This window comes from Lathyrus oleraceus, chromosome 5 (assembly GCF_024323335.1).
Source record: "Lathyrus oleraceus cultivar Zhongwan6 chromosome 5, CAAS_Psat_ZW6_1.0, whole genome shotgun sequence".
Classification (NCBI taxonomy): domain Eukaryota; kingdom Viridiplantae; phylum Streptophyta; class Magnoliopsida; order Fabales; family Fabaceae; genus Lathyrus; species Lathyrus oleraceus.
The window spans coordinates 264228291-264300379 of record NC_066583.1 but is presented as its reverse complement, the minus strand read 5'-3'; positions in this window follow the sequence as shown (position 1 = coordinate 264300379).

Below are 72089 nucleotides of genomic sequence, written 5' to 3'. Positions count from 1 at the left end.
TGGCGAGATCCACGAAACCTTATGCCAGGCGTTTGAGACTGTGGCTCTTGAGAAAGTGGCGTACGCTGAGCAGAGGAAGCCAGGTGCTTCAATTACTTCTTACAAGCAGGCTAAGGAGGTTGTTGATTCTGGCAAAGCTGAAGGCTGGGGCAAGATGGTGGACTTGCCTGTCAAAGAAGACAAATTTGGCGTTGGTTACGAGCCTCTCCAAGCAGAGCAGAATGGTCAAGCGGGTCCGAGTACCTTTACCAGCGCTGGGCTGATGAATCATGGCGACGTCTCTGCAACCGGTAGTGAAGACTGTGACAGTGATTGTGATTTGGACAACTGGGTTCGCCCGTGTGCACCAGGGGGGTCTATCAACAACTGGACGGCTGAAGAAGTGGTTCAAGTTACTCTTCTGACAGAGTAATTTTCTGTTGTTTTTTCATTTTGCATGAAAATCCTACGATCTGCCCAAGGCGTAGTGATTCATTGTAGGGCCTCATCATGTTTTAATGATTATCATTAATGAAGGACATTTTTTGAAATCAAACTTTGTGATCCCTGTCTTTCTATTTTTGTTTTCATCCTTTTTCAAAAAACAATAAAAATGGCAATGTTTTTGTTTTTTTTTGTGACTTTATTGAACTCTTTTTCTAAAACAAAGCATTAAACATGCAGAAGCGATCTTATGGCATTCACTATGAACAGTTCTGTTATGGCTCAGTATGATTTCGACAATCCCATCTACCAAGCTGAAGAGGAGAGTGAGGAAGACTGTGAACTTCCTGCAGAATTGGTCAGATTGCTGAAGCAGGAGGAAAGGGTCATCCAACCTCATCAGGAGGAGTTGGAGGTTGTTAATTTGGGTACTGAGGACGCCAAAAGAGAAATCAAGATTGGGGCTGCTTTAGAGGACTCTGTCAAGAGGAGGCTGATTGAGATGCTGAGAGAATATGTGGAGATATTCGCCTGGTCATATCAAGATATGCCTGGGTTAGATACAGACATTGTGGTGCATCGATTACCTCTTAGAGAAGGATGTCCTTCGGTCAAGCAGAAGCTTCGTAGAACGAGTCCTGATATGGCAACTAAGATCAAGGAAGAGGTTCAGAAGCAGTGGGATGCGGGTTTTTTGGCTGTTACAAGTTATCCCCCATGGGTGGCCAACATCGTTCCTGTGCCGAAGAAGGATGGTAAAGTCAGAATGTGTGTCGATTACCGGGATTTGAATAGAGCGAGTCCGAAAGATGATTTCCCATTACCTCACATTGATGTATTGGTTGATAATACGGCTCAATCCTCGGTATTCTCTTTCATGGATGGTTTCTCTGGATATAATCAGATCAAGATGGCGCCAGAGGACATGGAAAAGACGACATTCATTACACCTTGGGGCACGTTCTGCTATAAGGTGATGCCATTTGGGCTAAAGAATGCTGGTGCTACCTATCAGAGGGCAATGACGACTCTTTTTCATGACATGATGCACAAAGAAATTGAAGTGTACGTAGATGATATGATTGCGAAGTCGCAGACAGAAGAGGAGCACCTGGTTAATTTGCAGAAGCTGTTTGACCGGTTGAGAAAGTTCAAGCTGAGGTTGAATCCGAACAAGTGTACGTTTGGGGTGAGATCAGGGAAGCTTTTAGGCTTCATTGTCAGTGAGAAAGGGATTGAGGTTGATCCAGCAAAAGTCAAAGCTATTCAAGAGATGCCTGAACCGAAAACGGAGAAGCAAGTCCGTGGGTTTTTAGGGAGATTGAACTACATTGCAAGGTTCATATCTCACCTAACTGCCACATGTGAACCAATTTTCAAACTGCTCAGAAAGAATCAGGCGATCAAGTGGAATGATGATTGTCAGAAAGCTTTTGACAAGATTAAAGAGTATTTACAGAAACCTCCAATCCTTATACCTCCAGTTCCAGGGAGACCTCTGATAATGTACCTGTCAGTGACTGAGAACTCGATGGGGTGTGTATTGGGACAGCATGACGAGTCTGGTCGAAAAGAGCATGCCATATACTACCTTAGCAAAAAGTTTACCGACTGTGAAACAAGATATTCACTGCTCGAGAAAACTTGCTGTGCTTTGGCCTGGGCTGCTCGCCGACTGAGGCAGTATATGTTGAACCATACTACCTTATTGATTTCTAAGATGGATCCAGTGAAGTACATCTTTGAGAAACCGGCTCTCACCGGACGCGTTGCTCGTTGGCAGATGATTCTAACAGAATATGATATTCAGTACACGTCACAAAAGGCCATCAAAGGTAGTATTCTGTCAGACTACCTCGCCGAGCAACCGATTGAAGATTATCAGCCTATGATGTTTGAATTCCCTGATGAAGACATCATGTATCTGAAGATGAAAGATTGCGAAGAGCCTCTTGTCGAGGAAGGACCGGATCCGGATGACAAATGGACACTGATGTTTGATGGGGCTGTGAATATGAACGGTAACGGTGTTGGGGCAGTATTGATCAATCCCAAAGGTGCTCATATACCTTTTTCTGCCAGATTGACGTTTGACGTCACCAACAACGAAGCTGAGTATGAGGCTTGTATCATGGGGATAGAAGAAGCCATTGATCTGAGGATCAAAACTCTTGATATATTTGGAGATTCAGCTCTAGTGGTCAATCAAGTCAATGGAGATTGGAATACGAATCAGCCGCATTTGATTCCGTATAGAGATTACACCAGAAGAATACTGACGTTCTTCAAGAAGGTGAAGTTGTATCATGTCCCCCGGGATGAGAATCAAATGGCTGATGCCTTGGCTACTTTGTCGTCTATGATCAAAGTTCATTGGTGGAATCATGTGCCACATGTTGCGGTGAATCGACTCGAGAGGCCTGCGTATGTGTTTGCAGCCGAGTCTGTTGTGGGTGATGAGAAGCTGTGGTATTATGACATCAAGAACTTCCTCAAGACTCAGGAGTATCCTGAAGGTGCGTCGAAGAATGACAAGAAAACCCTGAGACGGCTAGCTGGAAGCTTCTATTTGAATCAGGATGATGTGCTGTATAAGAGAAACTTTGACATGGTCTTGCTCAGATGCGTGGACAGACCCGAGGCGGACATGTTAATGCAGGAAGTTCATGAAGGTTCCTTCGGTACTCATGCCGGCGGACATGCAATGACTAAGAAATTATTGAGAGAGGGTTATTACTGGATGACTATGGAATCCGATTGTTTCAAGTATGCTCGGAAGTGCCATAAGTGTCAAATTTATGCTGATAAGGTGCATGTACCACCAAGCCCTCTGAATGTCATGAATTCGCCTTGGCCGTTTGCCATGTGGGGCATTGATATGATTGGGAAGATTGAGCCCACTGCTTCGAATGGACATCGCTTCATCTTGGTTGCGATTGACTATTTCACCAAATGGGTGGAAGCAGCTTCCTATGCTAACGTTACCAAACAAGTGGTTACCCGGTTCATCAAGAAAGAAATCATCTGTCGTTATGGAGTTCCTGAGAGAATCATCACTGACAATGGTTCGAATCTCAATAACAAGATGATGAAAGAGCTTTGTAAAGATTTCAAGATTGAACATCACAATTCTTCTCCTTACAGACCGAAGATGAATGGTGCTGTAGAAGCGGCAAACAAGAATATCAAGAAGATTGTGCAGAAGATGGTCGTTACGTACAAGGATTGGCATGAGATGCTGCCTTTCGCTTTGCATGGGTACCGTACCTCAGTACGTACGTCGACCGGGGCAACCCCTTACTCCCTTGTGTATGGTATGGAAGCTGTCCTACCTGTTGAAGTGGAGATTCCTTCTCTGAGAGTTTTATTGGATGTCAAGCTGGACGAAGCCGAGTGGATTCGAACAAGGTTTAACGAGTTGAGCCTTATCGAGGAGAGACGGCTAGCAGCTGTATGCCATGGACAGTTGTATCAGCGAAGGATGAAGCGAGCCTTTGATCAGAAAGTGCGTCCTCGAAGCTATCAGATCGGTGATCTAGTTTTGAAGAGGATCCTCCCTCCCGGTGCAGATAACAGGGGCAAGTGGACTCCTAATTATGAAGGTCCATATGTTGTGAAAAAGGTATTCTCCGGTGGAGCCTTGATGCTTACAACTATGGATGGTGAAGACTTTCCGTCTCCTGTTAACTCAGATGTAGTCAAAAAATACTTCGCATAAATTGACCCGCTGGACAAAAAGAAAAAAAAGAGTCCAGGCAAAAATGGGCATCCCGGCGAACCAAAAAACAGAAAGAAAAGGTTCGGGCAAAAATTAGGGATAAAATGAAAAGAATTTGTACACCCGGTAAGTCGAAAACCCGCAAGGGCGGCTTAGGCAAAAATGGGTATCCCGGTGGATTGAAAACCCGAAAGGGCGATCCAGCCAAAAGAGGGATTAAAGCGAAGACTACAGTCTGAGTTGTCTGTACTTCATCAAGCTTTGTCGTCTTCCATCTCGAAAGATGTGATCCGTCCAGTCATTCTTCTCAGAAAGCAAGGAGTTGGGAGGAAAACTGATGATCTGTGAGTTATAACAGAATTGGGAAATAGTGGATGCCGTGTTCACATTGCCATTAGGATAGATTTTTTTTCTTTTGTGCGCAATTACCTCTTTCTAGGAATTGCTTCCCAATGTATTTGCCTCTTCAGGCACATTTTCAATCAATAAAAGTCGTTATTCAGATAAATGGCTCTTTTGTTTTTACTTTTACTGTTTTGTTTGCAAAAATGTCTGAATTTTTGATAAGCATTGCATATAAGAACATGAAGGCTACACAATAACGTGCAAAAAGACAAAACATTTGAAAATCATTTTGAATGTTGAGGACACTTGAGCGTATCTTGTCCATGTATCCCCTGGGGGCATTTTGTTGTGCTGTTTTTCAGATTGGCATCTGTGAGGACGTTTCCTCAGCAGATATTTTCCCCAAGCAAGTATGGAAGCTATCAGAGCTATGTTCCCCTGCGGAGACGTCTGTGGATAGTGCCTTCTATTCCCCAACAGATCTAAGGATTGCCTATCCCCAGCAGGCCTGTATTTGCCGATTTCCTCCCCGAGTGAGGCAGGTTCATTGAAATTTATCTCCAGCATTTATCCTATCTGTGGACTGAAGGATATCCCCAGCGGAGTTTACCTTCCCCCAGCAGCAGTGCTATTCTCCAACATGAGTGAGAAGTCGTTGCTCTCCCTGCAGAGTCTCCCCGCAGAGTTGGAGTACCCGATCAGTTTTGGCTCCCCAGCCGGAGTTTTTCATCATTTTTGCATTTTTGCATTTTAGTGATCATTGCATCCTCAAACTGCGTAGCATTCCCATTCAATATAGAGCATTACGCCATAGAAAAATTCAAACATATGTATTCATGTGTTAACCTCACCAGACCATATCCCCGGCAGAGGCGGATCATTTCATTCAACATCAGCACAGCAAGTCTGCTACAGTTGCTCTTGACAGCATTCAGGATTGATATCCCCACAAAGGTTTATTACCTCACCCGTTGGTGACAGAAAGTTTGTTTCTCCCCAGTGAGACCCCCAGCAAGTGGTCAACCTTGTCTTGACATATCTAAGAAGTCGTTCTTGTCATACCGGTAAGTGTCATACTAGCACCCGCGTGTGTTTCTTTGTTTGGTGTCGGTAAGCACCATTGTTTCGGTGTCTGTAAACATCGGTTATTCTCCCCAGTCATCATTAAATGTCTGGTCATCATTTTTGGTGTCGGTAAACACCATTGTTTCGGTGTCTGTAAACATCGGGTATTCTCCCCAGTCATCGGTAAATGTCTGGTCATTTTTTGATGTCGGTAAACATCATCTTTCGATGTCGGTAAACGTCGAGTCTTTTCTGCAGTCATCGGTAAATGTCTGATAATCCCCAGCTAGAGATCCCCAGTAGAGTCATCGGTAAATGTCCTATCCGGTTTCCAGTTGCAAATATTTGTTTTTCCCTTAGTGAGTGTTCCCCGGTCATCGGTAAATGTCTGGTCGTTTGTTTTGATGTCGGTAAACATCATCTTTCGATGTCGGTAAACGTCGAGTCTCATCCCAGTCATCGGTAAATGTCTGGTCATGCTTTGTTTCCTTGTTGATAAAATCAAGACCCCCAGAAGTCGTCGGTAAACGTCTTGTCTGATTACACCACAAAGATTTTGTTCCCCCCCAAGTGGAGACGCCATCGGTAAATGGCCCTGTATGCTTCGATATCGGTAAATATTGAATGCCCAGTTTTATCCGCCATCAGTAAATGGCCCCGTTTTCTTCGATATCGGTAAATATCGGATCCCCAGTTGCAGTAGCCATCGGTAAATGGTCGGGTTGAAGTTGATATCGGTAAAATGTCAAGTTTCTTTGAAGCCGCCATCGGTAAATGGTTTTGCTTCCTTTTACATCAGAAGTTGTTTCCCAGCAGCCATCGGTAAATGGTCTTGCTGAAGTTGATATCGGTAAATATCAAGTTACCAGTTTCTAACCATCGGTAAATGGTTTCGCTTTTCTGAAATTGTCAATTGCAGGCGTCATCAGTAAATGACGTGGTTCTTCTTGTATCATATCCGGCAGAGTGCAAATTTCTACGGTTCTTGGTATTCAATCCCTGTTTACCCTGAAGGTCTGACAGCCGTTGCTCTCATCCATTCGGGTTCCCAGTTGATTGAATAGGGGCAGCTGTAGCACCTCAAAATTTGCACCTATCATTGTACATACATTCTCATATTAGGTCATAGCATAACATGGTCCACTGCATAGCATTGCATTGTCCCATCCGCCTCAAGTACAAAGTCATCAGAAGAATTAGGTCAAACTGATCAGGAGATCAGTCAAGCAAGCAAGCAAGTGCATTTCTCAAAGAGCCAAGGCCTTAGGGTTGGTCCAACATGTTCACATGACTTGGGGATCCATTTGAAGTGTTTAGGTCAAAGATTGGATGTTCAGAAGTCATCAGTCAATGCACAGTTTGCCAGAAACCCTAAAAAGTCAAACTTGGTCAACTGTGTCTGATTTTATGGTTTTGATGGTTGGATTTGGTTTGAGAGGTCTCATTCATGTCCATATAGTCCTCATATATCATGTAAAACACCATCATGGAAGAATTTGAAGCCAGATCAGAAATTTCCAAAAATAGAAACTGGACCTGTAACTGAAACTTGCCAAAAATGGAAAGTCTTGATCCTCAAACTTACATCATGATACAAGCTTCAAATGAATTTTTGCCCAACATGAAAGTTGAAGATCTTGTTCTCCCATTTCCAAAAAGTCCAAGAACACTCAATTCCCATGTATGGTTGGCAAGTTATGATCAAATCATTTTCAGAAATGTTTGAACTTCAAAAGGCCATATCTCTCAAACCATTTGGCCAAATTTGGTGGGGTTTTTTCCAACAAGTCACATTTGACCTCCTCTTTCCAAAAATGTAACCCTCATGCACCAAAACCTCATGGATCAAAATGGCATTTTTGAACCTACTTGAATTAATTTTAAGTGAGGTGAAAAAGTGAAGTTTTAAATTAACCACTTCCAACCAATTCTACCAATCAAACATGTTCTGAAATTGCATTTTGGTCATGTTACAAAGCCATTTTCGTGCAGTACATACACCCATGCCAACTTGCTTGAAAATTGGAAAAAAGTACACTTTTCACCAACTCTACTCCACATTTTCATGAACCATGATTAGCATTCCACTTAGCAACATCAAACAACATATATATTCAACATATTCTCTCTGAAACCCTAGCAGCAGCCACACAAACTCAGATTTCATTCACTCTCTCAAACTTCATTTTTCTTGCCATTTCCAAAATCCTTCCAAAAACTCCAAATAACCCGACCTTGCCTTTGTTGATTCATCATCCAAACAACATCTTGAGCTCATTCCAACATTGTTTCTCCATCTGTAGAAGCCTCTTGCCCGACTGTTTTTCCAAGGTGTCATCAATGGCAAAGTGTGGTTGAAGTCTTTTCAAGCTGTTGCAAGCCAAAGCATCTTCACCATTCATCATTAGGAGGGTTTTATAGCATCTGTTTCAGGCCAAAAACACAAGATAGCAACTGAATCCACACTGCCCTTCCACTTTGGTAAAATTTCGACCCCCTTGTTTCTTAAAATAAATACATGCTTTAGAAAGGTCTATCCATGCTGAGCTTCATGATGTTTTTGTTTTCGAAAATAGTTGGTTATTTCTGAAGTTATTTTGTTTTGAAGTTTGATGATAAAACTTGTTTGTGCTCGATTCATGATGTGTGTGATGTTTTAATGAAAAGTGATGATGGATTCGTGTTTGCCATGCCTCGATGATCATTTGTGTGTGTTCAATTGAGATTTCTGGAAAATTTTTGAGAAACTCGAATTGGGGATGAAGATGATATACACTGTACATGAACCCTAGATGATCTTCATGCATTGCCCAGATTTTTCTGCTTTTCACGTTGCATGGCCACTGTACATCCATAACAGCCAATGAAAACATTTCCTTGCCTCGCCCTAAACGCAGCCGTTTGGTTTAAGTGCCCCCATAATTACAAGTTTGCCACTTGGGGCACATGACACATTGAATTATTTTGGTTTCTTTTTCATTTTAATTCCATTTGATCATCAAACTTTGAAAAATCACATCTCCTTCATTTTAATTCCAAATTTCATGAAAATTTTTGCATCATGTTCATCACAATCTCTAGTTTTTTATCATGATTTTTCCAGATTTTTTTTGATGAGTGGATTTTAATTGGTATTAGGGTTTGTGACATGTGCTCATACTTTGTACCTTTTGCCAAAACATTTGTGAAATGGTGATACTTTATCCAATGACCCCCAAACTTTTTGTGCTTAAACTAGACACACTCATGGCGATTTTGGTGTAGAGTTTGTGAATTTATCATTGCTGGTTTGTGAGTTATGATTTTTTGAATTAGGGTGTGACAATTTGTGTCACACCATTGATGTGCAACTTCATGATTTTTGATACCATGCTTCTTGACCTCAAATTGATGTGAATTTTTGCATGAACGTACTCTTGGATGTCTAGTTTACATGTGAATTTTATTGGAATTATTTGTGGCATTTCCTAATTGTTTGGGATTTTCTCCCCTGTTTGGTCTTATGTTGACCTTTTGTGACACATGTTACCATTTCATTTGTGAAATTCTCATACTTTATTAGATGGACATGAAATTTTACATGAGATAACTAGACATCCTCATCTTTGCCATGGTTTTAGTCCCATTCATTTATCATACACCATCTCTGATCTATGATTTTTCTAAGTTGATGCATGTTTGGTTGACTTCTTTGAGCATGTTCAAAATTGCTTTGACTTTCTGATTTTCATTGACTGCCTTCCACTTGTCCAAATGAGATGAAATTTGACATGCTTACCATGCTGTGGGTTGTGACTGGTCATGATTTATTTGGTGATTTTTGGAAATGTTTAAGATTGCTTTTGAGTTAAGTCTTGCTGTTGACTTCTATGAGCTTCTGTTTGCAACACTTTGACCTAAACTGTTCATGAAATGATGATAGTGATTGATATGAATGTGAACCCAATTGGTATTGATTCTTGATTGTTTGAACATGATTTTGGTTGTTTGCCCTTTGCTGTTTTGACTTTTTCATTCCTTTTTGACCCTAGGCTTGTCCTAGTGGTCCTGTGACTTATGTTTGAGTTCATGTTTTCAGGTTAAGCTACAAATGCTTCAAAGAGATCATTACAATTTGATTGAGTTCATTTGATTATCATGAGCTAATCTCTTTGTTTTGTAGGTTGCTTGGCTCATATGCTTTGAGCTTTGTGCCTTGCACATTTGCCTGTTTGTTTTGACTGTTGATTCCTACTTCCTGTTGCTTTAACTTTTGAATTGTGTACTGATCTGTTTGACTATTTCAGGTACCATTAATTGCTTAGTTCTTTGAACTTGCTTTGCTTTGCTTTAATAGCAACTTGCTTTGAGGTATAATTCCTTTTTCTTCATGTAGTCTGGAAGACCTGGCCTGTTACTTGGCCAGGCAACTGTCTGAAGTCCTCCTTAAGAGGCAATGTTTGTGGATGTTTAATTTTGTCCTTGTACAGAGTCAAAGACCTCCTAAGTGAAGAGGCATTGGCAGACACAAGGGATATGCAATCTATCCCCTGCTATTCTGTGTGTCATCTGCTTTGCTCACACCACTGTGTTGACGCATTGCGGATACAAACCCAAGATCTTGTACAATTGTACAGTTGAGTCAGTTTCAAATGTGTAGAAGGGTTCCCACTTTCTGAACCCACACATTCTTGTCTTAAGCTCTCCCAGGCCAGGGATAAGAGCTGTGAAGTCTCATCTTCACTCACCTTTCATCAGCTTCACCTTAGCCCCTCAATGGCAAGGTTAAGAGATAACATTCACCCAGTTCCAGAGGTTTGTTTGTTGAGGTTGATATGACCCCTCGACTAAAACCTAACCCTTGTTTGAGCCTCTTGTGTGCATATAGTGTGTGCTACTTGTGCTTGTGTGTTTGCTTTAGCTTGCTTCCTGTGCAAGTTAGGTTTAGTTTGACTTGCTTCCTGTGCAAGTTAGGTGTGGCTTGCTTCCTGTGCAAGTCATGATTAGGATAGGCTTGCTTCCTGTGCAAGTTAGCTAGAAACCTTAACTTAGGGATGATTTGCATGATAACATCTAGGCTCGAGTCGTAGTCTCCCTAGTTGTGTCTCCCTCTGTTATCTTGTTAGGCTAGTCCTGTATCCCTCTGTAGGGGAACTACGTCGCCCTGATCCTCATACCAGATGAGGTACGTAGGCAGGAGATGAGCAGATCTCTCCGGGCGCCTGTGTCTTTGTTTTGTCTTGTTGTGTGCTTGGAAGCTGATGTAAGTCCATCGAGTGGCAGTTAGGTTCCAGTGTGCGTGTGTTTGGTTCGGATGCTGATGTAAGTCCAGTGATTGGCAGTCAGGCTCCACGTTTGCCTCTTTGTGTGTGTTTTGGTTCGGATGCTGATGTAAGTCCAGTGATTGGCATTCAGGCTCCACGTTTGCCTTTGTTTGTGTTGGTTTGTGTGTGTGTCAGCCGAGCTACGAATGCTCTGATTCTCCTTCGTCCAAGGAGATACGTATGCATAGGATGCGACATCCTAGCGAGCATGTGTCGTTTCCCCAGTCCGAACTACTTCGACTCTGATGTCTATGCCTGACAGACTAAGTAGGCCCAGGATGCGATATTCTGCCGAGTCAGTCTTGTCTGTTTTCTTGTGTCTCTTTCAGCCAGTGTGTGTGTGTTTGAGCAGTGTTTAGCAACCATTTTCCTTTCTATTGTGCGTGGATCCCGTCGAGTACGACGGATGCGTAGGGGTGCTAATACCTTCCCTTCGCATAACCGACTCCCGATCCCATTCTCTTTGGTCGCGAGACCATGCTTTTTTCCAGGTTTACTCTGAGCGTTTCCTTTCCCTCTTTTGGGATAAATAACGCACGGTGGCGGCTCTGTTGTTCTTGTTTTCCCGCCGGTTTTTCGCGTGATGCGACAAGGATCATATATGCATAAAATCATGAATGGAAGAACTTCACTTGATTAAATTTGATCATAGATTGAGGTTGCTTCATGGGCAAGGCACAGTCAAAGCACAGTTGAATTAGGGTTTCCTTGGAAAACAATCCTCAAGCCCTTTGAGTTATCTTGATCAAATTGGTAAATTGAGATATTTGGGAGACATATATGATGATTAGGATATTTGTGGACCATTGTCATGCTTTTCCCCATCTTCATCTGGCCATTTCATTGGGCTTAGGAGCCCCACAGGAGCATTGGAACACATGATCATTTAAGCTTCAAAACAAAAAGAGTTAGTGACATATTTTTGTGATATTTGTTAGTAAACAAATAATAAAAGCAATGACATACAATACAAGCATGCTTGGTGGTCTCAAAACATTCACACAAGTCCCAACCCTAAGGTTATGGAGCCAAACATGCTATGATCCTTGAGGCAATGCACTTGTGCAATGATATGATGCCATGAGGGATCTTAGGGTAAAAATTAGGGTCTTACAGATGCCCCTATTTAAGGTCATTCTAGCCAGAGATATGAAGGTTAAAATTTTCGTCTTGACGAGGTAGAATGGGCCTAATTAATAACAAAGAGACGAATTTTGTTCCCTAAGAGACCTCATGATGCAAATGTATGCATGCAAAATAAATCTTCATGGTGAATAATTTCCACAAAGGAAAAGAAATTAGAAAATACTGAAGAATCCATAGGAGCGACATACTCACTAGGAAGACAGAGACAATGGGGGGAAATAAGGTAAGAATGCGTGAGCAGGTCACGACTTGAAAACTTGCTGGGAGACACGAAGGGATTCCATGAAAATAAATCGATGGAAAGACTCGAGCTGACGCAAAGATGCATGTATTGAGGAATGTGCCATACAACAAAGCTATCCACAGAGGACACATCAGATAAAAATCCGGACTCAGACGGGGACGTCCACAAAGGACCCAAGCTGAGGAAGAAACAACGAGATATTACCAGTTACTGGGTAATAAACTCAAACAGAGACATATTATCAAAACACCAGTTACTGGGTGAGAAAACAACACGGTCAAGGAGACAAAATATCTAAGACCGATATAAGGGTGAGAGATATCGAACATCCGAAACATATGAGGAGAACCCAAAAGGAACATCTCAACTCAAGAAAATCTGACTCCACAGGGGACAAAAAGTCATAATAGGGAGCAAAAGGAAGGAACACCAGGGACACCGGTTACTATGCATATAATAGGTGACCAACAAGGCGTGAATTGGGAACATATCCAAGACACTCATCATCCAAAAGGAGGGCTAAAAAAGCCAACTCAACTTACGGGATGGACATTCGATTCCACGAGGAAATACGAATCTTACTCGATTGAGGAAGAGAAAGACTTCAACTGAAGAGCGCATGAGACATATTATCTATTACCGTCATAACGTAGATAACATACTCGCATGGAAGATCATCCACAACTGGTTACTGGGTTAATAAAGGATAAATCGACCGAAAAGAAAGGACATCAGGATACCAGTTACTGGGTATAAAATGATGACCAATCAGGAGGAGAAACAATCATCACCAAACAAGGGTAAATGAAAGATGACTCGCCGGGGATAAATTGCCTGACAAAAGCAATTATCCAAGAGATATATCACCAGTTACTGGGTGGTATACTCAAAAACGAAGGAATATCAATACCGATATTGGGTAAAGACAACCAACAAATAGGGGATTACATCTACCGGTTACTGGGTAGAAAACCATAGAAATAGGACTTACAACTACAGGTTACTGGGTAGAAGGCCACAAAAATAGGACTTATAACTACCGGTTACTGGGTAGAAGGCCACATAAATAGGACTTACAACTACCGGTTACTGGGTAGAAAGCCACAAGATCCGCTGGGGAAAGGATGAACAATTACAGGTTACTGAGCAATTGAACAACTGAACCACAGGGAACTGCAGGGGATAACAAGAAAGGAATCAATATAGGAACAAACTAGAAAAACACAATCAAACAAGACTCAACCCGATAAGGATATAACTCAGGGGATTAATTCCATCCCGATACACAACTAGGGAGGAAACTGAAACAACAATCATCCACGAGGACATAACTCAGTGGGGACGAAAGAAGAAATGATAGACACTTTCTGCCTATGGGGCTGACTCTATATGGAGAGATCATACACAAACATCTGCTTCGGGAAGAATATTTCACCAATAGCCGCGGATAATAAGCAAAGATATATCGCACAGAAATGCAATCATGAATATCCGAATGCTATGATTATGCATGTATATGCATGATTTATGTATGATCACCAAGAACGGACACCTGACACAACATCTCAACAAGAAGGGCAAAGCCTATTAGAGAGCTCAGTTTGGGAACATACTTTTGTAGAGATCACCAAGAACATATTTTCAACCAAGAATAGGAACATACCCCTCATTCACTGAGTTTGCATTTGGAAAGATCACCAATCACTTTTGATTGTATCATGCTTTTTTTTCATTATTTACTAACCAAAATACCAAAAATATGTCAATGTATAGTTTGTTACTTTTGTAGGTAGTGTGTGTGCTCACCCATGCTATATCAAGCCCATATCTAGGGTTTAAGACCATTAATGCAAGGAGTTCAATCAAGAAATGGTTCACATTGACTCTAGACACATATATGATCCTCCATGAGTCCTAAAAGTCAAGAGAATATAAAGGTAGAAAGTTGGTTGATGGTGGTTGACCAGAGAAAGTGAATTAGTCAAAACTGGGGTTCCCTACACCCTATCTCCTACAATTTTTGTCATATGAAAATGATTACAAGAGTAAACTTACTAAAACTGACATTCCAAACAACTTTCATGTTGAAGTCAAGATCTAGTTTTGCTTGGAAAGTCATTTTTTATCGTGAAAGATTATAGGTCATTTTGTCTAAACCCTAATTTAGAGGTGAACTTACCAAGACCATAACTTGCTCAATTCTTCTGATATTAAAGCCATTCAAATTCCATGATCAAATTCAATATGTTACTTAAACTTGTATGTTTGATGGAATTCAATTTTTCAACTTGCAAATGCATGTGCCAAGAGGAAACATTATAGGTCATTTTGGGCCAATACCATTGAACAAGTGATTTTCCTCAACTTCTAAAATGCATAACTCCTTCATGCAAAATCCAAATTAGGTCAAGTTTGTGACCAAATTTAAGATATTTGAAAGAGCTACAACTTTGATGAAGTAACATTTTCCATTTGAAGTCCATAGAAAAAGTTATTCAAGGTGGAAGAATGGAACATTTGACTTCGGACTTAGAAAATTTTCAAATATGTTTGATTTCCGAAACTTCCACCTCAAAATTCATCATGATCCAAGCTTCAAATAAAAAAGTATTCAACATGGAAGTTTTTCCCCTTTATCCCACCTTTCCAAAGAGTCCAAGATCATCTCATTTGGCCAAAGAATGAAGGATTTTCGTGTGGGTGCAATGTGAGGTACCATTTGGATGATTTTCACTTCCACATTTCAAACACAAATGCATGGCCACATGACATGATTTCAGCATGATTCTCACTCATTTTTGGACCTGAATACATCACTTGATGGGCCTAGCACACGCCCATGCAAGAATGCAAGGTGAACTACTAAAATTGGCAATTTTTGGAATTGTGTGAAAATGAATATTTTTGGCTACAAAGACAACCCTCTTTGCTCAAAATTGAGGACCTCATGCCCAAGCTTTAAACCTGCAATCTAAACCCTCACCATAAAAGGATAATCTTGAAGGTTTTCATTTGAAAATAGAGCTTCAAATCTCATTTTGTTTTGAGATTGAAAGTCTAAGATTCTAGGCCATTTCTTAATCCTAATCACTTCCTACAAGCTTCTGAAACAAAGCCAAGCACAATTTGAATGAAGATCAAGCAAGGTTGAAGCTCCCTCGAAGGTAATTTTTCAGAATTTTCATCTCTTCCATTCTCCCTCAATTCTTCACTATTCTTTGTGATTTTTGGTTGGCTGAAGTCCTACCAATATAGGCAAGAAGATTGAGTTGCTTTGAGGTCAAATCGAAGCAATTCAGCTCATGATCCTCAAAATTCAAATCCCTGTGTCTTTTTATATACATGGAATTGGAGAAAATTGTGGCTAGATTCGAGCTCCTGAGAATTTTTTCTTTGAATCCATGTCCTTGTTTTTTATTTTAGTGGTGGTTGGTGGTGGACCAGTCCGGTGAGGTCCACCGGAGAAGACAACCAGAGCCCTAGCTCCGGTGATGTGGTGGCATGCTCCTATCCATCAGATCTTCTCCTCTTCTTCTAATCCTGGCGTTCGCTTCTGATTACCATGCGTGCACACGCATTGACTTGGAAACATGATGGAGCGTGCATTTTATTCATCAGATCTGCCACCTCAATTATTGAGGGAGATCTGATGGCTCTTGTTTTTTTGTATTTTCTGATTTTTCATTTAATTGCTTTATTTTGTTTAATTTATAATAATTTCATTTTTAATCCAAAAAATATGGGACTTTCACCAAAAATCTTTAAATATTTTCCTCGTCCATTTTCTGAATTAACATTCTTTTTTGGATTATCTTTGATATTTTTCATGAATTAGTTGTTTTTGTGCATATTTTTATTTGTTTAAAAATATTTCTGACTTTTCAAAAATCATGAAATTTTTTGTCTAAGGTCCTTTGACCTTGTTTGACCTAGGATAAATATCTTGGCCACTTATATGGTGTTATGAAGAGGTTTTAGGTTTTGACCAAACTAAATTTAGTTTAAGTGCATTTTTAATTTGATTTTTTATTGATTAACTGTATAGAAATTATGTTGAGCCATTTTTATTGACTTGTGATGTTTGACTATGTGTTTGGGCCTTGGTCAAAGTTGTTTGACTTTTGTTAAGTTAAAATCATTTGATTTAGGGGATTGATGAAATGTACATTTCATTTCCCAAAATGAATGAATGATTTTAATTTGATAAAATTCCTCCCATGACCAATTTGTGTTTCTTTCATCTCCCCTACCTCTTCATCTTCAATCCCATTCTTTCCCATCCCTTTCATAAACCAATGAAATCTCAATATCCTAAGGCTAATTGGTTCATCAATAACCTTGTGTTAGATGAACCAATACAAGTATGGATGAGATAGGTCCATCCTTTTGATCTTTTCTTTTAGTGTGTGGTATATTTTAGGAGTTTGGTCCATTATACCAAATCTCTAACATGCATTAACACCTAAGTTTTTATTGCCCGACCTTAGATGATTCTGACTTCTACATAAGTCCAATTACGATTGCTTAACATAGAGCTAAATTTGACCCTAAAGGCATAACATTCTCGTAAGTGAGATTGTATGTCTCCCATCTTTCATGGTATTATGTGGAAACTTGGCCTTTTTTCCTTCCTTTGGAAGATGTCTTGGTTCAAGGATCCATGCTTGTGAATAGATGGTTGAGTATTCTCCAAAGAATGAATTAATCAATTGAAAAGCAAAACATCACTAACATGTAATCAACTAACATTTGACTAACTTATATTAATGTTGATTTTATTTTCAAGTCATTTACTTTATGAAATTTAGAATTCAAGTCATTTACCATTCATTTGTCATTTACATAGAATTTAGTTTGTTTATGTTTATGTCATTTTCACTTTGCTCATTTGAGCCATATATTGTGATTGTATATGTTTGTTTGTGTATTTTGTTTGTGTTTGTGGTCTTAGGACCTTAAAATACTAAATAAACAACCAAAACCCTAAAAAATGTTTGTGTGGACTGTTGGGTTTGATCTGAGCTTTGGACTTAGAATTATGCAACATTCCATGAGCAAAAGGACTTGGCCAATGCCAACATTTATGAGACCAAGTTATTGTGATTTGAGCTTTCATCTTATGAAAGTATTGAGATCCACTTGAATTCATCTTCTACATGTTCTTGATGCAACTGTTATTTTGGTCTCATGTAAAACTTTATTCTAAGCAAAAATCAAGAAGTATTTCATCAGATACATGAGAAGACAAAGAAGACTGTCAACTATGGATTTTCTTTCTTGGATGTGGCCAGCTTTATTTGATTCCTTGCTCTTAATAGTGCTATTTGCTTGCTGATTATTGCTTGATTCAAAAGTCCAAAGGTAAAGTGGGTTTTCTATATGACATTCTTCTCTGTTGGATTGCATCTCATTGGTCAAATCTATTCAACTCTTACCTTTTAATTTTATACTTAGGATTAGACTCTTCATCTCCTCCCACTTCTTAAATTTCAAAATCTCTCCCCATTTTCAAAAACATTCTTTGCTTGTGATTTCAAAACATAGACTTTGTTGCAAATTAAAAACTTTGGCCTTATGCCATTGCATTTTTAAACTCTTTTCTTAAATCAAACTTGTAAATGAATCTAATCATATTGACTTAAAATTTCCAAACACAAAAGGAACTAACACTCATTCAATCTTTTGGGCCTTTTGTGCCTCTTTTAAAGTTAACTTTTGATTAAAATAAATCCACTCATTTTGAAAATGATACCACAAACTACGAGGTTTTGATCCCCCATTATATTGGTACATAGGCACAAGTCCGAAGGTCTTGTCAAACACAAAAATATAATTAATGAATTCTTTTCTCATCCCCAGACTCTTTTTGATGCAAACATTTTTTATACCAAAAACACATACACACATAAAACAGGGCTCCCTAGGAGTACTTAGGACACTTTGGGTGCTAACACGTTCCCTCTATATAACCAACCCCCTTACATGTAATCTCTTGCATTTTATTAATTTTCATTTGAAAACTTCTTAACTTTGGGTTTTGTTCATACTTTTCCTTTTCATTTGAAACAATAAAAGCACGGTGGCAACTCTAATTTTATTGACGTTAAATTCATCCATAGCTTGATGGTCATGAATTTACCGCTACAAAAATTAAGTGGTGGCTCTACTGGGAAGTAGTCCTCAGTGAGTTTAGCCTACTTTTTTATGTGTGTATATTTGGTATATTTGATGTTTTTATATCTATTTGTGTGATATGATCTGCTTGTTGTGCTTGGTGATCTCTTAGTGGTGAGATAAGTTCTAACCCAAACTTTAGTGCAATTAAGATAGGAGGATGGTATAGTCCTGTTCGACTTGTGTGGATTAGTCCTTAACAAGTTGGCCTAAGACCCATCTACTCCGTAGAGACCCTTTTGGAGCTATTGATGTCACACAAGTTATTTGTGGTTAGGCATTAGTTTCTCTAATTTTGGGTCCGAGAAGCTGAGGACCGTAGAACAGTTGTTACACGATATTACACTCGGACGAGTTTCTCTTGAGAATATTATGTGTTGATGAGTCAGTCATCCAAACATGTAATATCCGATAGATGGAATTAAGACTATGGGAACTTTTGAGAACATGATCTACACGTTTTTATCCTTAGTACAATCCTTTAGGATGATTCTTAACCTGACTCCATGCTCGTGAATCACAACAAACTCTTTGATTCTTTGTTAATCCAATTAAGACTTGTCAATATCAATGGAACTTGGGTGTTGATAAGGTGAAAACCATAATCCACCAAATGGATGATTAATCTTGACAAAGCCTTGATTCATTCCTTGACCTTTGTTTGTTTTCCTTGTGTGTGTTCCCTTATTTGTGATTGTTGCATTCATGCATCCATGCGCATCATGACATTCATCACAAAAAAAAAATTTCAGGTATTTAAGGTCTTATTTGAAAATATTTTCAACCATGGATTATGGACGGAGGAAAACTAAGGAGTACAGTTTAGGATGTCCTGATTTGAAAGAGCTAAGGAAGTTGTCATCCTTTGTATTAGATCCCTTGGACTTCAAGCAAAGCCATGGGAAGCTTCTACCTCTGTTATCTACTGATGTGGTGGAGGACTCTTGAGTGTGTTGGTTCAGTTTTATGACCCTCTCTATTGTTGCTTCACTTTTCCCGATTATCAACTTATGCCTACATTAGAGGAGTATGCCTATCTCTTGGGAATACATGTTTCTGACAAAATGCCTTTTAATGGATTGGAGGAGATTCCCATATCTCATATCATAGCTGAAGCTCTTTATTTGAAGAAGTCTGAGATTGAGGCTCATTGGGTGAAGAAAAGAGGAATGTTTGGGTTGACTTATGAGTTTCTCATAGGGAAAGCTACCGTCTTTGCTCAAGCCAGTAGTGTGGATGCTTTTGAAGCCATCTTTGTGTTTCTCATCTATGGTTTAGCTTTGTTCCCTAACATTGACGGTTTTGTTGATGTTAATGCCATTAGAATCTTCTTGATTGGGAATCTTGTGCCTACTCTATTGGATGATATGTATTTCTCTTTGCATTTGAGGAATTCTAAAGGTGGTGGGACTATTGTGTGTTGTGTTCCTCTTCTATACAATTGGTTTATTTCTCACTTGCCTCAAACGTCTGCTTTTGTGGAGAACATACAATGTCTACGGTGGTCTCAAAGACTTATGTCCCTCACTAATGATGATATTGTTTGGTACGATTCTGCATTGAGTAGCTTGGATATTATTGATAGTTATGGTGAATTATCTAATATTCCTCTCATGGTACACAAGGAGGAATTAACTACAACTCTGCTTTGGCTCGTCGTCAACTTAGGTTCCCCTTGAGAGACAAACCCAATAACACTCAGTTATAAGGTCTTTTATATCAAGAGGGTAAAGATCCCCAACATTTGAAGCAGAAGATGATACACGCTTGGCATAATGTGCATAGGAAAGGAAGATCCGACCTTGGTCCATGCAACTGTGTAGCTTTAGAAGCTTACACTACTTGGGTGAAGAAGAGAGCTTTGGAATTAAAGATGTCGTATGCATGTGAAAGACCTATGTCTTTGGTTGTGGCTGAGCCATTAACTCTCCCTAACCAAGATGTAGAGGAGTTGGAAGACGCACTTGGAAAGATGAAGCAAGAGAAAGATATGTGGGAAAAGTGGTTCCATGCTTTGAGCCGAAAGCATGAGGAGTTGCAGCTTGATTGAAAGGACAAAGATGAACTTATTGAACTTCTTGAAGACCGAGTAGTCAAGAGACAGAGAGAGCTAAAAGTTCCATCTTCCTCTAGTATGCCGCAACTATCCCGTGCTTGGAAGAATATAGTTGATCAGCTTGTCCTTGAGAAGACTCAGATGACGACATCTTTTGAGACCGAGATCCGACACATTCGAAGGAACTATGCGTCCGCAACCAGATCGTCTAACACTGTTATTAGGGGATCTTTAGGATGATTAGTTTCCTTTTCTCTTGTATTTATACTTTGGTTTCTGAAATTGTACTCAGTGTAATCCTCCCAAATTTTTATGAATAAAAAAGATTTTATGGTCAATCAAATTGTTATTACTATTATTATTTGAATATATTTGCAATTAGAGCTTCATGTGTTCCTTGAAATTAAAAACAAACAAAAACATTGCCTTTCATGCATCATTTGCATAGCAGGTTTTCTTCTGCCAGATGTCTTATCGGTTATTCTTTTGTGCTTCAGCCAAGCTGACTCACCGATACAACACTCGTGCCAATCATCCCAGAATTATGGAGCATTTGGAACAAGAGAACAAAGAGCTGAAGGATAAGATTTCCCGACTAACTGCCATGATGGAGTATGTTTTCTTGTTGCATGGAATAAGTCTTCACCAGCTCCTGCAACTCATCCCCAGAGGATTGTCATCTTCGAGGTTGCTACCTCGACCATTCCTATTGTTGCTACTCAATCTGGTCCAACTATGCCTACTGGAATCCCGTGGGGAATGCCATAAAATTTCATGCCTGAAGGTTTTGCACCCACCTTTACTTCTATGTCGGCATCTAGCCCGGTCATGTTTGTGCCACCTCCAATTGTTCATACCTTGCCTCATGTTGAGGACACCATTTACCATTCTGAGTCGTCTGAGGGCCCATATGCTTATGAAAAGATGGAATAAACGAAGGATCGGTTCCTTGAGCTATGCAAGAAGTTGAAAACATTGGGAGGAAAAGACTTGTTTGGTAAGAGTGTTGCTGAACTCTGCTTGGTACCGAATGTAAAGATCCCGATGAAGTTCAAAGTCCCTGACTTTGAAAAGTATAAGGGAAATACTTGTCCACTTAGTCACCTGGTTATGTATGCCAGAAAGATGTCAACTCAAATTGATAATGATCTATTACTGATTCACTACTTTCAAGACTGTTTGACTGGTGCTGCTCTAAGATGGTATATGGGGCTAGATAGTGCAGGTGTCCGCACCTTCAACAATTTGGGTGAAGCTTTTGTTAAGTAGTACAAGTATAATATGGATATGGCGCCTGATAGATATCATCTGAGGTATATTTCTCAGAAGGATAAAGAGATATTTAAAGAGTATGCTCAAAGATGAAGAGAACTTGTTGCTCATATTAATCCTCCATTGGAAGAGAAGGAAATGACGAAGATTTTCCTAAAGACCTTGAGTTTGTTTTATTACGAAAATATGATTTCCAGTGCCCCAGTGACTTTACCGAGATGGTAAACATGGGGATGAGGTTAGAGGAGGGAGTCCGTGAAGGACGTCTGTCTAAGGCAGAAGTGTCATCCAGTATGAAATATGTGTCGCTCCCCGGATTTCCCGAATCCAAGTACAAAGGTGAAAAAGAGTGGCGCGGAAGAAAAGAGTAGAGTCGCCAGCTATGTACTTTTATCCCAAGAGGAGGGAAAGGTAGTACTGCATAACCAAAAGGGAACGGATAAAACAAAGTCTCGAACCAAAGAAAACTGAGTAAGGGGGCCGGTTACGTGAAGGGAAGGTTATCACACCCCTTCACGTCTGTGGTACTCCACAGGATCCACGATTGCTATTTATGTCTAAAGTGTGTGTATAAAAAGTCCTATATGCAATGCGAAAGAGAGGAAATCAAAGTAGGGAAAAGAAAGAGTTATTGCTCGCACAGGCCCTACCCTGCTGCATACATATCTCAAGAAGGATTGAGAATTAGAGCACCGTAGCTCGGCTAACCTATTTTTGTTTGTTTTGTGTTTTTTAGGTGAACAACGTTACTACGCAATCTACCGGATGCTCGACCTTGGGAGACTTACTCTCCTGTAGTAGAAGGAGTTAACGTGTTCTTAGGAAAAGAAAAATCAAAGAGTTTGTTTGTTTTAGGAATGCTAATGCAAAAAAGGAAGTCCTAGACGAAGGAACCGTGCTACCTTAATTGACATGCAAACGAGAGACTATACGAAGCCTAGTAATCCTATGGGAAGACGATCACACCATACAAAACAAACATGCATAAAGTAAACACGCCAACAAGGGGGCTCAAACATACGTAGGTAGGGCTTTACTCAAGAGGGGTCATATCAACCTCGACAAACAAGCCATGGAAAGGTAATCAAATGGACTCTTAACCACTAACATTGAAAGTCAGGGTGAGCAGATCAAACGGGTAATGAGGATAACACCTCATAGCTCTTAACCCTGTACAGGGTGAGCTCATGACAAAAAGTGGGGATTCAGAAAGGTGGAACCCTCTCCACTGACTGACCGGACAAAAGATCTTGGGCTTTTGTTCTGAAGCATCGACACGTAGTGTGATCTTAAAGAACGACACACTGAATAATGGGGGATTGACTACTAATCCCTTTTATCCGTCAATTGCCTCTTCATGGAGGTCTTTAGCACTGGTGCCTCTTCTTGGAGGTCTTTGGGCACAAAAGTAAACACACAAAAACATTGCCTCCTATCGAGGTCTTCCAGCTAAGAAAGCGGTAAAATACGGGAAAGATGTAAAAGGGATCAAGAGATCTACCACACGGATAAAGATCCGAAGTAACAACAACTCAAGAAATAAGAAACGTAAAGGTCTCTTAGGCTAGCACCATCAAAGAAAACAAGTCAGCAAAGCAATCAGAATAAATCTCCAAATGGTATCCCACAAATAAAATGGAATATCAAGCAAGCTATTTCTTCAAAAGTCATGTGAGCCCTCACAAAAAAACTCAACAAATAGGTTAGAATAACAAGATGGGGTGCAATCAAGAGTTACACCAAACCAGAATCAAAATATAACCACATGAATCATGCCATTAAAATTCACGAAAAAGCTCACAAAAAGCAACCAAGGATAGAAGGCCTAAACCCCTTGTCAAACAAATGCATCAAAAGGATATCAAAACTCAAAGTCAGGGGCAAGGATCCACACATCGAGACATGACATACCTACTGATTGGAGAGATCGATTGAAATTGAATTGCACCGTTGGCTTTGCAGAACAATCTTAGGGTTTATATGAGAGGGAATTGGTTCTTTGCAGATGAGTTCCCTTCAGTCTCTAGAGGTTTCTCTGAATTAGTTAGAATCTCTCTCTAGGGTTTTGTTCCAAGGAAACCTCAGAGTGTTTTCAGCTTTCACCAATTCTCCTTCTCCTTTTTCCTTTACTGAAATTTCAGGATTTATAACTTGATTTTCGTGGCTTTGTGGGCTCAAATGTCCCTTTTTCCTCTGAGCGCAGGTGATTTTGGTGGCTTTTCTTGGGACTTGCTAGGCGACCCATTCTGCTCGCCTAGCGAGCATGACAGCTCATGAACAAACATTTGCTCCTTCAAGATTAACGTTTTGAATGATGAATTGACCCTATTTGAACATGTTGGAATAACTCAAGTCATTCCCTGGCCATTTCACCTTCAGTTGACCAACAGTTGACTTTTGGCTTCATAGTTGAATTTTGAAATGTATTGAGCCCATTAAGCTTGATCCTTCAGATAGAACCCACAAAGTGACTTGGATGACATCCTCTTGGAGCTAATTCTGATTGACATGATGAAATGCAATATGAAATGTTAAATGACCTAAAAAATGAATGCATGAATGAGGAGGGAAAATTTGAGGTGCTATAGCTGCCCCTATTCAATCAGCTGTGAACCTGAACGGATGAAAGCAGCGGCTATCAGACTTTCAAGGTAAACAGGGATTGAATACCAAAAGAACCGGAGAATTTGCACTCTGTGGGTGACGAAGCGAGGAAAGCGAGGCCATTTACCGATGGCGGCTTCAAAACAAAATTTGATATTTACCGATATCAAAGAAAGCGAGGCCGTTTACCGATGGCGGCTTCAAAATAAAATTTGATATTTACTGATATCAAGGAAAGCGAGGCCATTTACCGATGGCGACTTCAAAATAAAATTTGATATTTACCGATATCAAGGAAAGCGAGGCCATTTACCGATGGCGGCTTCACTAGGGAGGAGCAAGTGAAACAAGACCAGACATTTACCGATGACTGGGATGGAACTCGATGTTTACCGACATCGAACAAGGATGTTTATAAGTGAAACAAGTCTAGACATTTACCGATGACTGGGAAGGAACTCGATGTTTACCGACATCGAACAAGGATGTTTATAAGTGAAACAAGACCAGACATTTACCGATGTCAAAGAAAGAATACACTTATGAAACGAAACCATTTACCGATGGCGAAAATGAAACACTCGATATTTACGGATAGCGAATCTGCTGGGGAATCTTAAACGACCAAACCATTTACCGATGGTTAATAAGCGGCTGGTGTTTACTGACATCGAATCAATGATGTTTACCGACACCAAAAAGGGAAAGGACACACACGGGTGTTGACAGAACAATTTTTTGTAGACACCGTGAGAGACATGCCATTTACTGATGACCAACAATTGCAATTCGACGTTTACCGACATCGAAAGATGATGTTTACCAACATCAAAGAAAATCACAGACATTTACGGGGATCAACACAACACTTACCGGTATCGCAAGGATGATATTTACATATGTCAAAGTAAGGCAGACACTTACTGGTGACTAGATTGGAAGAGAATCAAATTTTCCTTTCACGGACTGGTGAGAAAATAAATCTCACTGGGATCATCGATTCTGAATATTGCCAAGAGCAACTGCTGTAAATGTGCTACACTGATGTTGAAAAATGATCCGTCTCTTCCGGAGATATGATCCAATCTGGTTTAATACATGTATGCATATGTTTGAGTTTTCGATGGCGTAATGCTCCACACTGAATGGAAATGATACGCGATTTGAGAATGCGAATGCAAATGATGATTACTACATGCATGATGCAAAGGGAGGAAAACTCCTGCTGGGAAAGAAAATGATCACTTTACTGAGCATACAATTTCTGATACGATCTTCCAACTCTGTATGGATATACAACAATTCTGCTGAGGATAACATTCTCGGAACGGTAGAGAAACCAACTCAACTGGGGAGTCACTTGTTGGGAAAACACCAACCTCTCGACCATGCTGGGGAAACAAATTCCGAACTCGACTTAGACGACCCAACTTCTTACACGACTGGATAATGTTGAAACGACAGGGTCTTCCTTCGAACAAACTTTAGCTCATCTGCTTTAGCCATCAATCAAAGATAGTAACCTGCAAAACGGTAGGACATACATGCCCCAGGGGATCGTATGGACAAGATATACTCCAGTGTACTCAACATTCAAAATGATTTTCATATGTTTTATCTTTCCGCACGTCATTGTCTAGCCTTCATGTTTTTAGATGCAATGCTTATCAAAAATTGGGACGTTTTTTGCAAACAAAACAGTAAAAATAAAAAACAAGAGAGCAATTTGACTAAATAATGACTTTTATTGATTGAAAATGGCCTATAAAGGCAAATACATCAGGAAGCAATTCCTAGGAAGAGGTAATTGCGCCAAAAGAGAAAATAAACTATCCTATTAGCAATGTGAACACGGCATTCCACTATTTTCCAATTCTGTTATGACTCATAGATCTTCACTTTCCGCTAAATTCTTCGCTTTCTAAGAAGAGTGATTGGACCGATCATATCCTTCTAGATGGTAGACATTAAAACGCGATGAAGTACATATAACTCAGACTGTAGTCTTCGCTTTAATCCCTCTTTTTCCTGGACCGCCTTTTCAGGTTTTCAATCCACCGGGATACCCATTTTTGCCTAAGCCGCCTTTGCAGGTTTTCGACTTACCGGGTGTACATATTATTTTTATTCTTTATCCCTAACTTTTGCCCGAACCTTTTTCTTTTCTTTTTCTCTTGGTTCGCCGGGATGCCCTTTTTTGCCTGGACTTTCTTTTTTTATCCAGCGGGTCAGTTTATGCGAAGTATTTTTTGACTACATCTGAATTCACAGGGGACGGAAAATCTTCACCATCCATAGTTGTAAGCATCAAGGCTCCACCAGAAAAGACCTTTTTCACAACATATGGACCTTCATAATTCGGAGCCCACTTGCCCCCGTTATCTGTACCGGGAGGAAGGATCCTCTTCAAAACCAAATCACCTATCTGATAGCTTCGAGGACGCACTTTCTGATCAAAGGCTTTCTTCATCCATCTCTGATATAGTTGTCCATGGCACACAGCTGCTAATCGCTCTTCCTCAATTAAATTTAACTCATCAAACCTGGCTTGAACCCACTCAGCCTCGTCAAGTTTTACATCCATCATCATCCTCAAAGAAGGGATTTCAACTTCTACTGGCAAGACTGCCTCCATGCCATACACAAGTGAAAACGGAGTTGCCCCGGTTGACGTACACACTGAGGTATGATACCCATGCAAAGCGAAAGGCAACATCTCATGCCAATCCTTGTACGTCACAACCATCTTTTGCACAATCTTCTTAATGTTCTTGTTTGCCGCCTCTACAACACCATTCTCTTTGGTCTGTAAGGAGAAGAATTGTAGTGTTCGATCTTAAAGTCTTTGCAAAGCTCTTTCATCATCTTGTTATTGAGATTCGAACCATTAGCAGTGATGATTCTCTTAGGAACCCCATAACGACAAATAATTTCTTTCTTAATGAATCGAGCAACCACTTGTCTGGTAACATTGGCATAAGAAGCTGCTTCCACCCACTTGGTAAACTAATCAATCGCAACTAGGATGAATCGGTGTCCATTAGAAGTAGTAGGTTCAATCTTTCCAATCATATCGATGCCCCACATTGCGAATGGCCAAGTATAATTCATAATATTCAGAGGGTTTGGTGGTACATGCACTTTATTTGCATAGATCTGACATTTGTGGCACTTCCGAGCGTATTTGAAACAATCAGATTCCATCGTTATCCAGTAATAACCGACTCTTAACAACTTCTTGGCCATTGCATGACCACTAGCATGGGTACCGAAAGATCCCTCGTGTACTTCCTGCATTAACATGTCTGCTTCGTGTCTAACCACGCATCTGAGTAGAACCATGTCAAAGTTCCTCTTGTACAACACATCATCTTTGTTCAAGTAAAAGCTTCCAGCTAGCCTTCTCAGTGTCTTCTTGTCATTCCTTGACGCTCCTTCAGGATACTCTTGGCCTTTGAGGAAATTCTTAATATCATAAAACCATGGCTTCTCATCAATAACAAACTCGGCTGCAAACACATACGCAGGCCTCTCGAGTCGATTCAGAGCAACGTGTGGCACATGATTCTGCCAATGGACTTTAATCATGGAAGACAATGTGGCTAAGGCATCAGACATTTGATTTTCATCTCGGGGTACATGATACAACTTTACCGTCTTGAAGAAAGTCAGGATCCTTCTGGTGTAATCTCTATAAGGAATCAAATGCGGCTGATGAGTATTCCAATCTCCATTGACTTGGTTAATCACTAGAGCAGAATCTCCATAAATGTCTATAGTTTTGATCCTTAGATCGATGGCTTCCTCAATCCCCGTGATACAGGCCTCGTACTCAGCTTCCTTGTTGGTTACTTCAAAAGTCAATCTGGCGGAAAAAGGTATGTGTGCACCTAAAGGATTAATGAGTACTACCCCAACACCATTTCCATTCACATTTACCGCCCCATCAAACATCAGTATCCACTTGTCATCGGGATCCGGTCCTTCCTCGACAAGAGGCTCCTCACAATCTTTCATCTTTAAGTACATGATATCTTCATCGGGGAATTCAAACATCATCGGCTGATAGTCATCAATTGGTTGCTCGGCAAGGTAATCAGACAGAATACTACCCTTGATGGCCTTTTGCGACGTATACTGGATATCATACTCTGTCAAAATCATTTGCCAACGAGCCACTCGTCCGGTAAGAGCCGGCTTTTCAAAGATATACTTTATTGGGTCCATCTTAGAAATCAACACGGGTAGTATGGTTCAACATATACTGTCTTAGTCGGCGAGCAGCCCATGCCAAAGCGCAACAAGTTTTCTCGAGCAGCGAATATCTTGTTTCACAGTCGGTAAACTTTTTGCCTAGGTAGAATATTGCATGCTCTTTTCGACCAGACTCGTCATGCTGTCCCAATACACACCCCATCGAATTCTCTGTTACTGAAAGGTACATTATCAGAGGCCTCCCAGGAACCGGAGGTATAAGAATTGGAGGTTGCTGCAAATATTCTTTTATCTTATCAAAAGCCTTTTGACAATCATTGTTCCACCTGATTGCTTGATCTTTTCTTAGCAATTTAAATATCGGTTCGCACGTAGCTGTTAGATGAGATATGAACCGTGTAATGTAGTTCAGCCTCCCTAAAAACCCACGAACCTGCTTTTCCGTTCTTGGTTCAGGCATTTCTTGAATAGCTTTTGCTTTCGCTGGATCAACCTCAATCCCTTTCTCACTGACAATGAAACCTAACAGCTTTCCTGATCTCACTCCAAATGTAAACTTGTTTGGATTCAGCCTCAGTTTGAACTTTCTCAATCTTTCAAACAACTTTTGCAAGTTTACCAAGTGCTCTTCTTCTGTCTGAGACTTCACAATCATATCATCGCGTACACTTCAATTTCTTTGTGCATATTGTCATGAAAGAGAGTCGTCATAGCTCCTTGGTAGGTAGCACCGGTGTTCTTCAACCCAAATGGCATTACCTTATAACAGAACATGCCCCAAGGTGTAATGAATGTCGTCTTCTCCATGTCTTCTGGCGCCATCTTGATCTGATTATAGCCAGAAAATCCATCCATGAAAGAGAAAACCGAGGACTGAGCAGTGTTATCGACCAATACGTCAATGTGAGGTAATGGGATGCCATCTTTCGGACTGGCTCTGTTTAAATCTCGGTAATCAACACACATCCTGACTTTACCATCCTTCTTCGGCACGGGTACGATGTTATCCACCCAAGGGGGATAATTGGTAACTACTAGAAAACCTGCATCCAACTGTTTCTGAACCTCTTCTTTGATCTTGACAGCCATATCAGGACTAGTTCTGTGAAGCTTCTGCTTTACCGAAGGACAATCTTCTCTGAGAGGTAGCCTGTGCACCACAATATCTGTATCTAAACCAGGCATATCTTGATACGACCATGCAAAGACATCGACGTATTCTCGCAGCATTTCGATCAGCCCTCTCTTGACCTTTTCCTCTAAAGCAACCCCTATTTTGATCTCTTTTTTTGCGTCCTCAGTACCAAGGTTAATGACTTCCAACTCTTCCTGATGAGGTTGAATGACCCTTTCCTCCTGTTTCAATAGTCTGGCCAATTCTTTGGGGAGTTCACAATCTTCTTCACTCTCCTCTTCGGCTTGGTAAATGGGATTATCAAAGTCATACTGAGCCATAACAGAACTGTTTTTAATGGAATCCGCAAGATCAATTCTGCACGAATGATGTTTCATGCTTTATTTTAGAAAAAAGTTCAAGAAAGTCACAAAAAACAAAAAACATTGCCATTTTTATTGTTTTGAAAATGAAAGTAAAAACAGAAAGACAGTGAGCACAAATTTGATTGCAAAACGTCCTTTATTGATGATGATCATTGAAAATTCAAAACATGATGTGGCCCTACAATGAACCACTACGCCCTGGGCAGAGCGTAGGGTTTTCATGCAAAATGATTAACAAAAGAAAATTACTCTGTCTGAAGAGTAACTTGGACTATTTCTTCAGCAGTCCAGTTGTTGATCTTCTCCCCTGGAGCACACGGGGGCACCCAATTATCCATATCACAATCACTGTCACCGTCTTCATTGCCTGTTGCAAAGACATCCCCGTGATTCATCAATCCAACACTAGTGAAAGTACACGGCCCTTTCTGGTTCTGGACACGCTGCTCTGATGATTGAAAAGGCTGATAACCAATGCCAAACAGGTCTTCTTTTACGGGCACATAAATCACCTTGCCCCAGCCTTCCGCGTTACCTGAATGAATGACCTCCAGAGCTTGTTTATAGGATGCAATCGAGGTACTTGGTTTCTTCTGTTCAACAAAAGCCACCTTCTCAATACTGACAGTCTCAAACGCTTGACATAGAGTTTCATGAATTTCGCCATCCATCTCCACATATTTGAAGGAGGATAAATGGCTCACAAAGATGTCCTCTTCGCCACACACGGTCACAACCTGACCATCCCGCACATATTTTAGCTTTTGGTGGAGAGTCAAAGAAACTGCTCCGGCTCCGTGTATCCAGGGACGCCCCAACAGATAACTATATGCTGGTTGAATATCCATCACATAGAAGACAATATTAAACACTTTCGGGCCGATCTTCACAGGCAACGTGACTTCACCACAAACCGGTTGCTTGGATCCATCAAAAGCACAGACAACAAGATTACTTGGTATGAGAACAACCCCTTCGGCATCAAGCTTACTCAGAGCCTTTTTGGGCAACACATTTAAAGAAGAACCGATATCAACCAAAACATACGACAAAACTGCACCTTTGCATTCCATCGTGATATGCAGAGCTCTATTGTGATTGTGACCCTCAGGTGTCAAGTCTAGATCCGTGAATTCCAAACCATGTCTCGTGTTAACATTTGCAATAACACCTTCGAGCTGGTTAACAGAAATCTCTTGAGGCACATAAGCCATATTCAACATTTTCAACAGGGCGTTACGATGTGCCTCGGAACACATTAACAGGGAGAGAATAGAGATTTTTGACGGTGTCTGGTTCAACTGATCCACGATCTCGTAATCACTCTTCTTGATAATTCTCATAAATTCCTCCACGTCCTTCTCAAAACAATTCTCGGGCACTTCCTTTCGCACTTGTTCTTCTTCAACCACAACTTCTTTTGCTTTTGTTCTAGCAAGAGCCTCAGCATTTTTATCCTTCGGAACCTATGGTGCAAACAAACGACCACTCCTCGTAAATCCTCTGGGTCCTCCCAAATTACCCACAGCCGAACCAACTGTTACTGGAGTCTTATTTGACGAACCAATCGTCACTGGAGTATGATTTACTGATATGGTCTGATTCTCAGGTCTTCTATTTCTGCAAGAAGCATTGTCATATTGCCACGAAATTGCTCTACTATTCTCAAAAAGTCTTCCACTAGAAGCAGCAATGGTGGTAGGAGTACTTATAGTTATCGGAACATTAATCACAGGAACACCAACAGTTACCGGAGCAGATATGGTCACGGGCGGAGCTACGGTCATTGGAGTACCAATAGTCACAGGCGCACTAGTAGTTCTTGGAGCACGTACAGGACCTTCTGACGGTGTAAAGTAAATGGTAACAGTCGATACCTCTTCACGGTCTTTCACTACTCGATCAAACTATAAACAACCTTCATTCATCAATTCTTGGATACCTTCTTTCAATTTCACACAGCCGTTTTCATGATTACCATAATCTGAACAATTCTTGTCACATCTCAGGAATACTCCCCCTCTAAGCAGACGTTCCTTCACCACAAACAACGAAGTCTGAACATCATTAACATTGAATACCAAGTTCAAAATTTCCCCATCTTCCATATTATTTACTCTGGGCCCTCCATGCAGAGGCATAGGATTATTCATCACATTCGGAGTAGGAGCGAAGTTAATCGTCTTGGTATCAATCAAATCCTGAACTTTATGGTGAAAAGCCCGACAATTCTCAATGTGGTGCCCTGGCGCACCAGAATGAAAATCACAACGGACATTAGCATCATAACCAGCGGGAATCCTTGTTAATGGAGCCATAGTGCGAAGTTCAACAAACTTTAACCTGAGCAGTTCAGGGAGTAATTCAACATAAGTCATTGGCACCGGATCAAAATGACGATCTGGCATTCTTTGTCTTGGATGGAATGGGCGTTGCCGTTGTTGTTGTGGTTGTTCTCTCTGTTGTTGTTGAGGTGGGGTTGCGGGAATAGTCACAACAGCAACTTGACGGTATTGTTGTCCTTTGTTTCCATTTCTCTGATTATATATAGCATTTGTCTCTCCCTCTCTCCTTCTGGGTGCCCCTGAAAATGGTTTTTTAACACTTGAAGAACTTGAAGAACCAGGGTCTTGGATTTTTCCCGCTTTGATAAGACTTTCAGTTCTTTCTCCGCAAATCACAACATCCGAAAAACTACCAAACGGGCAACTTCCCATACGATCCATGAAAACACCTTGCAGGGTTCCAATGAACATATCAGTCAATTCTCTCTCCAACATTGGAGGTTATACTCTCGCAGCTAGCTCGCGCCACCTCTGGGCGTATTCCTTGAAACTCTCACCAGTCTTTTGAGACAAACTCTGCAACTGGGTTTTACTCGGAGCCATGTCCATGTTATGCTTGTACTGCCTCAGAAAAGCTTCACCTAACTCTCTCCAGCTTCTGACAAATTCTTTTCTCAAGTCCATGTACCAATCCAAAGATGCTCCAGATAAGCTGTCTTGGAAAAAGTACATCCATATTTTTTCATCATCAGTATAAGCGGATATCTTCCGGTAGTAAGCTTGCACATGAGTTCGGGGACAAGAAGTGCCATTGTACTTGTCGAAAGATGGCGCCTTGAACTTGTACGGGATCCTCAACCCATCAATTAAACCCATGTTAGTAACATCAAAGCCCAAAGAATTATGGCACTCCATGGCACGAATCTTTTCAGCTAGGGCGTCAACCTTTCTATCTCTCTCTTCCGCCTTTCCAAATTCATCATCATCACTGGGAATAGTGAACATATCTTCTTGCTTGTCAACCAAATGAGAAGGATGGTGAACTGGAGCATGTGCCGCTCGAGCATTAGAAGCCTCTGTAATGATGGGTTGTCCATTGATTCTAATACCATGCAATTCGTCACCATTAGCATGGTTGTTGACAGGGTTGGTAACAGCAGCGTCATCGACAAGGGCTCCTTTTGGAGGATTCTGACCGACAGGGGGAATCACAGTTTCTTGTCTCTGGGCCAAGGCTCGGTCTTCCTCTTGCCCTTGCACTACCCCTTGCATCATATTCATGAATTGGGCCTTGTTGGTCCTCATCTCTGCTACTTCTGCTTGAACTTGATCCATGATCTTCTGTTGATTCTGCCTTGTTGCATAACGGTGCGAACGGTGCTCAGTAATCCGGCCTAAAACGGGAACAAGAATGAGAAATCCTCTTCCAGAACACCTGTAATGATGCAAGAATGATATGTGTATGATGCATATGATGCGTATGTTATGTTTTATCATTTCTCAGGTATTCAAGAGTCTCGTCCACCTTTGAAAAATGGCAACCTATACTCGTAAGCGGAACATAAACAACAAAGAAGCAACATACACTAGACGGCAAGCAAAAGTGAGACATCAATAATCTCATCCATAGGCATAAGAAATAAGATTCATACAAATGTAGTTCAAGCAAAGATTCAGTTCATCAGTGTAGAACAAGGAATCCCATCCATCAATCCTGGAGGTGATCTTCAAAATAAACAATAAGATAAACTAGGGAAGTCGTCCTTCCGGAATTAGAGTCTTCAAATACTGGCACTGATCCATCAATCGGTCACACTCTGAACACTCAGGTAGAGGGGTGAGCTTTTCTTTCAGTTGCACCCTGAGTTCAACAACTTCCTCTAGGAAATGAGATGCACCGATGTCACTTCCTCGGAGCTGGCTCTCTGCTGCATGCCTTAGATCTACCTCTTTCTTCAACTTAGTATCTTTGTCCTTAAGTTGTTTTTCCAAGTCTCGTATCTTCTTTTTGTAATTGGCTTCCGCTTTTTGTAATCTCAAGCGTTCAAGGTGTTCTTCATCCAACATTGTTTCTATCTCATCATAGGACCTCTTTTTGTTTCTTGATCTACTAGCACTTTCACCTTGCACTCCTTTGAGTTTATGAGCCAAATTCAGCCTATCAGCTTTTGCTTTGTAAAGCTCCATTTGGATCTCTTGGTCATTTTCTTTCAACTGACGATTCTCCATTAAGGCTTGTTTGTAATACTCAGCAGGCACACTCTCAGAAAGGATCAAAGGCGGTTGCTCCTATAATGGTTCCATCCGGTCATATGGTAGCAACAAAGTTCCAACTCTTTCCTTGACCCACTCAGTGTAAGCAGGCATAGCAATTGCAAACTTCCTCCCTAAAACAGATCCATCTTTTATACCAATATTCTCCCAAGCTCTTCCCACTTGCTCCAATCTTGCCGGATCGCTCTGTTTCTCAAAGTACACACTTTCAGCTATCTCTACATCTTGCGACCTTTCATTCATGACAAAACCCAACTGACGGAGAGAAAGAACCGGGTTGTAGTTGATGCAACCCCTAGTTCCTATGAGTGGAACATTGCGAAACTCTCCACAACTCATAATGACGTTGCGCACATTAATCCTATAAGTTTTCCACTTCATATCATAAGATGTAAGCGACATGATCCTCTGAGTCCATTTGTGAGTATTCTGAGTATCCATAAACGGTCCATTGGTTGGTAGAAAAGACAAGAACCACTTGAGTAGCAACGGGAGACAACACCTGATAGCTCCACACTTACCATTCCTGTTGTGTATCGCATAATAGGTGTCAGCTAACAAGGTAGGCACCGGGTTTCCTCCAATGAAAATAGTGATTGCTGCCAGGTCCACGAAACTAGGCATACTAGGGAACAAAATAACTCCATATATCATGACAGCCAACTGAGCATTGAAAGCTACCCAATTTCCTTTCTTCGCTTCTTCCTTAGCCATCCTTACCAAGAACTTCAAGGATAAGCCCACAACATCACCGCTAGGTTTCCAATTATCACTCATTTCCTTGATGCTCAAATAAAGAGCCTTAGCGACAACTTTGAAATCCACCTCCTTTGGCACATCCAAGAAAGGTACTCGGTTTTTGATTCGGACATTCATAAGGATGGAATACTCTTCAAGAGTGGGTGCTAACTGGTAGTCCTGAAAAGTAAAGCAACGAAGCTCCGGATCATAGAACTGTAAGAGAGTCTGCAGAGGTACCGGATCAACTACCATCTTCAACAATGCCAAGATACCCCCATACTGATCATCAAAAACTTTCTGATTACGGTCAGTCATGAGATTACCCAATTCTTCCAAATATGTCAACGGCTCACGGTAGAAACTGTAGGTGCAAGTCTTCCTCTTCAACTCTGGAATGGCAGCCATCTCTCGGGGTGAACAAAGTCCTGAATAAACTTAAAAAATGATATGCATATGCGGGTTAACTTTTTTCTTTTTTATGCATAATTTTTTTTGAAAATAAACATGCTATGATGCAAAATGATGAAACAATGACTGGTTGGCTGTGTATCACAAAGCGCGGGATCAGAACTTCAACATGAATTCGGAACCGGGAACCATAGAACACAGTCATCAACTTAGAACCCATACTTCAGAACCAACGGTCACCAACAAGAACCAAACAAAAGTCACCAACAGGACACAGTCACCAACAGAACAAGTCACCATCAGTACCTGTAAATGATTCATTCCCGCCCCAATCACGGGTGTAATCTAGGCCAGGGTAAGGTCAAGAGAAACACAGGATAAACAATCCTTTCAAGAATATCATCATATACACACCAGGTGTATGCAACGATAATACCCCATCAGAATCTGAACTGCTCGTGATGCCATGTTCCGCTAAGTGGCGCCATACCACCCGCTTCCCATGAATCACTCTATTCCTAGGTGTCCTAAAGTTCACTCATAGCCTGTGTATTGGGCCTTTTACCTCTTGTGACTCCCACCCAACAACGAAACAGATACACATCCAGCACAGTATGCATGAAACAGTAAAGCGCACATAGGATGCAATGCAAGCAGATAAGTATGCAAAGCAATAAATAAATAACACACAATAGACAATAAACAAACAAACGCTAGGAAAGGCCCACTAGGGAAAATAAGTCCCCAGCAGAGTCGTCAGCTGTCGCTCCCCGGATTTCCCGAATCCAAGTAGAAACGCGAAAAAGAGTGGCGCGGAAGAAAAGAGTAGAGTCGCCGACTATTTACTTTTATCCTAAGAGGAGGGAAAGGTAGTACTGCATAACCAAGAGGGAACGGATAAAACAAAGTCTCGAACCAAAGAAAACTGAGTAAGGGGGCCGATTACGTGAAGGGAAGGTTATCGCACCCCTTCACGTCTATGGTACTCCACAGGATCCACGATTGCTATTTATGTCTAAAGTGTGTGTATAAAAAGTCCTATATGAAATGCGAAAGAGAGGAAATCAAAGTAGGGAAAAGAAAGAGTTATTGCTGGCGCAGGCCCTACCCTGCTGCATACGTATCTCAAGAAGGAATGAGAATCAGAGCACCGTAGCTCGGCTAACCTATTTTTATTTGTTTTGTGTTTTTTAGGTGAACAACGTTACTACAAAATCTACCGGATGCTCGAACTTGGGAGACTTACTCGCTTGTAGTAGAAGGAGTTAACGTGTTCTTAGGAGAAGAAAAATCAATGAGTTTGTTTGTTTTAGGAATGCTCATGCAAAAAAGGAAGTCCTAGACGAAGGAACCGTGCTACCTTAATTGACATGCAAACGAGAGACAATACGAAGCCTAGCAATCCTATGGGGAGACGATCACACCATACAAAACAAACATGCATAAAGTAAACACGCCAACAAGGGGGCTCAAACATACGTGGGTAGGGCTTTAGTCAAGTGGGGTCATATCAACATCGACAAACAAGCCATGGAAAGGTAATCAAATGGGCTCTTAACCACTAACATTGAACGTCAGGGTGAGCAGATCAAACGGGTAATGAGGATAAGACCTCATAGCTCTTAACCCTGGATAGGGTGAGCTCATGACAAAAAGTGGGGATTCAGAAAGGTGGATCCCTCTCCACTGACTGACCGGACAAAAGATCTTGGCCTTTTGTTCTGAAGCATCGACACGTAGTGTGATCTTAAAGAACGACTCACTGAATAACGGGGGATTGACTACTAATCTCTTTTATCCGTCAATTGCCTCTTCATGGAGGTCTTTAGCACTGGTGCCTCTTCTTGGAGGTTTTTGGGCACAAAAGTAAACACACAAAAACATTGCCTCCTATCGAGGTCTTCCAGCTAAGAAATCGGTAAAATACGGGAAAGATGTAAAAGGGATCAAGAGATCTACCACACGGATAAAGATCCGAAGTAATAACAACTCAAGAAATAAGAAACCCAGAGGTCTCTCAGGCTAGCACCATCAAAGAAAACAAGTCAGCAAAGCAATCAGAATAAATCTCCAAATGGTATCCCACAAATAAAGTGGAATACCAAGCAAGTTATCTCTTCAAGAGTTATGTGAGCCCTCACAAAAAAACTCAACAAACAGGTTAGAATAACAAGACGGGGTGCAATCAAGAGTTACACCAAACCAGAATCAAAATATAACCACATGAATCATGCCATTAAAATTCACAAAAAAGCTCACAAAAAGCAACCAAGGACAGGAGGCCTAAACCCCTTGTCAAACAAATGCATCAAAAGGGTATCAAAACTCAAAGTCAGGGGCAAGGATCCACACATCGAGACATGACATACCTACTGATTGGAGAGATCGATTGAAATTGAATTGCACCGTTGGCTTTGCAGAACAATCTTAGGGTTTATATAAGAGGGAATTGGTTCTTTGCAGATGACTTCCCTTCAGTCTCTGGAGGTTGATCTGAATTAGTTAGAATCTCTCTCTATGGTTTTGTTCCTAGGAAACCTCATAGTGTTTTCAGCTTTCACCAATTATCCTCCTCCTTTTTCCTTTACTGAAATTTCAGGATTTATAACTTTATTTTCGTGGCTTTGTGGGCTCAAATGAGAGAGGTCCAAGTCCAAGATTTTTCTGTTATATATATATATATATATATATATATATATATATATATATAATATATAATATATATATATATATATATATATATATATATATATATATATATATATATATATATATATATATATATATATATATATATATATATATATATATATATATATATATATATATATATATATATATATATATATTTTCAAAACGCGTGGGCTTCGCCTAGCGAGCATGACAGTTTAGGAAATTCCTCTGAGCGCAGGTGATTTTGGTGGCTTTTCTTGGGACTCGCTAGGCGACCCATTCTGCTCGCCTAGCGAGCATGACAGCTCATGTACAAACTTTTGCTCCTTCAAGATTAACGTTTTGAATGATGAATAGACCCTATTTGAACATGTTGGAAGTAACTCAAGTCATTCCTTGACCATTTCACCTTCAGTTGACCAACAGTTGACTTTTGGCTTCATAGTTGAATTTTGAACTGTATTGAGCCCATTAAGCCTGATCCTTCAGATAGAACCCACAAAGTGACTTGGATGACATCCTCTTGGAGCTAATTCTGATTGACATGATGAAATGCAATATGAAATGTTAAATGACCTAAAAAATGAATGCATGAATGAGGAGGGCAAATTTGAGGTGCTACAATATGGGAGTGGTTTCTCCGAAAGGAAGGAAGGGAAAACCAACTCAGTATCTGTTGGGAGGCAGAGGAGGCCTCATGTCAAAAGAAACCCTCAACCGCGTCAGCATCAAGTTTCATCAGTAATTCCAGTGTTTTCCAATAATTCTAACAATCAACTTATTCTAATTCAGCAACAACAACATCAACAACAACAACCGCAACAAAGAACCAACAACAACAACAACAACAACAATAATAATAATGAACTACCAAACTTCGAGAGGAAGAAGCTCTCTTTTGACCCTATTCCTATGTCATATGTCTAACTGTATCCATCTTTGTTTCGCAAGAACCTACTCCAACCAAGAAATCCACCTCAAATTCCCGAGCCACTTCCATGGTGGTTCAAACCTGAACTCCGTTGAGCCTTTCACCAGGGAGCTCATGGCCATGACATAGAGAACTGATATTCGTTGAAGTATGAAGTACAGAAGATTGTGAAGAGTGGGATGGTGTCTTTTAAGGACCGTGCTCCAAATGTGAAAGTCAATCTGTTGCCTACTCATGGTAACACCTCTATCAATATGGTGGATGGTTGTCCAGGAAATTTACGAGTCTTCATGTACGAAGTATCCATAGGTCCTTGGTGGAGATGAATAGGACTTTGTGTTTGATTAGTGATTGTGAGCACGACCATGATGGTTGTGCAATCTGTAGTGTGAACCCCCATGGGTGTATGATCGTTAAGAGGGATATCCAAAAGTTAATGAATGAGAATGTAATCTAGATTCAACAGTCAATGGATATAGATGATGTGAACTTGATAGTGCAAGTGTTCAATACCTATGAGCGTGTAGTAATTCAATTTGATAGTAGCAGCAGTAACAACATCAATAGATCGATATCACTGTTGGTAATAGTATTAGTGGGCCCCGTCCCGTATGCATTCGATAAAGTTGTACCCTATCAGTACAATGCCACAATGGTGGATAATGGTCAATAGGTTACGTTTCTTATGGAGAATTTTGTAGTGAATATAGTTGATATCACAAAGGTGACCCGTAGTGGTCGTGTATTAGGTCCAGTCATTTCAAAGGAGATAAGGGTTGCAGTCAGTAAAAAGGTGGATGTGTCTGTGGTAAATCCAGTTAATGCTACAGTATGTCAGTCTGGTGAATCTAGTAAGCTGAAACCTAATGATGATGATGAGGTATTAAGATTGATTAAGAGGAGTGAGTTTAATGTGGTAGAGCAGTTGCTCCAATCTTCTTCAAATATTTCAATGTTGTCTCTGTTGATGATTTATGAAGCGCACAAAGAAGAATTGCAGAAAATGTTGGAACAAGCCTACGTTGAGCACGAAGTTACCGTGGATCGGTTTGACCACATTATGGCTAACATTACTTCTTGTAATAACTTGAGCTTTTGTGATGAAGAACTTCCTGAGGAAGGTAGAAATCACAATCTGGAACTACATATTTCTATGAACTGTAAGGAGGATGCATTTTCTAATGTGTTAGTTGATACTAGTTCATCTTTGAATATGCTCCCGAAGTCAACTTTGACCATACTTTCCTACCAAGGCACCCCGATGAGGTATAGTGGCGTAATTGTCAAAGCGTTTGATGGTTCCTGCCAAACCATCATTGGGGAAGTTGACGTTCTAGTGAAGATAGGTCCAAGTGATTTTCATATTACTTTTCAAGTAATGGATATCCACTCGGCCTATAGCTGTTTATTGAGAAGGCCATGGATTCATGAAGTTGGAGCTGTAACATTTACTCTGCACCAGAAGCTAAAATTTTTGAAGAATGGTAAGCATGTCGTTGTTGGTGGGGAGAAAGCACTTTTAGTGAGCCATCTATCATCCTTTTCTTATGTTGAAGCTAAGGAGGAGGTTGGAACTTCATTCCAAGCCTTGTCTATTGCTGAAGTGAAAAAAGTTGGGGCACCCATGTCTCCTTTCAAGGATGCGTAGAAAGCTTTTGATACTGGAAGCACCGATCAGTGGGGGCGCCTGGTAGTGATTGCCGAGAACAAGAATAGGGACGGGTTAGGATTTCAACGAGGGTCATTCAATGTCAAAGCTGAAGATGTGCAACCAAGTTTCTGCAGTGGAGGGTTCGTCCATGATAATGAACAACACTCAGCTGTTGTGATTGAAGATGATGAAGACGAAGACTGCACCAACTTTGTGATGCATGGCGAAACTTGCAACAATTGGGTTGCTGTTGATATTCCTGTTATCGTTCATCGTTCTAAGTAATTTGTTTTCATGTTTTAAGAAAAATTCTTCTCCTATTCCTAAGGGAGAAGTGAACATTGCTAGGCATTTTCAATTATCATTAATAAAATGCAATTCTATTCCTCCCCATCTCTGATGTTTTATTTTTACTTTTTGCCTCTCTGAAAACGGTAATCACAAAAAACATAAATAAATAAATAATAATTGTCCATCTGCATAATATTTGGTCACAATTCACTTCTCTAAAATCAAAATATCAAATCACTATGCAGGTTGGTTCCCAAACCCATTGAATACAATGATCCTATTCCCTCTCCAAACTTTGATTTCCCTATCTTTGAGGATGAAGAATGTAGCGGTAAATTCATGACCATTAAGCTATGGATAAACTTAACATTAATAAAACCAGAGTCGTCACCGTGCTTTTACTGTTTCCAAAGGAAAAGGGAAAAGTACGAACAAAACCCAAAGATAAGAAGTTTTCAAATAAAAACTAATAAAATGCTAGAGATTACAGGTAAGGGGGTTGGTTACACAAAGGGAAGGTATTAACACCCAAAGTATCCTAGGTACTCCTAGGGAGCCCTTTTTTATGTGTGGATGTGTTTTAGTATCAAATGATTTTTGCAATAAATAGAGTGTGGGGATGAGAAAAGAATTCATTAATTATATTTTTGTGTTTGATAAGACCTTCGGACTTGGGCCTACGTACCAACATAAAATGAGGGATCAAAACCTTGTAGTTCGTGGTATCAATTTCAAAATAAGTGAATTGCTTCTAACAAAAATTTAAGATTGAAAGAGGCACAAAAGGCCTAAAAGAGTTTGAATGAGTGTTAGTTCTTTTTGTCTTTTTTTGAAATTTTAAGTCAACATGGTTAAGTTCATTTACTAGTTTGATTTAGAAAAAGGGTTTTAAATGCAATGGCATAAGGCCAAAGTTTCTAGTTTGCAATAAAGTCTAAGTTTAGGAGTCACAAGCAAAGAAGATTTTTGAAATTTAAGAAATGGGAAGAGATGAAGAGACTAATCCTAAACAAAAATGTAAAAGTTAAGAGTTGAAAAGATCTGATCAATGGGATGCAATCCAATAGACAAGAATGTCATATAGAAACCCACTTTTCCTTTGGACTTTAGAAATCAGGTAATATCAATAAGCAAGCAAGATAAAGAGCAAAGCATCAAATAAAGATAGCCATATCCTAGCTAGCAACTTCATAGACTTCTTCGTAATCTTTCCATGTCAGATGACATACTTCTTTAATGGCACAAAATAAGGCATTAGACACGGGTTTAAAATAACATGTCCATCAAGACCATGTAGCATATGAATTCATGAAGATCTCAACACTTGCATCAGATGAAAGCTCAAATCACAAGAACTTAGTTTCAGAAATGTTGGCATTTGACAAGTCCTTTTGCATAGGAAATGTTGCCTAATTCTAAGTCCAAAGCTCAGGTCAAATCCAACAGTCCACACCAACACAAAATAGATACACAAACAAATATATACAGTTACAATATGTGGCTCAAGTGAGCAAAATGAAAATGACATTAAAATAAACAAGTTAAATGGTATGTATAATGGCAAATGATAAATGGCTAGAATTTAAATGGCATAAAGTAAATGACTTGAAATTAAAAGTTAGTCCAATGTTAGTTGATTAGATGTTAGTGGAGTTTTAATTTTTAATTGTTTAAGTCATTCTTTGGAGAACACTCAACCCTCTATTCACAAGCATGGATCCTTGAACCAAGACATCTTCCAAAGGAAGGAAAAAAGGCCAAGTTTCCACACAATACCATGAAAGAGGGGAGACTTACAATCTCACTTACTAGAATGCTATGCCTTTGTGTCAAAATTTAGCGCTATGTTAAGCAATCGTAATTGGACTTATGTAGAAGTCACAACTATCTGAGGCCAGGAAATAAATTTTTTTGGTGTTAATGCATGTTAGAGATATGGTATAATGAACCATACTCCTAAAAGATACCACACACAAAAAGAAAATGATCAAAGGATGGACCTAATCTCCTCCGCACTTATCTTGGTTTATCTAACACAAAGTTATGGATGAACCAATTAGCCTTAGGATATTGAGATGTCATTGGCCAATGGAAGGGGTGGGATAGAATGGGATTGAAGATGAAGAGGGAAGGGAAATGATACAAACACAAATTGGTCATGGGTGGAATTTTATCAAATTAAAATAATTCATTCATTTTGGGAGATGAAATGTAATTTCATCAATCCCCTAAATCTAATGCTTTTAATCCAATAAAAGTCAAATCAACCTTGACCAAGGCCCAAACACATATTCAAACATCACAAGTAAATAAAAATGGCTCAACATAAATTCTACACCATTAAACAATTAAAAATGAAATTAAAATGCATTAAATTAAATTATGTTTGATCAAAAACCTAAAACCTCTTCAAAACATCAAAAAAATGGCCAAGATATTTATCATAGGTCAAACAAAGTCAAAAGACCTTGGAGTAAAAATTTCACTATTTTTGGAAAGTAAGAAGTATTTTTATACAAAATATGCACAAAAACAATTAAATCATGAAAAATATCAATATTAATCCTAAAAATATTTTTAATTCAGAAAATGAAAAAGAAAAATATTTATAATTTTTTGGTGAAAGTTTTGTATTTTTTGGATCAATAATGAAATTAATATGAATTAATGAAAAATAATCAAATAAAGGAAAATTCAAAAATTCAAAAAAAAATGTGGACCATTTGATCTCCCTCATTAATTGAGATGGCAGATCAGATGGTGATCAGCGCGCTTTACACATGCACTGGAGTAAAATGAGACACATGCATGGTAATCACAATCAAGTCCCACGATTAAAACATTTTAAAAGGATCATATGGTTGAGATGCTTCCAACACATAGCCGGAGCCAGAGCTCCGGTCTTCTTCTCCGGTGGACCTCACCGGACTGGTCCACCTTCAACCATCACAAAAATGAAAAAGCAAGACATGGATTTAAAGAAAAAATGCTCAGGACCTTAAATCTGGCCTTAATTTTGTTCAATTCCAAGTATATAAAAAGATACATGGATTTGAATTTTGAGAATCGTGAACTCAGTTGCTTCAGTTTGACCTCAAATCAACTCAATGTTGTTTCCTACATTGGTAGGAGTTCAGCAAACCAAAAATCAACAAGATAGTGGAGAATTTAGAGAGAACCGAATAAAAGAAGTTTTTGAAAAATCACCTTCGAGTTGATCTAATTACACTTGACCTTCACCTGGATTTTATTACTTTCTCCTCCTCTTGCTTGTAGAAACCAAATGAGATGCAAAGGCGAGTGAATTTATGAAGTTTGAACTTCCAAATAGAAGATGAACTTCAAGCTCGATTTCAAGAGAAATCTCTAAAAATTCTATGGCAGTGAGGGTTTCAATTGGTCTAGCAAAGCTTGGGCAAGGTGTTGTGATGAATATGAAGCCTTAAGCTTGTTTAAATAGGAAATGCACTTGATATTTGCACCACTAGAAAATTGGACAAATTTCGAAACCTTCTTTCATGTGTGCATGGGAAATGGTTTGGGCCTTGAGAATGATGCAATCCACTTCGCATTCGTGTGTAAAGAGTACTGAATGCATCATGTGTAAGCATGCAAAAGAATTTAATCATTTGAAATCCAATTTTGCCAAAACACTTTCTATATTGAAGCCATGCGCATGTACCTCAATTGTAATCCAAATGAGATGATTTTGGAATTTTTGGAAAGTTGAGATCAAAGGGAAGAACTTTCATGTTGAACACGTGTTTATTTGAAGCTTGGATCATGATGAATTTTGAGGTGGAAGTTTGGGGAATCAAACATATTTGAAAATTTTCTAAGTCCCCAGTCAAATGTTCACTTCTTCCTCCTTGAATAACTTTTTCTATGGACGTCAAATGAGAAAAGTTCCTTCATTAAAGTTGAACCTATTTCAAACCTCTTAAATTTGGTCACAAATTTGACCTCATTTGTATTTGGCATGAAGGAGTTATGCATTTTACGAGGTGAGGAAAATCACTTGTTCAATGGTATTAACCCAAAATGACCTATAATGTTTTCACTTGGCACGGGGATTTGAAAGTTGAATTTGAACCTCCTCCAAACATAAAAGTTGAATTAGACGTATTTAATTTTATCATGGAATTTGAATGGCTTTCATCTCATAAAAGACGAGCAAGTTATGGTCTTGGGAAGTTGACCGCTAAACTAGGGTTTAGACAAAATGACCTATAAGCTTTCACCATAATAAATGACTTTCCAAACAAAATCATCTCTAGACCTCAACATGAAAGTTTTTCTGAATTTCATTTTGAGTAAATTTTCTCTTGGAATAATTTTCATATGACAAATATTTTAGGAGATAAGGTCTAGGGAACCCCAGTTTTGACGAGTTGACTTCCCCTGATAAACCACCATGAATCAACTTGCTAGCCTGACATACTCTTGACCTTTGGGACTCATGGAGGATCATATATACATAACTTGATGTAATGTTTAGTATCCTCTGGAATATTTAATCAATTGTTGAAGAAACATGTTGAAGAAGTCACACAAGATACCCATATGAGTTAGGGTTTCCAAGGCAATCCAACTCCAAAATCTTGATGATTTCTTGATCAAAATAACATGTGAAGATCATGGGGATACATATATGATACTTAAAGCCTTATTAAATCATTTCTTGATTGAGCTCCTTACATTGAGGGTCTCAAACCCTATATATGAGCTTGATAGGGCATAGGTGAGCATGTACACTACCTACAAAAGAGTTAAACTATACAATGACATATTTTGGTATTTTGGTTAGTAAAATAAATAAAAATGAAGTATGATACAATCAAAAGTGCTTAGTGATCTCTCCCAATGCAAACCTAATGAATGAGGGATGAAGAGGATGCAAAGTTGTGACCCAATGCTAATGCATATGATGAGATAACATGAGGGATCTTAGTGTCAAAATTGGGGTCTTACAAGGAAGAGACTGATGATAAAGAAGTTTCTGATGAATTATCTCGTCTACTTGAGCATGAGGAAAAATCCATTCAACAGTTTGAAGAGCAGATTGAGTTAGTTAACTTGGGTTCCGAAGATGATGTGAAGGAAGTCAAGATTGGGTCTCATATGTGTCCAGAAATTAAGAAGGGGTTGATTGATCTTCTTCGAGAGTATTCAGATGTCTTTGGTTGGTCCTATCAAGACATGCCTGGTTTGGAATCTGAGATTGTGGAGCATAGATTGCCGTTGAAACCAGAATGCCCGCCAGTGAAGCAGAAGTTGAGGAGGACTTATCCTGCTATGGCAGTAAGGATCAAAGAAGAAGTGCAAAAACATATTAATGCTGGTTTTCTGGTTACTGTTGAGTATCCACAGTGGGTGGCTAATATTGTGCCTGTTCCAGAGAAGGATGGAAAAGTCCGTGTGTGTGTTGATTATAGAGATTTGAGCAAAGCTAGTCCGAAAGATAATTTCCCTCTGCCACATATTGATATGTTGGTTGACAGTACATCTAAATTCAAAGTCTTTTTGTTTATGGATGGATTTTCCAGTTATAATCAGATCAAAATTGCACCTGAAGATATGGAGAAGACCATATTCATTACAACCTAGGGAACATTCTATTATAGAGTGATGCCTTTCGTTTTAAAGAATGTTGGTGCAACATACCAGAGAGCTATGACCACTATTTTTCATGATATGATGCATAAAGAGATCAGAGTTTATGCTGATGGTATGATTTCTAAATCGAGTGATGAAGAAGAGCATGTTGAGCATTTGTTGAAGTTGTTACGGCGTTTGAGGGAGTACAAACTCCGCTTTAATCCCAATAAGTGCGTGTTTGGTGTTCGTTCTAGTAAGTTGTTGGGCTTTATTATCAGTGAGAAGGGTATTGAAGTTGATCCTGCCAAGCTCAAAGAAATACAAGAGATGCATGCGCCCAAAACTGAGAAGCAAGTAAGAGGTTTTCTTGCCCGCTTGAATTATATCTCAAGATTTATATCGCTTATGATTGCCACGTGTGCGCCTATATTCAAGCTTCTTCAGAAAGATTAGTCTTGTGATTGGACCAAAGATTGCAAGAAAGCTTTTGACAGTATCAAAGAGTGTTTGCTTGAGCCTCTGATTCTGTCTCCGCCTGTTGAAGGAAGATCGTTGATCATTTATTTAACTGTGCTTGAAGAAAATATGGGTTGTGTCTTGGTCAGCAAGACGAAACTGGAAATAAAGAATATGTTATTTACTACCTTAGTAAGAAATTCACCGATAGTGAGACTCGGTATTCTATGCTTGAAAAAACTTGTTGTGCATTGGCTTGGGCTACTAAGCCTCTACATCAGTATATGTTGAATCATACTACTTAATTGATATCCAAAATGGATCCAATCAAGTATATTTTTGAGAAGCCTGCTTTTACTGGGAGGATTTCCCGTTGGTAGATGTTGTTATCCGAGTATGGTATTGAATAACAATCTCAGAAAGCTATCAAAGGTAGTGTCTTGGCTGACCATTTGGCTCACCAACCGTTTGAAGACTATCAGTCAGTGCAGTGTTATTTTTTTGACGAAGAGATCTTGTACTTGAAAATGAAAGATTACAATGAACCATTGCTTGAAGAAGGGCCAGAACCTGGTTCCCATTGGGGCATTGTATTTTAAGGAGTTGTTAATCAATATGGTAATGGCATTGGAGTAATGATTATTACTCCTCAAGGTACTCATTTCCCGTTTACAGCTAGATTAACTTTTAAATGTACGAACAACATGGCTGAGTATGAAGCTTGCATTATGGGGCTTGAAGAGGCCATTGATCTTAGAATCAAGTATATTGACGTCTATGGAGATTCAACTTTGGTTATAAATCAGATCAAAGGAGAATGGCAGACGAATCAACCCGGTTTTATACCATATAGAGATTATGCGAGGAAGAGTTCAAATTTCTTTACAAAGGTTGAGTTTCATCATATCTCTCGAGACAAAAACGGAATGGCAGATGCTCTTGCAACGTTAGCTTCAATGATTATGGTGAAATTCTAGAATGAAGTTCCCAATTTTCTTGTGATGCATCTTGATAGGCCAGATAATGTGTTTGCTTTTGAGGAAGTCAAAGATGGAAAACCGTGGTATTTTTATATCAAGTGTTTTCTCCAAAGTTAGATTTACCCGCCTAGCGCATCTTTGAAAGATAAGAAGACTTTGAGGAGATTAACCGAAAACTTCTACCTAAATGGTGATGTACTTTACAGAGAAACTTCGATATGGTTTTGCTCAAATGCATGGATAGACACGAGGCATACTTATTGATGACTGAAGTCTATGAAGATTCCTTTGGTACTCATTCCAATGGGCATGCTATGGCTAAGAAGATGTTGCAAGCAAGTTTCTATTGGATGACAATGCAATTTCACTGTTGCAAGTTTGTAAGGAAATGCCATAAGTGTCAAACATATGCAGATAAGATTCATGTTCCTCCGACACTGTTGAACGTCATTTCCTTTCCATGGCCCTTCTCCATGTGGGTAATTGATATGATTGGTATGATTGAGCCTAATGGTTCGAACGGACATCGTTTCATTCTAGTGGCTATTGACTACTTCACAAAGTGAGTTAAAGGGGCATCATATGCGAATGTAACCAATCAAGTTGTTGTGAGGTTTATTAAGAATCAGATAATATGCTGTTATGGTGTGCCAAGAAACATCATTACTGACAATGGATTGAACTTGAATAATAATATGGTGGAAGCTATTTGCAAAGACTTTAGATTGCGCATCATAATTCTTCTCCATACAGACCTAAGATGAATGGGGTTATTGAATCTGCGAATAAGAACATTAAAAAGATCATTCATAAAATAGTTGTGACATACAAGGATTAGCATAAGATGCTCTCATTTTCTTTGCATGGGTACCGTAAGTCCATCCGCACTTTAACAAAGGCAACCCCTTTCTCACTTGTTTATGGTATGAAAGTTATGCTCCCCGTGGAGTTTGAGATCCCATCATTACGTGTTTTGATGGAAGCCAAGTTAACAGGAGTTGAATGGTGCCATACTAGATATTATCAATTGAATTTGATTAAAGAGAAGATATTTGCCATGTGTCATGGTCAGTTATATAAGTAAAGAATGAAGAAATCTTTTGATAAGAAAGTCAGGACTCGAGTATTCAGAGAAGGTGACCTTGTTCTCAAGAAGAATCTATCTTTTAAACCTAATGCTAGGGGAAAATGGGCTCCTAATTATGAAGGCCCAAATGTTGTGAAGAGAGCCTTTTCAGTCGGTGCTTTGTGTAGCGGTAAATTCATGATCATCAAGCTATGGATAAGCTAGGGATCAAATAACAAGAGTCGCCACCGCGCTTTTTTGTTTCCAAGGGAAAAGGGAAAAAATACGAACAAAACCCAAAAAGTATGAAGTTTTCAAATAAAACTAATAAAATGTCAGAGATTACAGGTAAGGGGGTTGGTTACATAGAGGGAAGGTGTTAGCACCCAAAGTGTCCTAGGTACTCCTAGGGAGCCCTTTTTGTGTGCATATGTATTTGGTACAAAATGATGTTTACAAACAAATAGAATGTGGGGATGAGAAAAGAATTCATTAGTTATATTTTTGTGTTTGGTAAGACCTTCGATCTTGTGCCTACGTACCAACATAAAAATGAGGGATAAAAACCAAGTAGTTCGTGATATAAATTTCAAAGTGGATGCATTACTTTTAACAAAAAATTAAGTTTGAAAGGCACAAAGGCCTAAAAATTGTTTGAATGAGTTAGTTATTTTTGGCTTTTTGAAAGTTTAAGTCAAGTATATTTAAGTTTATTCACAAATTTGATTTAAGAAAAAAAAGTTTGAAAATGCAATGGCATAAGGCCAAAGTTTCTATCTTTTTACAAAGTGGTCAAAGTTTGGAACAAAATAAGTTCAATCAAAGAAGATTTTGAAAAAAAGGAGGGAGAGATTTTGAAATTAAAGAGATGGGGAGAAGATGAAGAGACTAATCCTATGCACAAAATTAAAAGTTAAGAGTTGAAAAGATCTGATCAAATGGGTAGCAATCCAATAGACAAGAATGTCAATAGAAACCCTAAATTCCCTTGGCCATTTTAGAATCAAGCAACACACAAATGCACAATTATATTATCTTGAAGATAAAACGCATCAAATAAAGATAGCCACATCCAAGCTTATCCATTCCATGATCTTCTTCAAGATTAACCCATGTAGCAGATGAATTTCATAAGTCACAGGTTCAAAGTAACAACTTCATAATGATCATGTTACATATGAACTCAGAGGGATCTTCAATGATGTATCAGATGAAGTTTCAAATTGCAAGTATTTGTTTTCTCAACAAGTTGGCATTGGCCAGGTCCTTTAGCATAGGAATGTTGCCTAAGTTCTAAGTCCATTTGTCCAAGATCAAGCCAACAGTCCACACAAAAGTTTTTTAGGGTTTTTGTGGTTATTATGTACATTAATGGTCAAAGACCATACAAACAAGCAAAGTATACACAAACAAAATATATCACACAATATGGTCCAAGTGGACAAAGTGAAAATTGCATTAACATAAACAATTAGAATGATATGAACAATGGAAAATGTATAATAGCTAGAACTAAATGGCATTAAAGTAAATGAATTAAAATTAAAAGTTAGTTGTTAATAGGTTAGAAGTTAGTATTGTTTTGCTTGTGCTTTTCATTCTTAGACATTCTTTGGAGAACACTCAACCCACTTATCACAAGCATGAATCTTTGAGCCAAGACATCTTCCAAAGGAATGAAAAAAGGCCAAGTTTCCACACAATACCATGAAAGAGAAGAGACTTACAATCTCACTAACTAGAATGCTATGCCTTTTATGTCACAAATTTAGCGCTATGTTAAGCAATCGTAATTGGACTTATTTAGAAGTGACAACTATTTGAGGTCGGGAAATAGAGTTTTGGTGTTAATGCATGTTTGAGACATAGTATAATGGACTATGCTCCTGAAACATACCACACACAAAAAGAATATGCAAAATGTGCGCCCTAATCTCATTCATACTCATGTTAAGTTTTCAATCAACTAGCTTTAGGCTTTTGAGATATCATAGGCCGAATGAGATGAACGCATAACAAAAGGGAATGAGATGAAGTGGGAGGGGAATAGAGGAAAACTCAAATTGATCAAAGGAAGACTTTTACCAAAATAATATCATCCATTCATTTTGGGAGATGGAATGTGCATTCCATCAATCCCCTAAATCCAATGATATTAACTTGACAAAGTCAAATCAACCTTGACCAAGGCCCAACAACAAGAGTCAAACACAAACAAACCCTCACAATTGGTCAAGAAAATTATTTGACATTTATTCAAATTAAAAAAAATAATAATACATTTAAATTAAATATGATTTGTCAAATCCCTAAAACCTCATCAAAACACCAAATAAATGGCCATGAGATTTATCATAGGTCCAACAAGGTCAAAGGACTTGGAGAAAAATTTTCAAAATTTTTAAAAACTTAAAAGTAATTTTAAACCATTAAAAAAAATTCAAAATCAATTAAGTAATGAAAAATATTTATAATGATCCAAAAAATTATTTAAATTCAAAATATGAAAGATGAAATTATTTGTAAATTTTTGGTGAAATTCTCATATTTTTTGGATCAATATTAAAATTAATATGAATTAATGAAAATAAAGCAATTAAAATGAAATTCAAATAATCAGAAAAAACGTGGACCACTTGATCTCCCTCATTAATTGAGGTGGCAGATCAAGTGGCCACCAGTGCGTGTTCCATGGTAGACTTGAGTCAACGCAACACAAGCATGGTAATTAAAAACAACGCACATGATTAAAACAATTTAAAAGAGATCAATGGCTCTGAACCGTGCCAACACATCACCGACGTCCAAAGGCCGGTCATCTTCTCCGCTGACCCTTGCCGGACTTGTTCATTCATCACCATCAAAAAAATAAAAAAGGAGGACATAATCTGAAAGAAAAATTGGCGTATAGCATGAATCTGATCTCAATTTTAACTAACTCCTCACATATAGAAAGATATGAGGAGTTGAATTTTGAGGTGTGTCAACTGAGTTGCTTCGATTTGACCTCTAAGTAACTCAATCTTCTTGCCTACATTGGTAGGACTTCAGACAACCACCAAATTAAGAGAATTGAGTAAGATTGAGAGAGAATCGAAGAGATGAAATTTTATGGAAAATACCTTCAATGTAGGTCTAGATTCAACTGATCTCACTCAGAATGCTTGCAGAAGTCGAATGAAATGCACAAAAGATCTTGGATCCCTGGAGTTTTGAATCTCAAAATATTTAGATTGACACTTAATTTCAGGACGAAATTCTCAGGATTATCCTCTCAAATGGAAAGGTTAAGGGTCTAGGATCAAAGCCAGCGCGAATGTGTGTTAAATTCTGAGCATATGAAGCTCTATTTATAGCTGGATCATGTGATATTTGCACCTTCCAAATGACTTTCAAAAATTGGCAATGGATGATGCATGGGTGCATGGGCGTGTACAGGCCCATGAGATCATTTCTTTAGGTCCAAAAATGAGTGTGAGAGAGTATGAAATTAACTTGGATTGCAAGGCAAGTGTACATGGAAACTTGAAGTTTGATCTTTGCCAAATGATGATGCAATGTTCAAGCCATGCGCAACCTATTCAATTCTTGTCCAAAATGGATGAATTTTGACTTTTTGGAAAGGCTAGATCAACAGGAACAACTTTGATGTTCAACACTTTTCCATTTGAAGCTTGTATCATGATGAATTTTGTGGTGGAAGTTTGGAAATTTCAACATATTGAAATTTTTTCTAAGTGTCAAGCCATATATCTCAAAATTCCACCTTGCTTAACTTTTTATGTGGGCTTCAAATGAGAAAAGTGTCTTCATCAAAGTTGTATCTCTTTCAAATACCTTAAAAAGGGTCACAAATTTCATGTCATTTGGAGTAGAAATGATAGAGTTATGAATTTTTGAAGTTTGGAAAAATCACTTGTTCAATGGTATAGGTCAAAAGTGACCTATAATGTAACCTCGTATCACATGCTCATAAAAGTTGAATTAGATCTCACTCCAAACATCAACATTGAAGTATACACCTTGAATTTGATTGTGCAAATATTCCATATCATAAAAATTGAGCAAGTTATGGCCTTGGGAAGTTGACTTTCAAATTAGGGTTTAGACAAAATGACCTATAATGTTTAAACATAGAAAATGATTTTACAAGCAAACCTAGCTCTAGATCTTAACATGAAAGTTGTTTGAAATGTTATTTAGAGTAGGTTTTCTCTTGGAATAATTTTCATATGGTGAAATTTGTAGGAGATATGGTCTAGGGAGACCCTGTTTTGATCAGATGAATTCATCTGGCCAACCACCATCAACCCACTTGCTAACCTTAAATTCTTTGGACTTTCTAGGCTCATCGTAGATCAAATATGCATAAGATGATGAATTTTGAAGTGTCCCTTAAGAAATTTGATCAATTAATTGTCAAGATCAATCATCCATTTTGGTGGATTATGGTTTACACCCTATCAACACCCAAGTTCCATTGATATTGACAAGACTTGATTGGATCAACCAAGAATCAAGGGTTTGTTGTAAGTCACGAGCATGGAGTCCGGGTAAGAACCATCCCAAAGGAGTGAACTAAGGATAAAAACCTGTAGAACATGTTCTAAAAAGTTCCCAGAGACTTAATTTCATCTATTGGATATTACGGGTTAAGATAATTGACTCATCGACCCATAATATTCTCAAGAGAAACTCGTCTGAGTGTAGTATCACATAACAACTGTTATCAAGTCTATACTCTACACATGTCGAACATGACTATACAATCCTCCTATCTTAATTGCATTCTTGTTCGGGTTAGAACTTATCTCACCACTAAGAGATCACCAAGCAGAACAAGCAGATTATATCACACATACATATATACAAATATCATATATATATATATATATATATATATATATATATATATATATATATACACAAATATATACACACAAAAAGTAGGCTAAACCCACTGGAAAGTATTCCCCAGCAGAGTCGCCACTTAATTTTATAGCGGTAAATTCATGATCATCAAGCTATGGATAAGCTAGATATCAAATAACAAGAGTCACCACCGCGCTTTTATTGTTTCCAAGGAAAAAGGGAAAAAGTACGAACAAAACCCAAAAAGTAAGAAGTTTTCAAATCAAAACTAATAAAATTTCAGAGATTACAGGTAAGGGGGTTAGTTACATAGAGGGAATGTGTTAGCACCCAAAGTGTCCTAGGTACTCCTAGGGAGCCCTTTTTGTATGCATATGTATTTGGTACAAAATGATGTTTACAAACAAATAGAGTGGGGGAATGATTAAAGAATTCATTAATTATATTTTTGTGTTTGGCAAGACCTTCGATCTTGTGCTTACGTACCAACATAAAAATGAGGGATCAAAACCTCGTAGTTCGTGATATGAATTTTAAAGTGTATGCATTGCTTTTAACAAAAAATTAAGTTTGAAAGGCACAAAGGCCTAAAAATGGTTTGAATGAGTTAGTTCTTTTTGGATTTTTGAATTTAAGTCAAGTATAGTTAAGTTTATTTACAAATTTGATTTAAGAAAAGAAAGCTTGAAAATGCAATGGCATAAGGCCAAAGTTTCTATCTTTTTACAAAGTGGTCAAAGTTTGGAACAAAATAAGTTCAATCAAAGAATATTTTGAAAAAAAGGAGGGAGAGATTTTGAAATTAAAGAGATGGGGAGAAGATGTAGAGACTAATCCTATGCACAAAATTAAAAGTTAAAAGTTGAAAAGATCTGACCAAATGGGTGGCAATCCAATAGACAAGATTGTCAATAGAAACCCAGAATTCCCTTGGACATTTTAGAATGAAGCAACACACAAATGCACAATTATATTTTCTTGAAGAGCAATGGCATCAAATAAAGATAGCCACATCCAAGCTTATCTATTCCATGATCTTCTTCAAGATTAACCCATGTAGCAGATTAATTTCACAAGTCACAGGTTCAAAATAACAGCTTCACAATGATCATTTTGCAAATGAACTCAGAGGGATCTTGAATGATGAATCAGATGAAGTTTCCAATTGCAAGTACTTGGTTTCTCAATAAGTTGGCATTGGCCAAGTCCTTTAGAGTAGGGATGTTGCCTAAGTTCTAAGTCCATTTGTCCAAGATCAAGCTAATAGTGCACACAAAAGTCTTTTAGGGTTTTTGTTGTTATTATGTACATTAATGGTCTAAGACCACACAAACAAGCAAGGTATACACAAACAAAATATATCACACAATATGGTCCAAGTGGACAAAGTGAAAATTGCATTAACATAAACAATTAGAATGATATGAACAATGGCAACTGTATAAAAGCTAGAATTAAATGACATTAAAGTAAATGGCTTAAAATTAAAAGTTAGTTGTTAATAGATTAGAAGTTGGTATTGTTTTGCTTGTGCTTTTCATTCTTAGACATTCGTTGGAGAACACTCAACCCACTTATCACAAGCATGGATCATTGAGCCAAGACATCTTCCAATGGAAGGAAAGAAGGCCAAGTTTCCACATAATACAATGTAAGAGGGGAGACTTACAATCTCACTAACTAGAATGCTATGCCTTTTATGTTAAGCAATTGTAATTGGACTTATGTAGAAGTCACAACTATTTGAGGTCGGGCAATAGAATTTTGGTGTTAATACATGTTTGAGATATAGTATAATGGACTATGCTCATACATACTCATGTTAATTTTCCAATCAACTAGCTTTAGGACTTTGAGATATCATAGGCCAAATGAGATGAATGCATAAACAAAAGGAATGAGATGAAGTGGGAGGGGAATAGAGGAAAACTCAGATTGATCAAAGGAGGACTTTTACCAAATTAATATCATCCATTCATTTTAGGAGATGGAATGTACATTCCATAAATCCCCTAAATCCAATGATATTAACTTGACAAAGTCAAATCAACCTTGACCAAGGCCCAACAACAAGAGTCAAACACAAACAAGTCATCACAATTGGTAAACAAAATTATTTGGCATTTATTCAAATTAAAAAATACCAAAATAATACATTTAAATTAAATATGGTTTGTTAAATTCCTAAAACCTTATCAAAACACCAAATAAATGGTCATGAGATTTATCATGGGTCAAATAAGGTCAAAGGACCTTGGAGAAAAATTTCTAGAATTTTTAAAGACTTAAAAGTATTTTTAAACAATTAAAAACGAATTCAAAATCAATTAAATCATGAAAAATATTAATAATGATCCAACAAATAATTTTAATTAAGAATATGAAAGAGGAAATTATTTGAAATGTTTTGGTGAAACTCTCATATTTTTTGGATCAATATTAAAATTAATATGAATTAATGAAAATAAAGCAATTAAAATGAAATTCAAATAATCAGAAAAATCGTGGACCACTTGATCTCCCTCATTAATTGAGGTGGCAGATCAAGTGGCCACCAGTGCGCGTTCCATGGTAGACTTGAGTCAACGCGGCACAAGCATGGTAATTAAAAAGAACGCACAGGATTAAAACAATTTAAAAGAGATCAATGGCTTTGAACCGTTCCAACACATCAACGGCGTCCAAAGGTCGGTCGTCTTCTCCGGTGACCCTGACCGGACTAGTTCATTCATCACCATCAAAAAAATGAAAAAGGAGGACGTGATCTGAATGAAAAAATGGCGTAGAGCATGAATCTGACCTCAATTTTAACTAACTCCTCACATATATAAAGATATGAGGAGTTGAATTTTGAGGTGTGTCAACTGAGTTGCTTCGATTTGACCTCTAAGCAACTCAATCTTCTTGCCTACATTGGTAGGACTTCATACAACCAAAGAATCAAGAGAATTGAGCAAGATTGAGAGAGAATCGAAGAGATGAAATTTTTTGGAAAATACATTTAATGTAGGTCTGGATTCAATTGTTCTTGCCTTGGCTCGTGCTTGATCTCACTCAGAACGCTTGCAGAAGTAGAATGAAATGCACAAAAGGTCTTGGATCCATGGAGTTTTTAATCTCAAAACAGTGAGATTCAAACTCAATTTCCAGATGAAATTCTTAGGAGTATCCTCTCAAATGGAAGGGTTAGGGGTTTAGGGTCAAAGATGGCGCGAATGTGTGTTGAATCCTGAGCATATGGAGCTCTATTTATAGCTGGATCATGTGATATTTGCACCTTTCAAATGCATTTCCAAAATTGGCAATGGCTGATGCATGGGTGCATGGGCATGTACAAGCCCATGAGATCATTGCTTTAGGTCCACAAATGAGTGTGAAAGAGTTTGAAATCAACTTAGATTGCAAGGCAAGTGTACATGAAAACTTGAAGTTTGATCTTTGCCAAATGATGATGCAATGTTCAAGCCATGCGTATCCTATTCAATTCTTGTCCAAAATGGATAAACTTGGACTTTTTGGAATGGCTAGATCAATAGGAACAACTTTGATGTTCAACACTTTTCCATTTGACGCTTGTATCATGATGAATTTTGAAAATGATTTTAAATGTCAAATGGAAAAGTGTTGAACATCAAAGTTCCACCTCAAAATTCATATAGATCTAGTTCTCAACATGAGAGTTATTTTAAATGTCATTTAGAGTAATTTTTCTCTTGGAATAATTTTCATATGGTAAAAATTGTAGGAGATAGGGTCTAAGGAGACCTAGTTTTGATCGGATGAATTCATCTGGCTAACCACCATCAACCAACTTGCTAACCTTCAATTCTTTAGACTTCCTAGGCTCATGGTAGATCATATATGCATAAGATGATGAATTTTGAAGTGTCCCTTGAGAAATTTGATCAATTGGTGAGATAGCTTGTTGGAGAAGTTACTCAAGATACCCAGTCAAACTAGGGTTTCCAAGGCAAATCACCCTCACACTCTTGAAGAATGCTTAATCAAAATAACATGTAGAAATCATTGGGACTCATATATGATGCTTGTCACCATCCTTGTATCAATCCATGGTTGTGTTCTTTGTTCATGAGAGTCTCAAACCCTAGATATGAATTTGATACATCAATGGGATCATGCCCTACCTACAAAAGAGTTAGGAAAATACAAAGACATATCTATGGTATTTTGGTTAGTGAAAATGATAAAATACAAGTTTGATACAATCATATAGTGCTTGGTGATCTCTCCCAAAACAAACCCAATGAAAAGGGGTAAGGAGGATGCCAAGGTATGATCCCAATGTTAATGCTTATGATGAAAGTGCATGAGGAATCTTAGGGTAAAAATTGGGATCTTACACTTTGATTCTTATAACTATGGATGGTCAAGAGTTCACACATGTTGTGAATGCCTATGCAATTAAGAAATACTTCGCCTAGAAAAATAAAAGAACAACTCGCTAAGTTGAAAACCCGAAAGGGAGGCTTAGGCAAAAATAAGCGTCTTGGTGGGTTGAAAACCCGAAAGGGAGATCAAGCCAAAAATTAGAGACATAAAATAGAAAATTTATCCCGATAGATTGGGTAGCCTACCCTGGGGCAATCTATGCAAAAATTATGGATTATCGCAAGTAATTGCATTCGGTTGATCTCTAGTCGACTCTGATTCATCCTCAACCGAAGCCAAGAGCACAGTGGATATTGAAGATAGTAGAAGGATTAATGATCATTGTATTTAATGTAGTTCTTTTACATGTAAATTACCATTTTTTAACTTTTGTAAAGATCTATGGAGTCTTGTCATTTACAGACTACCATTCTATTAAATAAAGTTGAGTTTTTTATCCATTTGTTTCTACTCTTGTTTATTTTTCAGCTAAATTAAATTGAATTTTTTATGATGATAATTTTGAAATTTTGAAATAATAAAAATAATTTTCTTAAAATAATAAAAACAATTAGTTTTAAAAAAGCAATCGATTTCAATAAGGAATATCAACAGCAGCCTGAGAACAGGTGAGTCCTAAAGTGCGGAGCATTGTTGGCTTTCCCCAAGCAGCTGGTTTGGTCAGTTTTTCCTCCCCAACGGCGAATCAGTTTCCCCCGCTGAGTTGGTTAATCGCCTCCCTATATGAGTTGTAGGCGCATATTCTCAATGGTTTGCCTAGATCCAGCACATAGTTTTATTTCCTACAATTCCCCAATGGAGTTCACTTCTGATCCCCGCCAGCACTGAGTCTTGAGCAGTATTTTTGGGCCCTCTGCAAGGTTGTCTCCCATTTGGAATGGTGTTGACCTAAAATTCCCCACTGAGTTGACAATTCAGGTCCTCAACAGATCTTTTCTCCTTCTTCAATAGGGTTTGAGATATACAGAGATGGATGAATTATTATTTTTCCCATGTTTTTTCTCCAGTTGGTGCTTCCATCTTATCGAGATTAGCCAAGTGTTGTAGCGATGATTCAGATCAGTGACATTTGTATCCTTTGTGATTGATTTGTCAGCATAATCATCAATCATATATACACATACATTTATACACCAGATATATCATTATGCATTATTATTGCATTTGATTCCTAATTTTCTAATCCTCTACTACGATGATATTATATTATCCATACAAATTTGGTGTGACTGTCCTCCCTCAATTGTAGAGTGTCCGCCCCTAAAGAAGAAAGAATTTAACCTTTCTCATTCCCCACTAAGTTATTTCCTCGTGGACGATTATTCTTTCAGCTTCCTCCCTAGTTGATTATCTGGATGGAACCACTCCCCATGAGTTATGTTCTCATTGGGTCGAGTCTTTGTTTGACCGTTTCTTTCTAGCTCTTACCTAGATGGATACTTTTGGTCCCTCGAAGGTATATTACCCAGTAAATAGTTGTATTCTTTTCGAGTTGAGAGTACTTTACTTTTACCTAATACCCGGTAATAGTAATCTACTTCCTCTTGTTTCTCCCTAGTGGATTTGTTTTACGTTTCCCCAGGTAGTTTATCCTTGATATGTTCATCTTAACTGATGACTGATATTCTTCCTTTTGAGTCTATCCTTGATATGTTCACCTTAACCGATGACAAATATTCTCCTCTTTCGTTTTCTACCCAATAAAAGGTAGTTGTAATCCCTATTACATTCCCTAGAGAGTTAATCCTTGATATGTTCATCTTCACCGATGACAAATTTTCTCCCCTTTGCGGTCTTCTGCCCAATAACCGGTAATTCTAAATCATGCTTTCCCCTGCTGAGTCTATCCTTGATATGTTCATCCTAAACAGTGATGGATATTCTCTCTTCTGTATTCTATCTAGTAAATGATAGATATAATTCCTACTTTTCTCTGACAATCTATCCTTGTTATGTTCATCTTAGCCGATAATGGATATTCTTCCCTTTGAATCTATCCTTAATATGTTCACTTTAACCAGTGACAAATATTCTCTCTTTGGTCTTCTGCCTAGTAACCGGTATTTGTAAATGCTATTTGACCCAAGCAGGTTATTCTTACCCAGTAACCAGTAATGAACACACCTCATTTTCCTCAACGAGTCATCCTTGATATGTTTACTCTAACCGGTAACGGATGCATCTCTGTCAGATTATGTTATCTTCCAACCCAATAACCGGTAATAGATGATATATTTCTAGTGCTCCTATATTGAAGATTATTCTTCCCAGTTGAGTTTGGTTCAGGTATTTCAAATTTTTTCTGATCTACCTGTTTCCCCCTGCAGATTCTCCTTCATCCCCGACCGAGTCCTTCCATTGATTTATTTTCATGGAATCCCCTTGTGTCTCCAGCAGTTTCTAAGTCGTAGTCTGGCCTACGCACAACTTTTCATTCCCAAGAGTGTCTGTCTCCCTAGTGAGTTTTCCTTATGGAATGCATTATACACTTATGGACTTTCAGTCTCTACGGCATGTGCCAAGAGGAAACATTATTGGTCATTTTGGGTCAATACCATTGAACAATTGATTTTCCTCACCTTCTAAAATGTGCAACTCATTCATGCCAAATCCAAATGAGGTCAAATTTGTGACCAAATCGAATATATTTGAAAGAGCTACAACTTTTATGAAGGAACATTTTCCATTTGAAGTCCATAGAAAACGTTATTCAACGTGGAACAAGGGAACATTTAACATGGGACTTAGAAAATTTTCAAATATGTTTGATTTCCCAAACTTCCACCCCAAAATTCATCATGATCCAAGCTTCAAATAAAAAATTGTTCAACATAAAAGTTATTCCACTTGATCTCACCTTTCCAAAAAGTCAATTATCGTCTCATTTTTCCAAAGAATGAAGGACTTGCGCATGGGTGCAATGTGAGGTACCATTTGTATGATTTTCACTTCCACATTTAAAACACAAATGCACGGCCACATGACATCATTTCAGCATGATTCTCACTCATTTTGGACATGAATACATCAAAATTTGGATCTTACAGTATGAATAATGGAAAATGATGAAGACTTGAATTTAAAGTGTGTAGCGGTAAATTCATGACCATCAAGCTATGGATAACCTAGACGTCAAATAAACAAGAGTCGCCACCACGCTTTTATTGTTTCTAAGGGAAAAGGGAAAAGTACGAACAAAACTCAAAAATAAGAAGTTTTCAAATCAAAACTGATAAAATTCCAGAGATTACAGGTAAGGGGTTGGTTACACAAAGGGAAGGTGTTAGCACCAAAAGTATCCTAGGTACTCCTAGGGAGCCCTTTTTTGTGTGCATATGTGTTTTTGTACAAATGATGTTTGAAATAAATAGAATGAGGGGATGAGAAAAGAATTCATTAATTATATTTTTTTTGTGTTTGACAATACCTTTGGACTTGTGCCTACGTACCAACATAAAAATGAGGGATCAAAACCTCTTAGTTCATGGTATCAATTTCAAAGTGGATGCGTTGCTTTTAACAAAAAATTTAAGTTTAAAAGGCACAAAGGCCTAAAATTGGTTTGAATGATTTAGTTCTTTTTGGATTTTGAAAATTTTAAGTTAAGTTTTGTTAAGTTTATTTACAAGTTTGATTAAGAAAAGAAGTTTGAAAATGCAATGGCATAAGGCCAAAGTTTCTAATTTGTAATATGGTCAATGTTTAGAAAAAAACAGACACAAGCAAAGAAGATTTTTAAAATGAGGGAGAGATTTTGAAATTAAATAAGTGGGGAGGAGATAAAGAGATTAATCCTAAGCATAAATTTAAAAGTTGAGAGTTGAAAAGATCTGACCAATGGGTTGCAATCCAATTGACAAGAATGTCATATAGAAACCCAAATTTCCCTTGGACTTTTAGAATCAGGCAACAAACAATGCACAATATAATAACTTTAAGAGCAAGACATCAAATAAAGATATCCACATCCAAGCTTAGAAATTCCATGATCTTCTTCAAATTTGCCCATGTAGCAGATGAATTCCAAAGTGGCACAAATCATAAGTTCAAAATAACAGCTTCACAATGATCATGTTGCAGATGAACTCAAATGGATCTTCAATGATGTATCAGATGAAGTTTCAAATCACAAGCACTTGGTTTCGTGAAAGTTGGCATTGGCCAAGTCCTTTACATAGGGAGTGTTGCCTAAATTCTAAGTCCAATTGTTATAGCTCAAACCAACAGTCCACACAAGATATTTTTTAGGGTTTTTGTTCTTATTATTTACATTAACGGTCAAAGACCACAAAAGCAATCACAATATACACAAACAAAATATATCACAAAATATGGTCCAAATGGACAAAGTGAAAATGACATTAACATAAACAACTTGGATGGTACGAATAAAGGCAAATGAATAAAGCTTAAAAATAAATTGCATTAAAAGTAAAGGAATTGAAATTAAATGTTAGTTGTTAATGAGTTAGAGTTAGTATTGCTTTTGCTTTGATTTTATTTTAAGTCATTTTTTAGAGAACACTCAACCCACTTACCACAGGCATGGATCCTTGAACCAAGACATCTTCCAAAGGAAGGAAAAAATGCCAAGTTTCCATACAATACCGTGTAAGAGGGGAGACTTACAATCTCACTAACTAGAATGCTATGCCTTTTGTGTCAAAATTTAGCGCTATGTTGAGCAATCATAATTGGACTTATGTAGAAATCGCAGCTATTCGAGGCCGAGCAATAGAATTTGGGTGTTAATGCATGTTAGAGACATAGTAGAATGGACTATGCTCAAGAAACATACCACACACAAAAAGAATATGCAAAGTGGGGGGCCTAATCTCATCCATACTTATGTTGATTTTGCAATCAACTAGCCTTAGAATATAGAAATATCATAGGTCCATGACATGAATGCATAAAGAATGAGAATGAGAGGAAGAGGGAGGGGGAATGGATCAAACACAAATTGGACAAAGGAGGACTTTTACCAAGTTAAGATCATTCATTCATTTTGGGAGACAGAATGTACATTTTATCAATCCTTTAAATCCAATGATCTTAACCTAACAAAGTCAAATCAACCTTGACCAAGGCCCAACAACACAAGTCAAACTCACAAAGTCAATTAAAATGGCTCTACATAATTAATTTGGCATTTAATCAATTAAAAATATTTAAAATAATGCATTAAATTAAATATGGTTTCTCAATTTCCTAAAACCTCATCAAAACACCAAAGAAGTGGCCATGGGAATTATCCTAGGTCAAACAAGGTCAAAGGACCTTGGAGAAAAAATTTCCGAATTTTTGGAAACTTAAAACTATTTTTAAACAATTAAAAATATTCACAAAATCAATTAAATCATAAAAAATATTAAAATGATCCAAAAAATAATTTTAATTTAGAAAATTAAAGACGATTTTATTTAAAAAATTTTGGTGAAACTCTCATATTTTTTGGATCAATATGAAAATTAATATGAATTAATGAAAATCAAAGAAACAAAAATGAAAATCAGATAAGAAAAAAAACGTGGACCAGTTGACCTCCCTCATTAGTTGAGCTGGCAGATCAAGTGGTGGAGAACACGCATTCCATGGTGCGCGCTTGTCAACTACCCACACGCTTGGTAATCACAATGAGCGCTCCAGATTAAAACGTTTTAAAACAAATCAATGGCTCTGAACGCTTCCAACTCATCGCCAGAGCTAAAGGCCGGTCATCTTCTTCGATGAACCTGGCCGGACTGGTTCAATCATCACCATATTATAAATGAAAAAAGAGGACATGATCTAAAAGAAAAAATGGCGTAGATCACGAATATCACCTCAATTTAACCTAACACCAAATATACAGATAAATACATGGAGTTGAATTTTGAGGTGTGTCAACTGAGTTGCTTCGATTTGACCTCAAAGCAACTCAATCTTCCTACCTATATTGGTAGAACTTCAGACAACCAAGGATCCAAGAGAATTGATGGGAATTGAGAGAGAATCGAACAGAAGAAAAATCTGGAAAAATTCCGTCATTGTTGTGCAGAAATGGATCTCTATTGCTTCAATTCGTGCTTGATCATCCTTATGGAGCTTGTGGAAGTAGGTTAAGAGTGATGCAAAGCTTTTGATCCTGGAGTTTTTGAATCTCCAAATAGTGGGATTCAGACTCAAATTTCAATTGAAATTTCTCTGGTTTTCCTTTGAATTGAGAGGGTTTGAATGGTTGAAGGCAGAGCTGGCGCGCAAGGTCCTTTGAATTGAAGCATTAGACCTCTATTTATAGCAAAAGGAAGTGTTATTTGCACATTTGAAAAATCTTCCAAAATTGGCAATGCAATGTACATGCTTGCATGGGCGTGTGCAGGCCCATGAAGTAATGCAAAGAGGTCCACAATCAACTAAAATGAGGTATGCATGAAGCTTGGATGGAAACGTAAAGTTATTTGAATATTTGAAACATCAATCTTGCCAACTGATACAGGCATGTTTAAGCCATGCGCAGACCCTTCAAACTTTGTCCAAAATGAATGAATTAGGATTATTTGGAAATCTTACATCAATAGGAACAACTCTTATATTGAACACTTTTTCATTTGGAACTTGTATCATGGTGAATTTTGATGTGGAAGTTTGGAAATTTCAACATGTCAAAATATTTTCTAAGTGTCAAGCCACATGTTCAATTATTCCATCTTGCCTAACTTTTCATGTGAGCTACAAATGAGAAAAGTGTATTCATCAAAGTTGTAGCTCTTTCAAAACCCTTCAAAATGGTCAAACATTTGACATCATTTGGAATTAGGATGAGTGAGTTATGCGTTTTTGAAATTGAGAAAAATCACTTGTTCAATGGTATTGGTCCAAAATGACCTATAACGTATCCTCATATCACATGCTCATAAAAGTTGATTTAGCTCTCACTCCAAACATAAAAGTTAAAGTAGACACCTTGAATTTGATTTTGAAACATGGAAATCTTTCATCTCATAAAATTTGAGCAAGTTATGGCCTTGGGAATGTTTCAACATCGAAAATGACTTTCCAATTAAAACTAGCTCTAGACCTCAACATGAAAGTTGTTTGGAATGTCATTTAGAATAACTTCTATCTTGTAGTCATTTTCATATGATGCAAATTATAGGAGATAGGGTCTAGGGGGGCCTAGTTTTTATTAGATGAATTCATCTGGTCAACCACCATCAGTCAACCACCATCAACCAACTTGCTAACTTGAAATTATCTTGACTTTTTAGGCTCATGGTGAATCATATATGCATAAGATGATTAATTCTAAAGTGCCCCTTGAGAAATTTGATCAATTGGTGAAGAAGCTTGTTGGAGAAGTTACCCAAGATACCTAAATGAAATAGGGTTTCCAATGCAAATCAACTCCAAACACTTGAAGAAATCTTGATCAAAATAACATGTAGTGATCATTGGGACTCATATATGATGATTAGAGCCCTTGTGGGTCATTCCATGATTGTGCTCTTAGCAATGAGGGTCTTAAACCCTATATGTGAACTTGATAGATCAATGGTGATCATACCCTACCTACAAAAGAGTTAGGCAAATGCAAAGACATATTTTTGGTATTTTGGTTAGTAAAATTATAATATACAAGTATGATTCAATCACATGGTGCTTGGTGATCTCTCCCAAAACATACCTAATGAAGGAGGGGTAAGGAGGATGCCAAGTTATGATCCCAATGCTAATGAAAATGATGAGATAAGATGAGGGATCTTAGGGTCAAAATTGGGGAATTACAACTGCCCCTATTTAAGGGCATTTTAACTGAGGAGGAGAAGGTTAAAATCTTTGTATCGACTCAGTTGAATAGGCTTAAATAACAACATATAGGACACAAATTTTGGTCCCTAAGAGACCTTATGATGCATATGATATGATTCCTAGATATGATCTCTATGGGGAAGTCTTGCCACAAAGGAAAAAAATTCAGAGAGACCGAAAGTTCGTAGGACTGTAATGCATTCCGTAAGGAAAACTCACTTGCGAGACAGAGACTCTGAGGGGTAAAATGTTACGCGTAGGCCAGGCTACAACTTAAAAACTACAGGGGGACACGAGGGATTCCATGAAAATACATCAATGGAAAGACTCAGTCGGGGAGAAACAAAGAACATATGCAGGGGAAACAGGTAGATAAGAACAAAACTGAAATACTCCAACCAAGCAGAAACAACGATTTCACCAAGGAAATATGCACTCAACTCAACTCGGGAAGAAATAAACTTCAACACAGGAGGAGGAAAAATCTATTATCCACTACCGGTTACCGGGTATGGAGATAATAAAATCTGGCAGAGAGGACACCCGTTACTGGTTAGGGTAAACATATCAAGGATGGCTCGCTGAGGGCCACCAGGAGGTGTATTTCTTACCAGTTACTGGGTAAGAATAGCCTTGTTGGGGAAAAGCTGAAAAATAGGATTTATAACTACCAGTTACTGGCCAGAAGACCAAAAATGAGAATATCCATCACCGGTTAGAGTGAACATATCAAGGATAAACTCAAAGGAAAGAAAATCCTTCATTGATTAGGATGAACATGTCAAGGATAATCATACCTAGGAATGTTAAGGAGGATATCTGTCACCGGTTAGGATGAACATATCAAGGATAAACCACCTGGATAAAAATTAGGAATTACATCTATCGAATGCTGGATAGAATACCATCAAAGAGAATATTTGTCATCGGTTAGGATGAACATATCAAGGATAGACTCCGAGGTGAGAAAATAGGGATTACATCTATCAGTTACTAGATAGAAGACCACCAAAGAGAATATTCGTCACCGGTTAAAGTGAACATATCAAGGGTAAACTTTGCAAAGGGAAAAATGTAAGATTTACAACTACCGGTTACAGGGCAGAAGACCGCATAGAGAAGGAAACTCGTCATCGGTTAAGATGAACATATCAAGGATTAACTCTTTGGGGAATAGAAATAAGGATTACAACTACCTTATTACTTGGTAGAATACCAAAGATGAGAATATCCGTCATCAGTTAAGATGAAAATATAAAGGATAAACTCAAAGCAAGGGAAGAAAATATTCGTCATCGGTTAGGATGAACATTTCAAGGATATACTTCCTGGGGAGACGTGAAAACGAATCTGCTAGGGAGAAAAAGGGTACTTTTGTTGGGTATTAGACAAGAAGTAGCAAACTGCAAACTAAGAAGAATATTACCAGTTATTGGGTAATAGAATCTTAGGGGACCCAAGCATCTATCTAGGTAAGATCTAGAAAGAAACGGTCAATCAAGACTCAACCCAATGAGGACATGACTCAAGAGGAGTATTTCCATCCAGATAATCAACTGGGGAGGAAACTGAAACAATCATCATCCACTAGGAAATAACTCAGTGGGGAAAGGAGAAAGGTTAAAGTCTTTCTACTTAAGGGGCTGACCCTCTACAATTGAAGGAGAACATACACAAAACTTTTATGGGGATAAAGTACCACCATAAAAGAGGATCAAAATCACAAGAATGATGATGCAATAATGTAATTATATGAGTGTGTATTTATATGTATATATATATATATATATATATATATATATATATATATATATGTATATATATATATATATGTATATATATATATATGTATATATATATGTATATGTGTATATGATGGTTATGCTGATAAAACGATCACAAAGGATACAAAGATGTCGCAAATTTAAATCATCGATACAATTCTCGGCCAATCCTCAAAAGAAGGAAACAACTGTTGGAGAAAAGAGAGATCAACATCCCAATGGCTCAACTCTAGCTGGGGAAGGAGGAGATCTACTGAGAAAAACCATTATCAAGTCCTCAGGGAAATTTAGGTCAACATCATATTAAATGGGAGACAACCATGCAATGGATAAATACAAATAGTTGCTCAAAAACCAGGAGGAAACTCTGACTAGGAGCGAGTCTGATGGCGATTGGTGGGGACATCGAAGTTCTGCCGATACCGTGCAAACTGTTGAGGAAACCGTTCTTACTCCACCAGAGACCGAATATAAACTCGGCTCGGGAATAAATACTAAACTCCACAGGGGACTAATCAATCAACTCAGCTGGCGACTTTACTGGGGAAATGGCGAATAATAATCGTCTAGAGAAATCAACAAACACCGAGTGCTGAACAATGCTGTCAGGGATGAAATAGAGAATGTGCCTACTGCTTGGGGAGAACCAATAATGCTCCACATTTAGGGCTTACTGCTTTCTAACCACTGTTGATATTCCTTTTAATTAAAATCGATTGTTTAAAAAGTTAATGCTTTTATACATTTAAGAAAAATGATTTTGATTAAAAATTTAATTTTCAAAAATGATCATAAAAAAATTTAAAACTATTTGGCCGAAATAAATAAGATTGGAAACAATTCGATAAAAGCTCAACTTTATTTAATAAAATGGTAGTCTGTAAATGACAAGACTCCATAGATCTTTACAAAGTAAAAAAGGGTAATTTACATGGAAAAGGGTTACATTAAATACAATGATCACTAATCCTTCTACCAACTCTTGATATCCATTGTACTCTTGGCTGCTACTAGGAATCAGAATTGAAAATCGACCATTGTGCTCAAGAACATCTTTAAAGCTGAAGATTAGCAGGATGCAGTTACTTGCCATAATCCCTAACTTTTGCATAAATTTCCCCAAGGCTGGGTACTCAATTTATCGGGATAATTTTTTCTGTTTTATGTCTCTAATTTTTGCCTGGATCGCCCTTTCGAGTTTTCAATCCACCGAGACGTTCATTTTTGCCTAAGCCGCCCTTTCGGGTTTTCAACTTAGCGAGTTGTTCTTTTCTTTTTTAGGTGAAGTATTTCTTGACTGCATCTGCGTTCCCAGGACGAGTGAACTCGTCACCATCCATAGTTGTAAGAATCAAAGCACCGCCTGAAAAGGCTCTCTTAACAACGTATGAGCCTTCATAATTAGTAGTCCACCTTCTCTAAACACGCGAGGTCTGACCTTCTTATCAAATGCTTTCTTCATTCGTTGCTGAAATAACTGACCATGACACATGACAGTCAACCTCTTTTCTTTAATTAAATTCAAATGATCAAACCTGGTCTGACACCATTCAGCTTCAGTCAACTTGGCTTCCATTAAAACTAGTAGTGATGGGATCTCAACCTCTACTCGGAGCACATCTTCCATGCCATATACAAGAGAGAAAGGGGTTGCCCCTGCTGAAATCCGGATGGATGTACGATACCCGTGCAAAGCAAATGGGAGCATCTTGTTCCAATCCTTATACGTCATGACCATCTTCTGAATAATCTTCTTGATGTTCTTGTTTGTAACTTCAACAACCCCATTCATCTTAGGTGTGTAGGGAGAAGAATTATGATGTGAAATCTTGAAGTGTTTGCAAAGAGCTTCCACCATATGGTTATTCAAGTTCGATCCATTATCAGTAATGATCTTACTTGGCACACCATAACGGCATATGATTTGATTCTTAATAAACCTCACAATAACTTGCTTAGTTACATTTGCATACGATGTCGCTTCAACCCATTTTATGAAGTAATCAATTGCCACTAAAATGAAACGATGTTCGTTCGAAGCTTTAGGCTTAATCATGACAATCATATCAATTCCCCACATGGAGAAGGGCCATGGGGAGGAAATGACATTCAACAGTGTCAGAGGAATATGCATTTTATCTGCATAGATTTGACACTTGTGGCATTTCTTCACAAACTTGCAACAGTCAGATTACATTGTCAGCCAATATTGACTTGCTCACAACATCTTCTTTGCCATTTCATGTCCATTGGAATGAGTACCAAAGGAACCTTCATGGACTTTAGTGATCAATAAGTCTGCTTCGTGTCTATCCACGCATCTGAGCAGAACCATATCAAAGTTTCTCTTGTAAAGCACATCACCATTCAGGTAGAAATTGTCGATTAGTCGTCTCAAAGTCTTCTTATCTTTCAAAGATGCGCCAGACGGGTAAATTTGACTTTGGAGGAAACACTTGATATCATAATACCACAATTTTTTGTCCTTGACTTCTTCAACAGCAAACACATGAGCTGGTCTATCAAGACGCATCATAGTCAAATTTGGAACTTCATTCCAATACTTCACCATAATCATTGAAGCCAACGTTGCAAGAGCTTCTACCATCTGGTGTTCATATCGAGGGATATATGAAACTCAACCTTTGTAAAGAAAGTTGAAATCCTCCTCACATAATCTCTATATGGTATCAAACCGGGTTCATTCGTCTCCCATTCACCTTTGATTTGATTCACAACCAAAGTTGAATCTTCATAGACGTCTAAATACTTGATTCTGAGATCAATGGCCTCTTCGAGACCCATATTGCAAGCTTCATACTCAGCCATATTATTCGTACACTTGAAAGTCAATCTAGCTATAAACGGAAAATGAGTGCCTTGAGGAGTAATGATCACATCCCTAATTCCATTGCCATACAAATTAACAACTCCATCAAATACCATGCCCTAACGAGAACCAGGTTCTGGCCCTTCTTCAAGCAATGGTTTATCACAATCTTTCATTTTGAAGTATAAGATCTCTTCATCAGGAAAGTCATACTGCACTGACTGGTAATATTCAATTGGTGGGTGAGCCAAATGGTGAGCTAAGACACTACCTTTGATTGCTTTTTAAGATCGGTATTCAACATCATACTCAGATAACAACATCTGCCAACGTGAAATCTTCCTAGTTAAAGCAGGCTTCTCAAAAATATACTTGATTCGATCCATTTTGGATATCAACCAAGTAGTATGATTCAACATATATTGACACAGGCGTTTAGCAGCCCAAGCCAATACGCAATAAGTTTTCACTAGTATTGAATACAGAGTCTCACATTCGATGAATTTCTTACTGAGGAAGTAAATAGCATATTCTTTCTTTCCAGTTTCGTCTTGCTGACCAAGACCACAACCCATACTTTCTTCAAGCACAATCAAATTCATGATCAACGGTCTTCCTTCAATAGGCAGAGACATAATCAGAGGCTCAAGCAGATACTCTTTGATATTGTCAAAAGCTTTCTGGAAATCTTTGGTCCATTCACAAGACTGATCTTTCCGAAGAAGCTTCAATATAGGTGCACATGTGGCAGTATTATGCAAAATGAATCTCGAGATATAATTCAAGCGACCGAGAAAACCTCTGACTTGCTTCTCAGTTTTGGGCACAGGCATCTCTTGTATTTCTTTAATATTGGTAGGATCAAATTCAATACCCTTCTTGCTGACAATAAATCCCAACAACTTACCCGAACGAACACCAAAAGTACACTTATTGAGATTCAAGTAAAATTTGTACTTCCTCAAACGCTGGAATAGCTTCAA